Raw genomic sequence first — 51819 nt, 5'->3', positions numbered from 1 at the left:
GTTAGGAAACAATGCCGTTAACTTCCTTATCTATATTTCCACGTTGGACGCGTTTCGACGAGAACTCCATAATATTACTAATCGTGTTAAACTTAAACTGGTGAAGTTTAGTGACGATAAGTTCGTTTTAGATTTTTATACTTAGGTCTAAATGACTGAAAGACGCATGTGATATTTATGTTCCTTGTATTCTATATACTTGTCTCTCCATCAATATCAAGAGACCTACGTATCTCAAGAACTTTATCTTGCCTTTGAGAAGTATAAGAAAATTAGCATTCACATTTCTTTATATTAGATTCTGATCTATGTGCTATAAGACAGACACAAAATATCACAACAATAAATAACCGGGCTTGCGCCTTAGATGATTTAGCAAGTTCAGCAGGTTAATGACGAGTGTTGTTAAGATAGAATACAACTTTCAGATATGAGTCACGACTGCGCAGAAAATTACCATTGAACTGGTTACATTCGCTGAATATAAGTTCGGCAAAAAGATCTCCACGCAGACCCGGCGGAATATCACAATCTTTGTACATTTTGAGTACCGGCTCTGTATATGAATTCAGTTTAAATTCTTCCCTGTAGATTCTACATATTCTTGTTCATCTTTACTCTCTCGTTTATCAACAAAATAGGAAACTACTGAGACAGAAACTAAATAGTCATACATTCTTTTATATATTATTTGATTTCGACCTGAAATAAATTTTGCCTTCAAAATCTTTAATATGCCTGAGGATTTTATTATACATTTTGATGTTATGTATAGGCTACATATTGTCCTTCTGCAAATAAAAATTGAGTTTTGTACTGCAAATATCTCGTCGTGCTCGGCTATCTCACTTATCGCAACAGGTTTTCAAAAAGTGTATACTTGAACTGTTAAGTAATCTCATACTCAAGTAAGTAAACATATTAGTTTTATCTTGATATCAAACTGTGCTTCAATACCTTGATGTATAAAGTGTCGCGATATCGTTATCGATGGGATAGCAACAGTGAAACGATATGACTGGCCAGCAGGGTATGACGACTTATTAGCCGCACGAATCAGTGGTGTATTTTTGTGTATGACGTCGTTCGAATGCGTGGTTTCAATAGTTCGGCGCTTTGTCTGTCAGAATACTGGAAACATCGTCTATTCATCTGCACTGTCGTTTACTCGTCGATCAGTCTCGTGTTTGGTACCGTCGGCAATCTTCTTTCGCTCGTCATTCTATTCAGAATTCGTCGCAAACTAGAATCATGGGCTGTTCAATATCTGACTCCTCTAGCGATGACGGATTGCGTGGCCCTGTGGGCGGGCACTTATCAATTTCTATCTCAGTTAGGATTCTCGTTTAGGATTCACTCGGTCTTAGAAATAAATCCTTCACGAATATGGTGTAAGATATTGATGTTCTCGACGGTAACGAGCGCTGGACTTTCTGCCTGGATCGTCATTATCTTCTCTACAGAAAGAGCTATCGTCATTATTCATCCTTTTTGTAAACATTTCTACTTCACGACGAAGATTCGATTCGTTACCATGTTTTCAGCGTTCGTTTTGGTCGCTTTAAATGCAGCGAATGTCACAAACGGATCTGGAATAGGCAATTCCGAAGGCTATTTCGTATGTGTTTTCGACCATCTAAGGCATCTCTCACTTGTTGTTCGCATTTTCACTGTTTGTTTACATCTTATCGTCGACTATTTCATCCCGTGGGTCGGGAACGTCTCCTGTTTGGTCGCAATAAGCCACGCACTAGTCAATACGCGCAAAGTCACACCGGTTAATCAAAACGGCAAGTCGTCTCGATGTATCCCTACACTTGTCAGTGTTCTAGTGGCAAACGTCACATTCGCTTCTCCGCTCATCATTTCAATAATTTTCAGCTACACAATCACTTCGCATTCATCCGTGTGCTTTAACTGGCACGCCGGGGTGGTAAAAAATATGTCCGGTATTTTCTCCTTTGGAAACAATGCCGTAAATTTCCTTATCTACATCTCTACGTTGGACGCGTTTCGGCGAGAAATTCAAAGTATCACCAATCAAGTAAAACTGGAACTAATGAAGTAGTGTTTCTCTCCTTGCTCTCTACATAAACCTAGATGAATGTTTATGTTTTCTTGTAATTGCTTCAAGGAATCAGGGGCGGATTCACACAGGAGTACAAGCAGCACGTGCTATATAGTCGCAATTTCCCCATGCCCTTTGAAAATACGAAGGTGACATTTTTCATGGCTCTTTTCCCGCATTTAATAAGACAGCAGTCCGCAGCGCAAGATTTAGCTTATTTTCTCTTTAAAATGTCCCCCGAGTGCTAGAAATTGTATGAAAATGCACCGAAATTTTCAGACATTTGTTTTGCTTTGTTCAGCATATTATACGCCCTTTTTATTTCTCTGTGCTTCTGTCGAAGTCTACCCCTGAATCTGCCCATGGATACTTCAATCACTCAGTAGTTATGCATGGTGTGTACATTCTACTATTTGTAAAGATTCTTACGTCCCAAAAGCTCGATTTCAGATTCTAGACCATTTCTTCACATCACGATCAGCCTTCGTTACCTTTGAAGATAAAGACGAGTGTTAATACGAATCGTTATAGCTTTACGGTAGATTATGTTTCCCGTATCGTACTGGAAATCATATCGCGTATGATGACACCTAAGAAGATTGTTTCAAACAACGCGACTTAGACAACGTAAGAAAATCCTCGTTTATTTCATGATGTAAACTAAGTCAAGATGCGAATGCAGTAAAAAGTTAACTATCGATTGATGACTTAATTTTTCGTTTATTCGGTTGTAATTGTGGGTCAGTTTTTGTGTTCTTTCGAAGCGCATTCCGACCAACAAGCTGAGAATTCGGGTGTATCGAGTTTCGGACGGCATTGGTTCTCGCAGTCGACGGCGAATTGGCAACTCTTCAAACAGCGCGCAACATTCGTGTCAGACTGACAGAAACGATTGCAAAACTGAGGATCCCTTTGAGCGTCGGTACTTACACATTCTAAAACGACTACAAAATGAAAGAGTATTATCGCGTCGGTCGCTTGAGTATCATTTACATTCATATTTGTGGGGTAAGTAGATCGATAACCACGGAAATTAGTCCTATCATGATCCACTCGATACACCAAATAACAGTTCTGGTTGAAAGAAAACTCATAACGAAAAACTATGAGAGCATAGTCGACTCAATTCCATTGGCCTTTTCCAAAACTGACAGTCATCGAAAATGACTCTTTGATTTCGGTCGAAACGTCATTTAACCCATAGTTTCTCTTAATAATTACGGATTCTTTTTCAATTGAATTATAGACAGGTCTACGGAAACAAACAACGAAGGTCACTTACCCAAAATAAACACACCGATAAAAACCCTCATAATGTCGTTTATGGAGATCTGCGCGCAAGTTAGTTAGTGATGTGCGTGTTGGATCTGAAATGCCTTTCCCAGTCAGTAGTAATGTTCGCGTGTTCGTTAAATCGTCACAGCTGATTACACAGATTGATTTCAAATGTTTATCCACATATTAATCATTCAAGCAAACACACGTAGACATCTAAAGCAAGAGCCGACAACGTTCGCCGGAGTAGAATTGATGAGTCTTTTTTAATTGATCGTTTTAGGTTACATGCATGGTCTGTCATTATAAGGCCCAAATTTGTGGAATCAAATCATGCAGTGAGCATTAAAGAAAATCCTACAAAACGAAGTGAAATTAATAGTGGATAACGACGTTTCGATTTTATGGGCTATTTTCAGGACAAAAAAATCTGCTTTAAAAATGGCTCGTATCATTTGAGCCGAAACGTCAAAATCCTCTGTTAGTTTTACTTCGGAATGTAAGTTTTATACCTCATTTGAATGGGATAGTCACTTGTCTATGGTAAGCAACTCTGTAAGAGTTCTGTTACAAAATTACGAGTCAGCAGAATCGAATATCGGTTTCAACGAACGATCATTGGTTCTACGATGGAAATCCTTTTTTTTAATGACCAAAAGACGGTCATTCTTAACTAACAAAGACGATTCTAACTGAATGTTGAAACCCATCACAAATTTACAAATGACTTATGATTACAATGGAAAGGCTCTAATATAGAAAGACAAACGAAAGAAGTATCGGTTTTTCCACGATACACGTGAAGCACATGTTATTTTATTCGGTTAACTATAAACAAACTATATCTACTCAAGATTCGTTTTTATCTTCCCCGTGGAAGTAAACGCCGTGCGGAAAGTGAATGTGATGCCTGACTCCGTCTTTCGTTTGCCAGTAACAGTTTTCGGCCAGCTTTTCCGGTATATCTTGATCTTCGTGCAGTTTTAAGAAAAAATCGTAGTTCTGTATTTCACCGTCGCAGTACGCCTCGTGCACTGAAATAAGGAAAAGGGAAACACGCGAATTTAGGCGCGTTACCTTTCGCAGGGTATAACCAACACGTCCTACGGATAATCTTTTTCATTAAAATCTACCTCCTTTGCATGGATGAAAGCATTGTTCTGAGATGTCCAACTTTTCTCCTGTGCAGTAGTCACCACCCAGGCATTTGTTCTTCTGATATCGTTTTCTACTTCCAATACCGCAGGTTGCACTACATTTCGACCAATGTCCCCACGAATAATGCCCTGCAAGGAATGCCCTATTTCAGTCCTTTCAGGATTAAATGACAAGGATGTACTTTTGAAACAACGGGCTTCATCAAGTCATTTTACAAGTTATCATATTATACATGATACTATCAAAAAAAGTTAAAGGCATCTATCAGTTTAAACACGGCGTTTTTCGAGTAAATAGGGGATAACAATACAATACCCTCTATAGCCAGATCCAATTCATATTTGCCATTATTGCCCATATCATGAAAGCGATCGGCCCCCGAATCCCATTTGACTTCGACACTGTTTGGCTGATTCCTTTCGTCAGATCTGAAGTCCACGACAATACCTATTTGTCCTTGCTGAGGAAAGAAGCGATTATTAAGTATTCATATGCTTACGAATGATACGCAAACACCATTATCGTTTTGTTAATTAACGTTTTTTCTGTTTAGAACTCTGCTTTAAAATCAAGTATATACGTCCAAAGAGTAGGATAGAGTGGTTGTACCTTTGATCAATCATTGGTCAGTTGCTAAAAATTGTATAAGTTGAAGTAGAGGCCAGTTCTGCCGAAAGTTATGATTTGCCTTAACCAATGACTAATCACTCAAACTCATAATCCAAGGAGCTGGATCCTGGCAAGAATGTATTTTTCAATTGCCATTACTGCAATTTTCTACCAGTTTACTTAAACCACCCTTCGATCAACTAACCCATGCAGTCATAAATAATCGATGCAGGGCCATACATGGCTGGGTCAGTTGCCCCCAAAGTTTTTGGAAAAGGACCTGTTGTAGATATTATTGTTATATGCTATAGAACTGCCATTGAATGAATGAATCAATGATTTATTTACTTGTACAAGATTATAAACATAATTTCTTAGCTCCCCCCGTAATTCGTATGCTAGGTACGGCCCTGCAATGACATGTCATCAGACTCCTAATCCTACTTACCGGCTTCCCGTTCGTATCCTCATTCCAGTCCTGACCGGGAACAACGTGAGTACCATACTGCATTAAATCGACCAACTGTTTGCCTATCCACAGTCAGACAAAACCCAAATTTAGAGAAAACCCAAGCATCAGTAAGTCCAAGTATCATTGTGACAAACCCAAAGTATCAAAAGTTAAGAAATTGATCAGTTTCGGATCGTTTAACTGTTCCCATTGAAAATGATGTATGCATTAAATCATACTATATATAATATCATATTGGAAATACATCTTAAAGGTAATCTGTGAGCAGAAAACAATGACTTGATAAGAATAAGTTTTCTGTTTTTTCAATTTCATAATTTTCAAATACATTGTGAATGATATTTGATAACTCACCGTCTTTACAAGGTATGTTGCAATGTTTGTTCTCCGTTTTCTTTTTTCCTACGCAGTAATCTCCATCGACACAGGTGGCTATTTGAATTCTATGCTTCGAACCACGTCCGCATTGCGCGCTGCATTTCGTCCATTCTCCCCAACCATAGTGTCCTTAGAATAGAATAGTACTGGTCAATGATGTTTGAAAACCCACTCCATGGCAATGTCACGGTTGTCTCGTATGGGATGACAATTAAAACCTCGAGGTAAGGGCAAGGTCACTTCACAGGTGACTGACCTACAGACCTAATTGTCCACTAGATGGCGAACTAGTCAAAGATGGCTGCTCTAAATGCAATATGGCATGCTTGCAGTCGTTGAAATGTTTTTGAAAATTATTTTTTTCTCAAATCGTTTTTCGGGCCTCAGGGTTTTTTAATAATGTAACATGGACACATCCAGGAAGAACACACTAGATTCATTGGAAGGTTATTACAAAGCTGTTGGTAGCTAGGATCAGATCGGTAGTAGTGTGACCTATGTGCTTTTTTGGCCAGCACACCCTACACCATAACCCGGTGTCACTCACCCAGCGTAGCCAATTTCAATTCATATGTGTCATCCTGACCCATTTTATGGATTTGATCCAGCCCCGAGTCCCATTCAACTTCCACGGTTTCCACATCACCGTTTTGATTGTATCGCACTTCCCTTACTACACCAACCTTTCCTTCCTAGAAACACAAATGATATAAACATCAAATGACTGGAGAATAGAGAGGAAATTACTCGTTATTTGTCTATTTCAGTTGAATTTGTCTGGATATTTTTGTGCAATTTTTACCGGATCTCCATTCATAAATGCGTCCCAATCACTTCCGGGTATAACGCGTGTCCCTTCACCTAACAGATACGCTATTTGCGACCCTGTAAAAATACCAAGAACATCTGATGAAGACACAGTAAGAAATACTTAAATTTTGCCATACACTTGGACTCAGTCTGATTACGAGTCCCGACTTGAAAGATGATAATTTCTAGACATTTGACTCTAAAACCAGATTTCACAAATGTGTATCTGATTCTCAGATGAGGAATCTTTATTTAGGATTGATATCAACTTATTATTCGCTTTTGAATCGGATTGTATCAGAGCGATTTGTACATTGAAACTAGATACATTAAGTTGTAATGAACAGCTTGAGTTTCCAAAGAGGCACAGATTGACAATTGGTTAAAATGTGTCATTATACTTTTTGTAATTGATAAAAACGAAATCAATAAATTGAAATAAGAATATCAACGCCTTTAGCTAAAAACGTGTATTCATTTCACTAACCCGGTACTTCATCGAGTACATCTGACTCTTCTTGGCCTGACGACACCCCAGAACCTTTAGAAAAATTAAGATTGTTAAAGAATGTCATTAGAAATTGTTGGTAGAAACAAAATAATCAATTGAAATTAGGCTATCATGGCCTTTAGACGAAACACTGATTTCACTAACCCGGCACTTTAGTGAGTAAATCTGCCTCTTCTAGGCCTGGTGATACCCCAGAACCTTTAGAAAAACAATACAAACAAATGTATAGCGTCAAACAAAACTATTTAACCTAAAGATCAAAAACTCACCCGATTCACTGAGGACTGTCGATACTTGTATTAGAAAAACGAATCCGAGCAGCACGAAATGCATTCCATTCCTAAATAAATTCAGTTCATGAAAAACGTAAATATTAAAAGAAAAGGCATAGTATAATGTGAAAAACTCGTCAAACCAAACGAAACTAATCGTATCTCGTATGATCTTGAATTTGAGTTCTGATCTAAACTTTTTTTCTAATGTCAAACGCCACGTGGTTTTTATTATTGTTTGATACATGTATCGAAAAAATAAAGCGCACCATCGACACTTACATTTTACAATTCATCATAACTTTCTCGCTAACCGACCGCTGAAATCCGTATGGCTTCCGAAATGCTAGATATCAGTTTAGCGATTGTATTGTCGTTGCGCATATGGAGGGAAGAGGATACATCTGCTGCATCGTCGATAACAAGATATCGATAACACAGATCATTCGCCGGACTGGGCATCAATAGCTCTGGGCCCGGTCAAACAGAAGCGAAGAAGTCACGTCACGAGCGGATAGCCGACATCATCAGGAGGTTAGTGAGAATCGATTTATTTCAGCCATATTTCGGAAGCCTGAGTATATAGCATGGGTACTATATGGAGACTTTTTTATCGTCGGAAAGGAAGCTTTTCTCACGAAGTCGAATTTTGATCATTCTCAGCCCAAGTAAGTAATTAACAAAACAATTCAACCATCAAAGTAAGCATGGCTGGTTTCAGTAATTTAGAGATTTTGATTCATATTTCATTTGAATAATTGATTTCCGTAGGAATCGATTCAATGAGTTACGAATCTCTTATGGCATAGAACTATAAGCGAAAGGGAAGGCCGACTCCTCAAAAATCCGCTAGGCACCGCTAGTAATCTTGTGTTTTGTTCAGCGCCCTCACCAGTGGTGATAAACAACATATGTTGTTGACTGGTTGCCGGTCTCTATTCTTAATTTAGCGTTTTTCATTGATTTGTTTAACTCTTAATACTTAATCTTGATAAACGGTAATGTCCGATGCTCGAAGAGTTTATTATAGTCGAAAATATTTCCGAGAATCTATTGTTTATCGCCACCGGTGAGGGCGCTGATCAATTTCGAAGATAGCAAAGGCAAATGTATAGTTACGTCACGGAGTTGGTCTTCCCGTTCGCTTATAGTTCTATGCTTATGGTAAATGATAATAATAAATATAATCAATACGAGTCAACATTGAAATTTAGGGGCGATTTTCTGAAGGGATATGAGAACGTTTTTCCACTGTTCCGAGTTAAAAGAACTAGACATGAACTGAGTGACAACTGGTGGAACTGGATGGATCCTGCCATTAAGAATTGGCCAATGAAAATTACCGTAAGCATCGAGAGAAGTATTTATTGATTTATTTGAAAAACCAGTTTAATAGACCATATATATTAAAACCATGTAGTAAAATAGAAATCGCATACAAAAATATAGATCAATGACTTGAAAAGGTTTGGTACATTATATTCAACCGCATATCTGCGTAATGTATAAGTAAAAGCATTCATTAGGCCTATATAGAAAAGTAGAAAGTAAAATATTTCAAATCGTAACTTCGACGAGTTTCAACGATTATCGAATATCCAGTAATATTTCATGATTTGAATTTGCTGCGCTGCTACGAGTCGCCCATATTAGCGAACATACGAGCATTATCAGCCGGCACCGTTATCGACTTCCAATCGATAAACACCGATTTTTGAAGTATTCTCTCTTCGGCGTCGATCAGTTTTTTGTCGAGTAACTGCGCGATGTAGTCTTTCAAGAACTGGTCCATCAAATGGAAGGCACCGACCGTGCCGGCGCCCGTGACGACTAAACGGCGACCGACGACGCCGCTGAGGTAATTCCACGTCAACATCATGTCGGCCGCACGCCGTCTGAACTCGGATACGTTTAGATCGTCGGATCCCGAGTGATTGCGATGCATTATCTGATGACACCAACCGGCGAATTGAGCGAGGCCGGCGTCTTGTTCGAAAAGGTTTTCCAGTTCGGCCAGGTGTTTGTCGACACCGCGCGCGAACGCCTCGCGATATTTCGGGCCGAATAACGGCGCGAAGAAACGACCGTAAGACATGGCCGACGAGGCCGCTTCGCTTTTCATCCAGTCCTTCATCAACGACTGATGAACGTGAGCTCTGTGCAGACCGCAACGCGCCGCTGACGCGAAATGAACCAACTCCGTATTTTTGATCACGTGATCGCAAACTCTTTTAGCTACTGCTTTCCTCGATTCAGCCAATCTAACGGAAATAGGATTGGTGGCTATTTCTACCCAAACGGGCAGCGACCTGGCGAACTCCCTGAACGCGTTCAGGAGATTCGTCTGAATCGGTTGCAGAACGTCGGGAATCATGACTCCGGATAAAGCGCGAAATAAAACCAAATCGCACAAAGCCACCAGATTGATGACGTGCGCGTCTTGAAATATCGGACGCATATTGAAAGGTAACGCGAACCAGAATCGCTGCAGGAGGAACTGAATCTGCTCGAACTCCGCACGAACCACGTGATCGGCCACGCAGGCGCAATGCCGATGAAACGACGACAGAAACAGCGCCACTTTCTTACGAATCGGTTCGGGGATGTTCACTTTAGTGAGGTCATCGGGAAAATGCGGAATGATCATACCGGAAACGGAGTAACAAGTCGTCGGCGGTGTGTATTCGCGTTGAGAAATAGTGCGGCACTGATAGCCCGCTTGACTGAAAGCGTTCATTACGTTGACTCGCTGTAAATCGGAGACCGTTTCCATATAAGGGGACGAGCTCTTCACCTGTAACCCGTAGTAATGGTATTTAGATTTGCCTCGATTTCCCAATCGCCTCGTACGAACTGACGGGAACAGCGATCGCAGAATTTTGCCGAATGTCGCCTGATTGGTGGCCGGGATCGTCTGCTCGCGACACATGTCGATATACTGCGAGTAAACCATTCTCCTCGGAACGCTGATTCCTTCTCTCTGCTCGTAGTTTCTCGCCAGCCATTCCTTGGCGTTACGTATCGATAAAGGAGGGATTTTAGCCCTGAGAACCCGCGTTTTAGTAGCAATACTCGTTCGATCGTCAGAATCAGCGTCGAACTTATCAACCGTACTAAACGAGACCGCGGTGCTAGTCGGCGAATTTGAGTATTGTTTTTCCGTATTGGTATATTCTCTCCACATGTTGCGTACGGATCGTTCCGAACTTCGGAGTTCTTGCATTTCGTCGTTTTCGTTCGCGTTTTTCCCGACGGCGGCTCGGGTCAGCGTGATGTGCGTGTGCGCTTCTTTCAATCCGTACGTCGGAACGTCGCATTTTCGGCATTTCGGGGCAACTACGGAACGGCCGTCTAATAACAAACACTGCGAAACCGACAGAGTTGACGCAGAGCTCGGAGAAGCCATCGCGCATGATTCCGTATTGTTTGTTCAATGTTATACCACGTGGCAAACAAAATCAAACGTTATCCATAGAAACGTGATCACCACGACCTTCCGTTAGAAGGAGACCATCAAAAGATGATTCTAGAATGTGTTAAGCAAGGTTACCTCAAACCATGAGAACAAACGTTCGAAATAATTCTTTCACTCATCAGTTTTGAATTACGGGCTTTGACGCGACACACTTTCACAAAAAAAAAGATTCAACTCCTAAATCGATTTGAGAATGAATTAACGAAGGAGTTAAACCGACTGACTTTAACTTCGACCCGAAAACTGGTCTACAATTATTCTGGAAGCCAAAAAAATCTGCAGATACAATAAATCAAATTAACAGTCTTCGTGAACCTCTTTTCCATATGATATGAGCCCTTGTTTAATCCATCTAGTCCTTTAATTCTAAACTGCGGGCAGCTGTCGATTGTCGTTCGATTATTTAATTTCAGTCCGCCAAAGAATGAAAGATTAAATATCACCCATGTGAAGTAAGATTAGAGTCTAGACAAACAGCTGTCAAAGCGGGTCCTATTTCGCCTTTGGTTCTTGGATTGGGTTCTATACTACAGCAACGGATTTCACATGTGTGGAATCGCGTCAAAAAAAAAAAATGGAAAATTACAGGAAAATGTTTCTGACGAATGATAATTAAATCGATTAGTGGTTGAGTTCTCGTTTTTCTGTAATACGTGCCGGTTCCAGTTCGACAGGTGTCAGTTGATATTTGACTCGCAGTAGGACCAAATTTTACTCGGTGTTGACACTCTAACTCACAACTGTGGAAATCGACCCGGTTCCACAGTTTGTGATTAAATCTCTGACTCTGAGTTAACCGGCTCATATAAATAAGAAGTTATGATAATGATGATATATTTATTTCCACTAAATATTACAATATATCATTATACATTCTTTTTATACATTTTTCTTTTCTTTTTTTCAAGTTGATTATCATATCATGTATCGTCATCTTTATGATATGATAATCAACTTCGTATTCATTATAACGAAAAAAGCCTCGCGAACAAGAAAACCCCAAAACCATTTGGGCTGTTTAATGATTTCTAATTAGAATCTAAAAGACAAATGACAAAAATCAATTTCAACTCGGAAATATAGATTTACTTTTAGGTTAAAATGAATAACACAGTGTATCTACTCATTGAAAGTGCCCGACTAAACGCTATTATACATTTCATTTCGACGAGCCCCGCTTGAAAAAACCAGTGAACGGGTGTTTCCAGGGTGACGAGTAAGCGCTACTTCAATAGCGAAATTCTAATAGTATAGCGCATATACAACGCCGCTCATGACCAGCACAATCACATATGGCGTTTAAAGACACTTAAAACTCGAATAACAACCACGTCGTACGGAATATTCGGGTGACAATGTCTAGGACTGGTGTGCATTGCATGGAGCGGCCGATGTTATACAAGTACGTATCAGAAAAACGTGAACGCATGTCGTACTTAGCTTACTTGAAATTCGATCAAAAACTCCAGCTGCGTAACTAGTACATTGAGTACTTTTAAATCGGGTTAAAACAAAATGAAGCATTTACAGGGCGTTTACATACGGATATAACCGTGTAAGCCTACAAAAATATCGAATTGCGTTTAGATGTGTGTACTTCGGTTATCGGAGTTAGTCGACTACGTATTTGCGAACTAAGTGAAACCGAATGTCACTTAGTCGGTGCTCAGGTCTGGGCTCAGTTTCACTAAAATGTTTAACTCAAATTGTTGGTGTAATTGCCTTTGGATACTTCATTTCTTCAATGAGGACAACAATTCAAACTTAACCGTTTTAGGCTTGAACTTTTTCGTGAAACTGGGCTCTGGAGATTGTACACGGTCGCTGTAGTTCGGGCCTATAGTTCCAAGATGGCCTACACTGTGAAATGCGTTACGACCGAACTATGTAGTGCGTTCGGTTTTTAATTCAGTCGACCTACGAGCAATTGTTCAGATAATTGCTCGTAGAGTCGACTAACTACGAAAACCGACGTAAGTTCGCCCGGATTGCCATTTACTTCGCATATATTATATGTTTGGTTGTATATATTTTGGTGGAATTCATATTGATAATTATAATCATGGTTATTTCATATTATGTAATATATATGTACGTATTACCTGCGTAAACGTTATAAAATTTGATGAATTGAAAAAAACATTAGGTAATCCATCAGGGGTGTTCCTGCTTCGACTCGTACTGGCTGGGGCTCCTATATGGGGGGGGGGGGGGGTATTTCATTTTGTTACATGATATTTAGGGGGTGTGACAACATTTGTCTAAATTTCCCCAAAAATGTGTTACGTAATCTTTGAACAGCCCCGAACGAGAGCGCTGACGGGTCTTTTGGAAACATTTTGAAGGCAGGATAGAACCTCGTGATCCTAAAAGCAAAGATTTCTGAACTTCTTTTTGGAAATAATTATAATCATAAATATAGTGGTAATGAAAAGATGATGCCTGATGAAGAATAGGGCGGGGCTTTTAGGCCACCTGGATCCGCCCTGTTCATATTTTAGCGATGCGACCATATGTTTTCCTATAAACCTATAGTTTGGCCTTACTTTTAAAAATAATTGATTTCTTGACTGCAATTAACTGATATCAATCTCAGTTTAGAGTTAACAAATAAAAACCCACAAAAACACGTGTTTTTTGTTCCTCTGATGACGAGGCTTCGTTTAAAGTCTCGAAACTGTAAGGAAAATAAACTGTTTTTACAGATCTAACTGTGGGTTTCTATTTGATGATTGATTTCTGTTACCGTACACTCCTGTTCCGATAGTTTGAAAGAACATATGTTACTGAGGTGAATGTTTGCCGCGAATGAATGTAGGTTCATCATTTCGGGGACGGCATTACATTAGTATCAGATGAAAGCCGTGTGTATTTAGATAGACGGTCACTGAACGGTGTATGATGTGTATAAACAACGACACAAAATCATTAGATCATTTCGATTTTAATGTAACAGTTGCTGTTTTCAGTTTTTTGTTTCAAGCTGTCGACATATGCTAGATTTCCAAGTCGTTGGAACCGTTTGCTGTTTTTAAAATCGTGCCGACTGTGTGACGAATGGCTGTGTGTATATCTATTTTGTAGGTGCATTGTGCGGTCTTTGGTTTTGTAGATTTGACGCAGTTTGCTTTTGAATCGAGGAGTCGGCGATGAACAGTAAATTTCAGCGTGTGATTTGGATAATGGCGGCGCTCTCAGCCGGGTTTATCTTCAGCTTTCTAGTTTTCGGCGATAAATTTCCGCTGACGCTACTCGATCCACGACGTAAGTAAAATGCTTAATAATACAACCTGTTATTGTGTTCCGATGTTTCAATATATTCTCGATGAAAAAATATCGAGCTCTTTCAATTAGAAATAAGTAAGCGTGAATACAGATAGTACTTTAAGGTACTATTGTACGTAGGCTAACTTGATTATTCAAGACACGAGCTCTCGCTTCCAGTGAAAGATAAGCTTCATCAGGTAAATGAGTACAAACGAGGGAACGACAGTATTTACCTGGTGACTGATACCAATTAAGGCCCCCGCACACGAGCCGACAACTGCGTACGCAAATGGCGCAGCGCAGTTTTCGGCTCGTGTGCGGGGCCCTATATTCTGCGCTAAATGCGTACGAACTTTGCGCAGCGCAAAATGCGTACGCAAGATTTTATTAGACAACAGAAAGTTCGTATTCTTTTATGAAACCAAGTTAGCCTGAAGTACAATTTTTACTAAACGTTTTAACTGATTCGACACGCCTCGTTTACTCGTCTCTTCTATACAACATTTTTATAGAAATGACTGCACAATCCAAAGATCTATTGCACGAAGGCGATACAGTTGATGAATCAGGTATTGTATAATATTGAATCGTCCTAATTAAGAGATTCACGTCTTCTCACGAGGTAGTCCAATCTTACTGTAATAAGTGATGAACTTTGGAAAAAAACATCTAATTGTTCATTTTTTTTACCCCGTTGTTACGTATCCGGAGTGTATATTTTCTTTCTCTGGGTAAAGTCATATCGTTTACCCTTTCTCTGACGGTGTTTCGTAACTATCATGCAAAATCTCTGCTGACCACTCATGGAACTAACACATTCCCTCTTCCTACGAGTTAAAACTAATTATTAGACGCAGTAAGAGCTTAATTTTTTAAAAACTTTGATTTTCTTTTTCCTGAGTTTTGGTCTAAGCGATTAAGGCTTAGAGCCTATTCCCAAAACGATAATAAGTTAGAAATTTGTGCGTTTCAGTTTTCGCTCGAACCAGAGATATGGAAAATAAAGACCTGGCGCAGAAGCTCTACGACGGAGTGCGAGTATTATGTTGGGTGATGACGTCTCCGAAGAACTTGCCGATCAAAGCTGTAGCGGTGCGCGATACGTGGATTAAACGATGTAACATTTGGTTGTTTATAAGCAGCGAAGAAAACAATGAATTTCCGACGGTTAAAGTGAAAACATCGGAAGGACGCCAACACCTCACTGCAAAAACAATGGGCGCATTTGCCTACGCTTATAAACACTATCTGGATAAAGCTGATTGGTTTCTAAAAGCTGACGATGACACGTACGTTATTGTCGAAAACCTTCGTTATATGTTAGCGCATCATAAGCCGACGACACCAGTCTATTTCGGACACGTTTTTAAACCACACGTACCCCAAGGCTACCCTAGTGGTGGGGCAGCTTACGTTCTGAGTAACGAGGCTTTACGCAGATTGGTAGAGGACGGGCAGAAAAACGACAAATGCGCGAAAGATTTCGGCTCCGAGGACGTAGCTATGGGAAAGTGTATGCAAAAACTCGGCGTCAACTTGAGTTTATCTATAGATATTCTTGGACGCGAATCATTTCATCCGTTCAACCCCGGAACTCATATTCATGGTGGATATCCAGGATGGTATAGACATTATTCAAAATACGGCAACAAAAAGGTGAAAACCAATAGTGAAATGTACAATAATCGTCTATAGCACCCATGAATTAGAATCGTTAGACCAAAACAGTCAGGCAATTCCTTGATTGAAAAACTTCGCAAAAATAACCAAAAAATATTTGGATTTTGAGTTTAAAAGCCGTCTTTCAATAATTTGAAAAGATTTGATGTCATTGCTAAAAACGGTGTGGTTTTGTCATCAGGGTTTGGAAATTACTTGAACACAATACTAATGGGGATGTAGAAACTAGATTAATGCAATAGCGAGTTCGACGGCGTCGACATCGCTAGCATGAGCACAAGTAGTTGTCCATTCCAGATCGGATCTTGTAGAATGAAGAACTCGCAGTTATCCCACCAGGTAGCGTGACGAGCAGTAGGTCTTCCGTTGTCAACGTTAGTTTATGTTCGATGAACTTTGAACTGGATTTTTAGACTCCAAAATCCATATATTATCACAGCACCACCAAATATACAATACTTTCATTCTTCTACTCGGATATCGGTATAGTTTTCATAAATAATTGATTCATTTAACAGAAAAGTTCATTCAAATCTAATAGAAACATAGAAGAAATCGAACGCGGAAGACCAATCTACTAGCGACACCTATCGGATCCTCGCTTGCCACAGTAGCGGTGCGAGTACCCCATCAAAATGCCCTTTCAGTTTTGTTTAATATCTAAACTTTCGCTTTGATTGATTTTTTCAGGGTCACGACTGTTGTTCGGAATATTCGATATCGTTTCACTACGTGTCGCCGAAGTTGATGTACACGTTAGACTTTCTTATATACCACTTGACTCCGTTCGGACTGACGCATAAATTTAACGCATCTTTAGCAAAAACTTTATTCAGACACAACAACCAAACGGCGTTCGTCGAAAATATCGCTCAATTACCGACGAATTCAAAGTTATAAGTCACTAAAACATCATCCGATGAAAAGATAAAAAAAGTCAATAGAATCTAAAAACGTCAAAGTGCAACAAAAGAAATAAAGTTTATACTGAAAAAAGGAAAATAAGGATAATTCAAGTTCTAGTAAGATCCGGAACTTCGTCTGGGCCCGCTTCTACAGTTTTAAGTTCTAACTTGCAATTGGATTCTGATTTCTATCTAATACTGATCGTTCGAAACATCGTTTCTTTTTTATTTCAGTTTTCAATTGAATTTTAGTTTTTAAACTTTTTTATAGTAGTATTCTAACGTCTATTCATTATCTGTTTACATTCTTCAATGTTGATATTGATATCCTTTATTTCTTGATGAATCGAAATACATATGAACATAGAAACATTATACATAGAAAAAATACGTTACAATATATAATAGTCTAATGGGTTATGAATAATTTCAATACAAAAGCAAGGCTGCCAAAGTAAAGCCTAAGCTTGTAAAATAATGCCACCTTAAAAAGTGAAGAAAAAAATAATCATAATTGAGAAAGTAAGGATGCAAAAAACCAAACAAAACGAAATGAAAAAATAAGTAAGTCGGAATAGATATTGACTATTGACATATTTTTCTTATATTCGACATGTCTTTTTACATTAGGGATAATAACTAATGGACGAAGACGTCTACATCTTTTTATCATATCTGAAAAGATGATGAATAACAATAACTAACGCTCCTTACGAATAATATTTTTGTTATTGTGGTGTATATATCTTCAGAGGAACGTTTTTTTTCGAATTTTTAATCAAGGTTATTCGGTTTACGCACTTACGTAAGCGAACCGAGTTTTTTCGTTCGCTGTCACACTTATCTGAACCACGAGATTTACAGACTAATCAAAGTATCGCCGAGTGCATTTCGAGCCGTCATTCCAGACACGAGACAACGCCGTCTTTTCTTACGAATACAAAACTTCCGATGATTTTTATACGCGCGAATATACGCGTAGAAGGAAGTTATGAATGATCATTTTCTTTTCACGATATTGAAATCTATAGTGAACGGCGCGGCCAAAAAGACGGTAGTTCCGACTTACATTCGCACGACCATGCAAGAAATATACGTATATGATATATATGCCTGCGACGTGGCAGTTGTTTCAGTCGAAAATATATCATTTCGAATATGCTATTCTCTATTTTCTTTTGTTTGTGGGTTATCTAAACGACGTATTGCTTATAAATCCACCTTGTATGTAGAACTGTCGGTGGCGTCTGTGGGAAAATAGCGACAAGGTTCGTGCGCGTAATGCCCCCCCTCCCCCCGAAAATGCCCTGTATTACACTAGAAGGCCCATTAGGCTTATTGGAGGTGACTTCGCCGATTTCAATTCGAATCCGTTTTGACAAGGCAATTATTTATGGCGAACAGCGGCGCCTGTTTGAAGTATTGTCTCCAGAAACGCGGGCGGTTGAAATGTCGAGAACTTGAATCGGGCAGTTTTTTCTTCATTTTGATATATTTCAAACGTCAGCGATCGCGCGCTCGTTATAATTCCGTTAACGGGCACGCCAGTTGCGTAAACAATCAATACGTGTCAATTCAAATAATGCAATGATATCTCACGTGAATCATTAATTGCACTTAATTTCCCTACCCGCGATTGATTGACGACGATTTTCTTTACAAACAAGCGAAGCGATTATGCGTTTATTATATCAACGGCGCAAAAAAGGTTAGCGCGCCCGACGTCAAAAAATAGTAACGAACCAAAGGTCCCTCGGTTCATCTTGATCACATTGCGGGCTTACAAATTATTTTGACATGTTTAGTATAAAACACGGTACGGCCTACTTGTCCAGCGCATTTTCAGACGAACTTCTCTCCCCGAAACTGTATCGGTTTGATCAGAGATTCGATACATAGGTTAGTCTGGACGCCGCACACGATGTCAACATCGCTGAATATACTGATCGCATCGTTCATGTTGGGCGCCGGAGTGGCTTTGCGTTGGTTTCGTAAAAGAAAGAAACTCTACGACGAACGGACCGACAACGATACGAATAACCCAAAACCAGGTACGTCGGAGCCAATTTCGTTCGGGTATCGTCAAATTCTATTGTGCGTAAAACACGATACGATATCGGTTTTTCATTTTCATATACGCCGTTTTAACGAAAAACAGTGATATCGAGGGTGCTTAGATGGTGTATGTAAGATTGATCCAAAGCAAATGATTTTCAATCGTGTTGAAATCAGTTTTACTATAGTCTAATAGCAGTTGCATTAAGAATTCACGAACAGCAACTAAAACAAGTTGTTACGTTGGCGTTTCGAATAGATTACTGATTACGAGTCCAAAGTAAGTTCATATACCGAGAAATCTTAGTACTTATTACTTTTTATTTTATTTTCACGAGATTTATAAAAAGTAAATCTCTGTAAATTGATAGAAAACATTTATCCGAAACGTCAAACTGATTTTTTATGATCGTTAAATTAATTCGTCTATATTGTTGGTTTTTAAAAATACGTCTTCGAGCGAAATTATTTTCGTTTACTATTTTCAAGGTCGCTTGCGACGGAAAATGGGACCGTTAGAATTGATTTTCGAGTTCAGCATGAAACAACTTCAAAGTTCCGTCGTTTCGAACGCCGTGTTCGTGCGCACGCGCGGCGCGCCGCTGTCGCCGGACGTAGTCGAGAAAGCGATGCGTAAAATCAGCCGACGACACCCGTTACTGCGCATGACTACGATTCTGCAGCGCGGGCCAGACGGCTACGAGGGATACTTCGAAGAACTAGATCGCGATGACGTCATCGATTTAGAAGTATTCGACCACGGAGATTGGAGACGCGAGTTCAGATCGGCTTTGTTTACGCCGTTTGCGAGCGGCCAGCCGAACTGGCGACTGAAAATGTTCGAAAGCGTAAAAAACAACGACGACGACGACAGTTGGACAACTCCGCTTATCTTTTCGTTCCACCATAGCGCGATAGATGGCGTTACTACGGTTACCGTGTTTAGCGCGTTCGTGCGATACGTCGAACAGTTACTAGCGGGTAACGACGTTTCGGTAACGTCTCTACCGCTTCTGTCGTCGATCGAACATATAGCTAATTGTTCCGTCGAAATCCCTCGCGTTCTGCGGATAATGCTGAAGCTGTTTACGTCGTTGCCTGGACCGCTAGTGATAACGGTCATGTCGAAGTTGTGCGCCGGAGCGACTAGAATCGGCGAGATCTTCGCCGAAAAAGCCACCGCCACGAGACGCGACGCGACAAACCCGCTCGAACCGCACATATTTTCGTATCAGTTCACGCAAGAGGAAACTCGCGAGATCGTCGAAACTGTGAAGCGAAACGACGCGACGATATTCGGCGCTTTTAACTCGGCGGCTTCGTTCGCGCTGGTCGATGTGATGAGAAAACGCGGATGGATACCGCGAGACGAATCGACGCTGATAGAGTCGTCCTATAACGTCAGTATGAGACGGTTTATGGAGCCGCCCGTCGACGGCGAGAACGTCAATTTCATGGTCGTACTGTGCGACCTTCCCGTGCGGGTACCGAGCGCGAATACGGCCGCGAATTTCTGGTCGCAAGCGCAAAACGCGTCGAACGCCGTGAAAAAGCATATCAAAAGCGGCACCCACTTCGCGAAACTGCGCGAGAATATCATCGCGTTTACCGTCGTTATCAACGCTTTGGGCGATTATTTGATCAGGTTGAAACAACGACTGAACCCGCTACCGTTAGCGCATCCGTTCTGCGTATCGAATCGCGGTAATTTCCACCTGGACCACGCGGCCGCCGTCGACTCGCCGCATCGGGTCGCGTTCGACGGTCTGGTCTACACGGCCTCCGACAAGAATCTCAGCTCGAAACTGTGCTACCACAACGTGTGCACGATCGACGGTCGAATGAGTTTCTGTATGGGCTACAACACGACCCGTTGCCCGGACGAACTGGGGCGCCAATACGGTCGGGCGACCTTGGAAAATTTGCTTTCGGCTTGTAACATGCCGACAGAACTGGACGAAAAAAGAATCTGCGCGATAACAAGCGATTAGCATTCTATTCGCGGAACCCATCCATGACTAGATTGTCGAATACAAATCAGACTAGTGACAATCTATTAAAGTGCGTTTATTAGACCGAAAATATTGACGATTTATTACGAAAATTAGTCCAACTAACATTTGGTTAATACTTCTGCCCATCTTTAAAGATTTTTTTTGAAAAAGAAAATAATTCATCAGAAATAAAACCTCTTCAAATAAATCTCTGAAGATGGGTAGAAGCATAAAAATCATTTGGACTAATTTTCTTAAACAATCTTCAACATTTTCGGTTTTATGATTATAGATTGTACCACGATACACGCGTAGCAGTCTTTAGTCGTTGTTGTTGAACTAAAACCCGCGATGGTAGGAAAATTGAACTCGTTTCCTCGCAGCGTTTTGGGTAGAATACTTTTGTCCATATTCAGAAAGGTTATTGTTCCTCAAAAGTAATCGATTTCTTTCTGACAAAATGAGCAGAAGCTTCCCCTGCCGTAACGTTAGACACAACGGGTTTTATTCTTCTTATGATCGCGGGTTTAGATTACATGTACGTTAACCACGTCGTTCATGTCGACACTGTATTTGTTTCTATATGTACATAACTGGTATTATCAATGTACGTATGCATTCTCAGGAACTATTCACCGTGATTTTAATTTTCAGACGGCCGCCATTATCTCTCCTATTCAGGAACAATTCAACAGCTGTGAGCCATCCATATCTCATTGTGCGGCGTCAATTCGATTGACTCGATTTTCGAATGCTGGGAAACTGTTTAGCCGAGCGAAACTCATTCGGCTAGTTCACTTGAGAATTTGTGCATTACGATAAAGCATCCTCGCTTGCCAGAGTTTGATTGACGGCGTCAATCAAACCCTGGCAAGCGATGAAATCTTTTTGCTAAGTCTTATTGACGATGGATCAAGTTCGGCGGTCCTTCAGTGGAATCTAACTCATACAACCGTAAAACTGGATCCAGTAATTTTATATCGCCATATCGTATCACGTATCATCATAGCCTGCATGTTTACTGAATTTCGTTACTGTAAAACTCGTTAGCTAAAATTTTAAACGTATTATGTGTTTGATTGATATTCATTCTCGCTCGTTGGGTTAGGGTAAATACACGTAGATATCGTAAAATACTCGAATTCGTAAATAAGAATAAGCTCTACATAAATTATTTTTCGTAGAGGAGCCGCGTGTAACCGGGTGTAGAATGTGAGTGAATGTAGACGTGTAGTAAGTACTATATAAGCCGCGATCACACGCATTTTTGGCCCGAGCCAAATTTTAGCACCAGATAAATGATTGCGTTTGAATTACAACTGGCACCGGAAATGATCCACTTCGCTTTGTTTGAGCATTGTTTAGTATCGAGTGAATGCTTTGCGTGTGAACGCGCTCTCTAATTAGGCACGGGCCAAATTTGGCCCGAGCCTGATCCGTGCCAATTTGGCCCGGGCCAAATCGTCTCCGTGTGATCGCGGCTATAGGTTCTGTACTTTATTTGACGCATGACCTTTCGCTACTTTGTGTATAGTAGCTTGATCAGGTGGAATGAAGGTAATATATACTAGTTGCGAAAGCTTGTCCATCAAACAAAATACTGAACCTATAAAGTATTACTCGTCTCTGTGAATGCGAAAATAAACTTCGAATATGTGAAAAGAAGAAGTGGTTTTCTTTTTTTTTTATCGGATCAACTTTAATTCCGTTCGCGTATCATTTGCTGACGATGGGACATTCATGCTGAGGTCAGGAATCTGGAAAGAACTCTGAAAATAGACTGCTGCATCTCATTATCATCCTTTATGATTACTATTTTTTTTATTTATAATACGCACATTATAAACATAATTCTTAAGATATAATTGAATAGGTGCATAAACAAAAAGGACAACCCCAAGCCCTAGGGGCTGTGCCTGTGAAATAAGAACAGATAAAACTTTTTATAATAATATTTAGGGTATACAGATATTTCACTTTTACTTTTAAACTATATCTCTTCATAGAAATATTCAAAACTACGGAAATGTTATTTTCTATGCATGTTACCTGCTTAAAGTGACAGGATAATGTCATTTTTATGCACGTATAGCTTGGTTAAAGTCAGAGATTATCCAATGTGAATATTGTGTAAATCACCATGGCAAATAAGAATTTTTGATAACTCAGTTTTTCAACATGAAAACAAGTGTTTTATTGAATTTTGGTGTGAAATCATATTTGGGAGGGTGGTGGGGGGGGGGGGGTTACAGGGAACTGATGTCTGAAAGACCCAGACTGACCCGGACTCCAAACTCAGTGGCCAGGACTAACGTACTGTACACCTGTGAAGTGTTGATTATCCAATGACCGTGATAAACACACATATGTGCAGTGTTGAACAGATGGCAATTTTATCTAGAGATAACATTGAATTTGACGACTATGCGACTAAGATAAGTGACAATGGTCTTACGGTTGATTTGCTAACAATAGAAAAAATGTGTTGCATTTCAGTCCTCGGAACTGTTTAAACCAATAGTTTACATACATATGTGTATTCGTATGGAGAAAGCTGTAGGGTTTATTCTATGAACAGTATAAACTAAAGATGGTAATACGGAAAGTATTTACAGTATTGATTACGCTATCGGCTGCATTTATCTGCTGTTATTTGCTGTTTGGCAATAGGCTACCCTTATCGGTGTTCGAGTCGCGATGTAAGTAAGAATGATGAGGTAACCACCGTCGTCAATCGTGTGATAAACTTTCAAAATTCTAAAATCTGTTGCTTCTTAGATATGACTGCGCAGTTCAAAGAGATATTGCATGAAGGCGAACTAGTGGATGACTCGGGTATTGTATAACACATCTGGCATCAAACATTCTACTTAGCGTCGATTGAACGCGTTCATTTCTAATATACAGAGATCAACGTTTCTTACTTAAATCGAAGCATCGAATGTAAAAGCACAATGAACTGGTTCTTAAATGAAATAAAGCCCTCTATAGTAACTTTCCTTTCGAATCACATTTCAGTTCTCGCTCGAACCAGAGATATGGAAAATAAGGATCTGGCGCAGAAGCTCTACGACGGAGTGCGAGTTCTATGTTGGGTGATGACGTCTCCGACAAATCTTCCGACTAAAGCTACAGCGGTGCGCGATACGTGGATTAAACGATGTAACATTTGGTTATTCATAAGCAGCGAAGAAAACAATAAATTTCCGACGGTTAAAGTGAACACATCGGAAGGACGCCAACACCTCACTGCAAAGACAATGGGCGCTTTTGCCTACGCTTATAAACACTATCGTGATAAAGCTGATTGGTTTCTAAAAGCTGATGATGACACGTACGTTATTGTCGAAAACCTTCGTTATATGTTAGCGCATCATAAGCCGACGACACCAGTCTTTTTCGGACATACTTTCAAAACTCGAGTAGCTCAAGGCTACACTAGTGGTGGGGCAGCTTACGTTCTGAGTAACGAGGCTTTGCGCAGATTGGTAGAGGACGGGCAGAAAAACGACAAATGCGCGAAAGATTTCGGCGCTGAGGACGTAGCTATGGGAAAGTGTATGCAAACACTGGGAGTAAAACTGGGCCTATCGATAGATACCCTTGGACGAGAAGCATTTCATCCGTTCAGCCCTGCGACTCATATTCACGGTGGATACCCACCCTGGTATTTATGGTTTACAAAATACGGCAACAAAAAGGTAAATATTGTGACATCAGTTATCGATGTAACGGTATTTCCTAGCCACTATCTTCTGAATGTCTTATTCAACGATGTACCGGTATATGTGGCAAGCAAGAATCCGTATCCGCAAGGTTCGCCAGTAGTAACTGGGCTCGAATTGCTTCTACATCAATTATAATCGGATCAAACGTTTCCCTTTAGCTTATCAATTTTCGTTGAAATATGCGCCTAGTAAGAAGATCGAAGTTATATCGACTTGATGTTTTGGTTTACTTTAGACTAGAAATCTAGTTCAAATTTGATTAGAAAATTAACTAATTTTACATTTTTGAAACATCTGGTGTGTGCATCAGGTTTGTCAAACACTTGACGTCGTAATGCATATATACATAAGTGTTCTGAGGACACAATATGTAAAAAAATATTTTCCAATTTATCCCAGGTTTGGAAGAACGGAATCTGATAGATGTTTATATTAAAGCCATCAAAATCGGAAGCTGAAAACCGTGTAGCTTTATACACGGATACTGATAGTCGCTTTACTTGTGTCCAAACACCTCCAGAGCCCGGCACAATCTTACTTCTCTAGCCTTTTTTAACAGTTTACCAGACCAGTCCAAACACTTCACTCCTAGTCACATTACCTCCTCTCAGTTAGACCATATCACACGTCTGAAGTCATTTGGAGGATTTGCATTTGGGGCATTGCACCTATCTCTAACACCTTCGTGATATTGATCTACCAGCATTCAAAGACAGCTCAAGACATTTCTGTTCAAGTCATCATCACCTGTTTCTCTCGAGAGTGCCTTTGAAGGCGCTATCCACATCCACTATCCACATTCATAATTCCTCCCATCCCTTAATGTTTCTCTCATAATCCATATATTATCAGAGCACCATCAAATATACAATACTTTCATTCTTCTACTCGGATATCGGTATAGTTTTCATAAATAATTGATTCATTTAAGAGAAAAGTTCATTCAAATCTAATAGAAATGTAGAAGAAATCGAACGCGGAAGACCAATCTACTAGCGACACCTAGCGGATCCTCGCTTGCCACAGTAGGGGTGCGAGTACCCCATCAAAATGCCCTTTCAGCTTTGTTTAATATCTAAACTTTCGCTTCGATTGATTTTTTTCAGGGTCACGACTGTTGTTCGGAATATTCGATATCGTTTCACTACGTGTCGCCGAAGTTGATGTACACGTTAGACTTTCTTATATACCACTTGACTCCGTTCGGACTGACGCATAAATTTAACGCATCTTTAGCGAAGACTTTATTCAGACGCAACAACCAAACGGCGTTCGTCGAGAATATCGCTCAACTACCGACGAGATCCGTGGAGCCAGTAAAAAACACTAAAATAACTTCCGACGAAAATAAAAGGTCGATAGAATCTGGAAATGTGAACATTGAAAAGAAATGAATGCAGCTGATCAACCTACGTGTTTTTTTACTAGTTATAATAACACAATTGTGGTGAAACTTAAATGAAGTCCTTTGATGAAACGGATGTATGGATGTCTGAAAGTATTAATAAACATGTATTAGCCCCATTATTCATAGAGGACCACTCAAACACCATATTCTTTACAGTTTTCTAATGTGAACATATAAAGCCTTTTTATTGGATCTTTTTGCTTGGAACATAAGATTCTTACTGTTTGTTTGATAGAATTTACTTTGTTTCGGTTTAACTGTATTTCACTGTTTTTCTTTGTTTCCGATACTGCTCTGGGTTTAGTGAATTTAGCTTCCAAAATCTACATCAATGTTACTATCTCTCTCAGCGAATCTTGCCAGTATTAGGCGGCGTTCGAAGTAGTCATTCAGTACACAGGGGCGTATCCGAGTTGTAGGTAGTGTAAAAACGATAATCCGTTATTGTATATACATTGTAGACACTGGATTAACAGATTATCGTTGTATCAACTCTGATACGAGCCCCCGTGCTTCAGTATTCCTAAAGATAAACATATGTTGTCGAAACATCAAGAAAATAAATAACAAACTAAAAGCTAACATTTTCGGACTCATTTTTTTCTTTTCTGAATGTCGGATTTTATTCTATATAACCATTAAAACACGGACAGTGTTTCGTCAAGAGTTATAATCTGGTTCTGCCGCTCTTTTACGTTTTCTTGCTGAAAATTGCCCTTATCTGTTGATTCTGGGAAGTCGAGTCTGGATCAGACTCCGAGATGGAGTTTAAGGTAGTGACGTCACCGACCCCGGTTACGGCCGCCGCGCGGTCAATTGCAATTAAAACGCAATGCGTTATCTGTTTGCTTTACAGGAAAATGTGTCAGGTTCCCAGATAAGACTCAAACAGATTTCTAGACTACCTCTGATCAATTAAACGTCTGTTGACAGTCACAAATCACATTGCAATGATCGGCCACGTTATTCTGCTGTTAATGGTGTGTATTGTTGCGGGTAAGATTATTTTCCAGACATCATTCGACACCTTTGTTTAATAAGTAATAGCGCAAGATCTTCGGGATATACATTGATAGAGACCGATAAATTATTGAGTTATTGAAACGTGAGTTTAAATATGTATTCACTTTTAATCGCCTCTACAATAAGACGATAAATCGGACTCTGTCTGTGTATCAGAAAGGTCTTAGGCGATAAATTATTAATCAAGGAATCAAGCCACCCATTCGGACACCTTTTGAATGGGTCCTCATCAAATTCCTAATATCTGGCGTCTTAAGTAAATTTTCAATGGGGGTACCCGCAGTGCTACTGCGTGGCAATCGAGGATTACACGTATGGCAGTCGAGGATCCGCCAGGTGTCGCTAGTAGATGGTTGGTCTTCCGCGTTCGATATCTTCTACATTTCAATTGAATCGGAATGAACTTCTTGAATTTCTCTTAAATGAATCAATCATTTATGAAAAACTATATCCAAATCTGAATGAATTATTTCGTATATTTTGTGGGTACTGTGATAATATATGGATTCGGGAGTCTAAAAAGTCAGTTCAAAGTTCATTGAAAAATGAACTAATGGTGACAACAAACAACCAACCACTCGCCACGCCATCTGGCGGGATAGCTGGTTTGCGGGTACCCACCCCATTGAAAATGCCTCGGTGAAAGTACTGAACACGTGTATAATGTGGATAATCCGCTGCGGTGAATAGTGTAATCGAATATGTGCGGGATTGCAGAAATTAAGGTTGCAGATTCATCTCTGTATAAACTGCTCTTGTTCTTTTTCTTTGATGTACGAGTTATCGCGGTTGGTAACTGGCGTATAACCGGAGGCACGGGAGCTCAAATTAAATTCCTACCGTGGCAGGTATCTCTTCGTCATCATGGACGTCACATTTGCGGCGGAACTCTGCTCGACTCTACGACCGTTCTTACGGCCGCTCACTGTTATGCGCTGGGGTAAGTGCCACGATTAAGCGGAGACGATTTGACCCGTGTCGAACAGGCACGGTTCGTACCTATCGGGCATTGGAAAGAACGGTTGACCCGGGCGTAGTCCGCCACGGGCCAAAAACGTTCGCGCGATCGTGGCTCGTATAAACTACGATTAAAACCACAGATTTTGTAAGCAAATCCTTGGCTGATCATCGTGTAACAGATTTCCCTATTTTCGAGCCTACGCTCACTTCTCCGATCGCGGCAGGTGTAACTAATATAATGGGACATTGATAAATGCGCGAATAAGAAATGACACGTTCGAGAGAAAATTTGCAGGAGAATTCACGTCGTTACACACTTGAATTTTAATTTCAGGGCAAGTCGGGACTACAGTGTCGCGGTCGGTGTTACGTTCAATAAGAATGTACCGGCCTCGCTTATCCATTCGGTCGACAAGTTAATCGTACATCCCAATTACAGGTCTCCGCAAACAGGTGCGTCGAAATAAACACGGCGATTGATAATCGGATTGCATCAGTTTTATCCAATCAAACCGAGGATTAGATCTCTTTAAGTCGATATTTTTCGTAGCGAGTCAATGAATTTTTTCTTCTCGGTGTTTAGTTTAGATCGAGCTCGTGATCAGAATTCGCCCCATTCATATTTTGTTTGGATTTTACAATTTGATGCGTAATGTGAATTCACAAAAAAAAATCAAAACCTACGTAGGTTTTCTTGGAGTCAAGTTGTGTTGAGTTTTTAAGACACCCCTATATAAACAGCAGTGTATGTCGTATCTAGTACCCAGTTGCACAGTCGTGACTTCAGTCCAAAAGTGGTTTTCAATCTTGAGGAAGATTATCAGTCTGAAGCTGGTCTAAAATGTTATCCACGACCATGCAATTGACTTCTGGACCTAGTTTTATGGTTCACGGTAAAGTTTGTCTTCAGAGTCTAAGTTCGTTTTCAATTTAGCTTCAATGTTTCAATAAGCTAAATTCTAATAGAGAACTGTAGAACTGAATTCTGGTGGCGCCAACGACCGTGAGACAATTCTACAGAAGCGTTTCTTGCAGGAAACGACGTGATGATAGTGAAATTATCGAGACCAGTCGAATTCAACGAACACACAAAGGCGGTAGAAATTACACCAGTTTCGGCAAAAGATAAAACTACGTGCCTGGTTTCTGGCTGGGGCTACAACAACCAAAGTACTAAGTATTCTTTAAATCAAATTTAGCAATCCCTATCTTCTAATGTCAGCTATTGTAGCTTTCGTTAACGGGTTTGAACATTGCATTATAATAATTAGTAATATTTCTCCACGTATTAATGTTAGTTTTTTTTTTTAGAATAATGGATAACGTGAGAAATCCAGATTGAAATCTTTTCTTTTTACAAACACCTATGATGATTAATTTTTAACTTGTATTATTATAATAATAATAATAATTATTATTATTATCATTATTATTATTATTATTATTATAAATGTCATGAATAGATCCCCCATCGTGAAGCATTGATGATATCAAATCTATTCCTAACTTTTGTAATTTATCTTTAATAGGATATCCCGAACGCCTTCATTACACAGATGTCAAGATTCAGTCCATTGAGTCTTGCAGGAGCGCGTATCGCTGGAAATACCCTTTTGCCAGTATTTCCTACTCAAACGTTTGCGCTGGCGGCGATTCGAGACAGAGTTCTTGTTTCGTAAGTTATCCCTATTAGAACACGTGCGTGTAGTATCGTAGCCTTATGAAATTGATACAGTTGAACCCCAGTTAATACGATTCTGTTTAAGACGAAATCCGTTTATCACGATGATTATTTCAAGCATGTCACAGCAAAGATATTTATACCAATCAAACTTTGGATACGAAACCCGGATAATACGCAAGATTCGTATCAACGAGGTTCCACTGTACTCATAAGAAGTGATTGAAACCACTGCATTTCATATCTATTTACTATTACCTAATGTCGTCACTGATCTTAGCAAGCGTTGACCAATTTAGATTTATTTCAGATTCATTTCTATCTTTGTTTAGGGTGACTCCGGTGGACCACTGGTATGCAGAAGGTACGGCGAGTACGTCCTCGAAGGCGTTGTTTCTTGGGGTCCGAACCCCTGTGGACAGATCGGAGTTCCAGCCATTTTCAGTCGTGCATTATGGTTTAAGACTTGGATCAAGAAATACATGAATCAGTGAAACATCTTTACTGACGTAGTTAAAATATGAATTGTTTTCATACTGACCTGGAGCTCGTCGGAACGCATTGTATGACCTCCGAACTGCTATAAATGTGACAAATAACGATAAAAAATACATACATAATGGACTGAAGAAAAAAGGGACGATGTCAACGTCCCTTTTCCCCATAACCTCTAGCTGCGTCTATATAGACCAATCACCTTACCACCTAGATCCATGTTGTATAAACATTCTTGAATGGGGCAGAAATGAATTAAATGAAAGTTTTTCTGAGCGTACAACGTTTCGGTTGCGAAACAGAAGAAGACATCACCCGCGTGGTCGTGTTGTGACGTCTAAATTTGCCAACTAATGCTGCAGAGTTGCCGCACGTAACAACGTATTTTTTTCTGTTGGAGATTATTTAATAGACGTAGATAGACTGGAACGTTGTGCGGCGCGAAAGTATAGGAATGTCGCAACGTCTAGAGCGAAAGTGCGCCATAAGCTATCAGGTTAATTTTCGTCCCTGATTTTACAAACTCCTTCGAGGGTCTGTCATCTATATCACTTATTGTATACTTATCCTCATATGGCGAGGTGTATAGCCACGTGGACTGAACGACCGCCCTAGCTCGTTAAAACATGCAAAAATTCATTTCCACATAGGGCCTAGTAGGATGTTCATAACCTTCAAAAGATGCATTTCGCTGGTATGGAATGTGTTCTCACTAACTTACTATCTTACATTTATTACCTTCTCCTGGTTTCGGTGGACACGGTTCTCCCGAGGGGAGGGGCTTATTGCAGTCTTTAGCATACGGGTCGTACATGAACGCATCCCGGCACGCCATTTCCATGTAAGCCATGTTGAACGACATGCACGTGAGGTAGGAACGACAGTCGACCGGGTTGGCAATCTGCTCGCCGTCTGTCGCGCATGGATCTCCATCTCTGGCTCCACGGCTTCCTGCAAAATTGCGTCAAACGAAATCGTTTAGGTGGAGCATGACATTGGAAATTTGAGCTCAGATTTATACCACGGAATGCATTAACTTGACTGAGAAGTGAATAAATACAATGAAATATACACAATTTATAACCGAGGGGGAGAGAGGGGGAGAGAGGGGGAGAGAGGGGGAGAGAGGGGGAGAGAGGGGGAGAGAGGGGGAGAGAGGGGGAGAGGGGGAGAGGGGGAGAGGGGGAGAGAGGGGGAGAGAGGGGGAGAGAGGGGGAGAGAGGGGGAGAGAGGGGGAGAGAGGGGGAGAGAGGGGGAGAGAGGGGGAGAGAGGGGGAGAGAGGGGGAGAGAGGGGGAGAGAGGGGGAGAGAGGGGGAGAGAGGGGGAGAGAGGGGGAGAGAGGGGGAGAGAGGGGGAGAGAGGGGGAGAGAGGGGGAGAGAGGGGGAGAGAGGGGGAGAGAGGGGGAGAGAGGGGGAGAGAGGGGGAGAGAGGGGGAGAGAGGGGGAGAGAGGGGGAGAGAGGGGGAGAGAGGGGGAGAGAGGGGGAGAGAGGGGGAGAGAGGGGGAGAGAGGGGGAGAGAGGGGGAGAGAGGGGGAGAGAGGGGGAGAGAGGGGAGAGAGGGGGAGAGAGGGGAGAGAGGGGGAGAGAGGGGGAGAGAGGGGGAGAGAGGGGGAGAGAGGGGGAGAGAGGGGGAGAGAGGGGGAGAGAGGGGGAGAGAGGGGGAGAGAGGGGGAGAGAGGGGGAGAGAGGGGGAGAGAGGGGAGAGAGGGGGAGAGAGGGGGAGAGAGGGGAGAGAGGGGGAGAGAGGGGAGAGAGGGGGAGAGAGGGGGAGAGAGGGGGAGAGAGGGGGAGAGAGGGGGAGAGAGGGGGAGAGAGGGGGAGAGAGGGGAGAGGGGGAGAGAGGGGGAGAGAGGGGGAGAGAGGGGGAGAGAGGGGGAGAGAGGGGGAGAGAGGGGAGAGAGGGGGAGAGAGGGGGAGAGAGGGGGAGAGAGGGGGAGAGAGGGGGAGAGAGGGGAGAGAGGGGGAGAGAGGGGGAGAGAGGGGAGAGAGGGGGAGAGAGGGGGAGAGAGGGGAGAGAGAGGGAGAGAGAGAGGGAGAGAGAGGGGGAGAGAGGGGGAGAGAGGGGGAGAGAGAGAGAGAGAGAGAGAGAGAGAGAGAGAGAGAGAGAGAGAGAGAGAGAGAGAAGGAGAGAGAGAGAGAGAGAGAGAGAGAGGAGAGAGAGAGAGAGAGAGAGAGAGAGAAATGAAAGACACCTAGGAGAATTATTGTTTTCCAGCCCCGCGAGCAACGTGTCGAAGGAGGAGAGAGACCCGCACTTCGGGATCGAACCCGGGTCCCGTGCTTATCGACCCAGCACGCTTACGAACTGGTCCCCTTTGCCAGCCTGACGTTTTACGCAACATCGTCAAAAGTGTTCGAATCCGCGAGCGATTAAACAGTGAATGATGGCTCTAACTGCTAGTCGCACGCGACGCTTAAACGATGAAATCGTAGCTGAACTACACCGGTTTCTCGATCATGAAATACGCGTAAAACCATCGAAGAGCAAGTCAGCAATGTTAATGGAAATTCTATTCAGAATTGTATTAGCATTCATCGGCAATTCCTGAAATAACCATCAACCAGTCAGAAGCGGTCGCAAGTGGATTAATGTTGTATCTTTTATTGGCAATAATGATCAATACGCGACGCGATCCCTCACGCTTAAAAAATTTATTAATTCTTATACGAAGGCCGCGATATGAAATTGCTCGTAAAGCATTTCTTTGCCTGCCTGTGACTGCGGCGGCGCTCCTCGGCCTCAGTATTCACGGCGCGCTGTTGTAATGATATAATTGAGCGCGATAGAATTGCGGAAAATATGATACGTGTTTCTGCACGCATTAATGAGCCTTCGATACGTCGTGTATATCGGTGATGTACATTTAGACGGTTAACGGGACCGTTACGGAAGTTTTCGCAGAGATTTATTATATATCGCTGGGTTTGACCAAACCTCCATTAGAAATCTGCATCGGTTATGTGTGTTAACGTAACTTTTAATCGCTGGTGGAACTGGGCTAAATTTGGTACGAACCACTGAATGCACTCCTTAATTAGGCACTTGCCAAATTTGACCAATCTGATCCATCCTCTTCAAGTAATGGCATCGAGACTCATCACGGTACGAAACCGGTACATAAGCCCGAGGGTCGCGCAGCTACACGCAAAGTTCTCACTATTAGCCGATCAGAAACCCCGTTTTATTTTAGCTCGGGTTTTCTAGTAATAGTTAATCTATGAAATTTGCCTCAGCGATTTTATAACGGGCAATCTGATTGGCGCTGCAAGTGTTCGTGCATGTACCTGCGCACCCAGTCTATTATAGTGTGACTGAGTCTAGCGAGGTTCGAATCCCTGCGGATGGTGGACGGGTCTGGTCCGGGCTAAGTGGCCGTTTCGTCACCTTATCATCGCAGCTTGTGAAACGGACCCCTTTGCCCCGAAATGAATGAATAAACCGTTAGCAGTACGACGCAGGCACGCGCGTTCTCCGAGTAGAGCGCGGAAGGACCGGAAGTGCGTGAATGCTTGTTTTACTCCCCGCGCGCAGGTTGTTTCCAGCCTATGAACGCTGGGTAATCCTCGTAGGAAGCTGATTGACAGCGTCGCCGTGTTCTACCGGCTTGAAAGGGTTCATGGCCACGAATAATACACGCTAATGTAATATCAATTAGAAAGATCGCGTTCCGGTGTTTCTCCGCGCGAGAACAAGAGTTCGAAAGGAAATGAACAATCAATGAGTGAGGCTGATTTTCTGATTGATCACAGTTGATCGGTAATTACTGCTTCATTTCCGATCGTTTCATTACAATGAAATAATTTGATTCGCCTTAATTGCGCTGTGGTATCGTGCAGGGATTATCTGGCTTATTTCGTACCGACGATCGGTCGACGATAGCCGTAAAACATTGGCATTTACATCATATGGCAAATGGTAGAGGAGCTTTTTCGAATTGTAATGCATGGCACGTTACAGCTTGGGACTGCCTGTGGGGTTGTTCAGTGGACCCCCCTGAACAAAAAATGACCGCTGCCCAATTTTCATTGTTACCGTTGTTGCCATGGCGATATGACATGTTTTCGTTTATATCCTTTTTTGATCTCAAAATACGTAGGGCGTTGACCCTGTTATTTTTTTGATTGGTAGATATCGTTTGATTTGTTTTGATTTGATGTCCCTTAAAGAAAACCCACCGCACCTGCCGGGATCGAAACAGGGAGTTTGATTTCGAAATCGGAAATCGAAGTACAGATATAGTTGTTAGACATTTGGTCGATTATGCAGAATTTTTTGTTTTGAGATCGAAGTACATGATTCATAAAATGAACATCATTTTCAACAAATACTTTTCATATGAATACATAATCGTCGCAGATATCATATAAAAAGAGAAAGGACAATAGGTAAGCGATGGGGCTGCAAAGCCCAGCAAAAATAAAGTATTTGATTCTTTTAGGCGAATTTATATTCGGAAATAAGATAGTATGTCAGTGGTCGTGCGAACCCCTTGATCTCATGACGTGCACCTTTTCACCTTTTCAAATACAGTCAGATTCGGTGTTTCGTATTGGAAAAAAATGCCTCATTCGCAACTGCGTACACGTTGTATTGCTGTTATTAAGATTGATTACGGGGACAAAGGTTGGATTAACGATAATTGGAATGTTGTGTTCTGTTATAAAGCGACCATAAAACTCCTTGTCTAACAACAACGGCAATTTTATCGTTTTCGTCGGAAAATAATCATAACCGAACTCGCGGAATAATTACCGACAAAAATCCGACTTCTTTTTTCTAACAGAGTCACCCAATGAGGACCCTGACCAGGTTTTGTGGATACGCGTAAGAACGAATAAGGCGAATTTGTGATATTATTCACAAAATTAGAATTTCATAGATTAGAAGCTGAGATTTTTGAAAGTTTTTTGATTATGATTGGCCCCAGGTTTTAATAAAATAGCAGGATCCTGCCCAGATCGAAAAGAACGCGCGTAACAAAAGAGAAGCGGTTCGAGGTAAAATGGACAGCGGTTATGAAGAGCGTGAAAAATCATGGAAAAAATTGGTATTCAGTTCTGACAGCAACTGGCAACCAATGAAAAGGTGGAAATGCAAACACTAGTGTTGTGACGAGCTAAAGCTCGACATAGATTCACCATAGATAGCGTCAACATAGACTGATATTTGTGAAATCAATTTGAAAAAGAGCAATGGTGAGGCCGTCGAGTCGGTCTGATACATACACAAAGCTGTTTAGTCAACAGAATATTCATTCTATCTCATAAATCATATTTTTTTCTGAGCCGTGCTGAATCGGACAGCACTAACACACGTAAAACGTTTTCGTTTAAAATCGTCGCGTGTTTGTAAAAAAGAATCGATCGCAATGTTCAACGGAGGATGTTAAAATTTGATGAAACGCAATCAGTTAATGGAATTCATCGGAACAGTTGTTTCTCTCAGTCGCGGTTTTGAAGGCCGCGTAAACTCGGCGACCGCTGAGAGAATATGCATGTTATTATAGGATTAAGCCTTCGGGCGATGGATACAATGATGAATGGGTTTTTCAGTAATCTGTTTCCTTTCGTGGTAAATAGCGAGTACGTACACAGTCCCGAGTAGGCCGTCGAATGTCGAGAAATCGGAGCATTCCTACTTCATATCAGAACGCTATAGAAACCTATCAAACGAATTACTACGGGAAATTAGAGAGAATTTGTTGTAAGATTGGGTACCCGCAGCGCTACTGTGGCAATTGAGGATTCCACGTATGGCAGGCGAGGATCCGCCAGGAGTCATCTATAGTAGATATAGCTGATCTTCCTCGTTCGGTTTCTTCTACTTTTCAATTGAACCTGAATGATCTTTTCTCTTGAAATGAATCGATTATCTATTAAAAACTTTACCGATATCCGAGTAGAGGAATGAATGTATTGTATATTGGTTGGTGCTGTGATGATATGGATTTAGGAGTCTAAAAATCCATTTCGAAGTTAATTGAAAATTAACTAATTTTGATGACGGATCAATTTTTGTTGTTTTCTGTATTGGTCAATTTCTGAATGTGACTATTTCATAGAATTCCAGTACTGGATATATTTTCTTTCTTATTCCGAGTTGTCCATTGACGGTTATTTCAATGTTGCGCATTTCCCATATACATCTCAAATATATGATAGGGGTACTTTCATCCTAGAGTATACCACCATCGATTGCGGCAGACTCCCCCCTTACTTGCTACCAAACAGTTCATTGAGCCTATAATCTATTCTGAAGAAGCTTCGCTATTTGCTTGATTCTCAATTCGGTGAAATACAGTCGCAGTACTATTTGATTGACGAGCCTATTCAGTACAAATCGTAAACATACCTTCAATTGCTATCATCAAAATAATCAGCAGTTTCTCACGCATTCTTCGGGATTTTTATCCGATTTTCTCTCGAAAAAGAAACCAATTCCCGACGTCAGAATAATCTCAGACCGTGCGAACAAACTAAATGTTTAGAACACCGATGAATAAGAGTTCGTTTCGCTAGCCGCAATTATTACTTTCCATCACGTCAGGCAGGAAATTCTCCATCACTGAAAAATGAAATCGTTCAACGAGTTCAGAGGTTTTTTTGTGGAAGCGACCCGCGCGTTCACGTAAGCACAATCCAAGCGCTAAACGCGGCGTTACGCGCAGCTCGCTGTAACGAGTACCGCGCCGCCTAAGAACGAGTCGTTGCCTCCACACGCGAAGCTGGCAGCCGATCGGTTGGGCGTAAATCACGCTGATCGTGTTTTTTTCATCCTTACTCGACGAGCGACTGGAACCGTTTCGCACGATAAATAGAAAGTAGGCATTTTATCGGTAGAATTTCCGCTACGCTGCTAATTATTTTATCGGCTGTTTATTGGTGTTTTACGTGCCTTACACATTACGAGATTCGTAATTACTCGAACGTACTAGAAAATAGGAAGTTATTACTTATCGGGCGCATCGCGAGGTTTGTCAAAATATCTGACTAAAATATTATTTATATGTGTACTTATTAGTTATAGTGACGTGTGCGATATGAAATGAATGACTTTAACCCGCACTCAGCCCAACTTACAAGTCACTACACACAAACTGACTGAGAAATTCAGTTGGATTAAGATTGCCAATTACAGTTTATTTATTATAGTATTATTGATAATTTACCCAAATTTAGCAAGTAAAACGCTTCCTTATGTTAACAAAAAGAATATCCTAAACCCCGTTTTAAGGATCTAAATTAATTTTCGAGGAATCTTCAACGCTACCATAGCAATCGCGGATTCATATCGGTATTTATTATCATTCTCATCTGTAATTTTCTAATGTAATTGAATTCGTAAATAAAGAATAATAAATAAGTATAATTGACTCCGGTGCTTTGCTTTTTGGAATAAAGCGAATTGGTCTCCCGCGTTGAATTACTTCTGAATCTGTGCTAAAATGGAATTTTTCTCAATAAAAACGAGAATAAATCGGTTTATCGATAGAAACTTCGTCTACCAAACACCGATTAGATATTCAAATCTGATCAATGGATATTTGGTCATTTGGCGGTAGAGCTTTTAGGTTCACTGTCCCAATGGTATGTAATGTTTTACCATCCAATATTCAGTTGATGCCGTTTAACGAAACCTCAAAACGTATCCGTTTACCAAAACATTTACCATCGTAAAATGTGTCTTACAATTTGTTGTTATGTTCTTGTATTCCACCAAACGGTATGTGAACAATTTTATGAATATATGTATTATCAATATTGTAACTTCTCTTTTGTAAAGCGCTATGATTATTTTCTAGTATAGCGCTATGTAAACAAATAAATTATGATAATCATAAAGATGATAAAGATAAAATGATAATGATTATTATCATTATTGTCAAAGCTATATGACTGTTGAAAAAAAAACGTTGGTCTTTCCTAAATCTAATCTTTTTTTCTATTCGCAATGGGCTTTTTACGCTATTATACTGCTCGATATTGACAGCTATCGGAAGGAGAAGTAGAAGTCTCTTTGTTGCGAATTGAAGCCGTACTTTTCCTTCGATTTAAAAAAGTGTGTTTGTCGCTCTGTTTCTCGCGGTACTGTGCCGTGAGCCCGGAAACGGTACAACTCGACATTCGAATGATCGAGAGGCTATTCAGCCGTTGAATGAACGAAATTAAAACTAATGGATCGTAACCTAAAAACGTCGGCGCTCGCTGAAAAACCGAGGGCCCTTTCAGAATCTCGTATAACACGTGTTAGTTTACTTGACTTGATTTAGGAAAACAATTGAACAGCGAGAGTTGCGCCGAGTGCTTTTCGAAGTTAACGTGATTGGCAGATTGTCGGATTATCAGCGAGGACGTTTGTTTGCTGGTGTTTGATTATAGTGACGTGAACGATGCCAATTAATAACTCATTTAGACCGAGATATATGCATGTATATTTGTATATAGTCAGCGCGTTGACTGAGCGTCCTATCAGTATCGACAACACGATTGCTCATTACACACACTCACATCCGAAACGTAATTAAAACAGCGGATTTCAGTTTTGTTATTTGAGCAGCGATGTTTTCTCAGTCCACAATCGTCGTCGTCGTTGTGTTCGTATTAGCCTGTATTCTGTACGAAGCGGATGGATCGATCATCAGAAAGGTACGTAATGAATTGACGATGGCGAAAATAATTCACTTAAAAGCAGAAGCCAAAATCAGCTTCGTTGGAATTGACTTTCTTGTTCGATTTTTTAAAATCTTTTCGGTGATTCACGGACGGGGGGGGGACCTAAACCACCAGGGACCGGTTGCATAGTCATGACTTAGATTTAAGACCAGTTTAAGACCAACTTAGTTCTATAGCCAATCTAACAACTTAATACCGGTCTTAAGATTTAAGACCACTTTTGGACTTAAGTCACGACTGTGCAACTGGCCCCAGAAGATGATGTTTAGCCAAAGTCCGAAACGCCGTCTCTTTATCATTATTACTTGTCATAGATTTAAAAGATTTTTTTATAAACTATGTTCAATTCGTGGGTTTCAAAATAGCGAATTTTATATATTCATAATCATTTGGTTTTTTCTAACGGACGTAATCGTAATTTATTTCTAAACACTATTCTCAAAATGGGAGAAATCCCACAATATCTGTGGTCAAAAATGAAAGGTTCTATTGTAAAATGCTGTATATTTCGAGCAACGTTTTGGCTCTATTGTAAAATGCTGTATATTTCGAGCAACGTTTTGGCTACTATCGGCCATCATCGGGCAACCTTTGTCGTATTATCGTCATACGGTTTGGCTGGAAATATTCACGATCAAAAATAATGAAACCCGCTGAGAAAAATCTCGGTTGAAACCAGGTGAACATTTAATGCGGCGGATTCCGTGATAGATATAAACGATACAGAACATAAATTATTGAATGTAGATAACGTCGAATATACCTGTTGAGGTCAACAGGTTGACAGAAGGACATGAACGCAGCGAACGTCTGCTCTATCGTTTCTATACATCCACGGATGATAAGTTACCTCGATGACGTGAATACGACGAAGAATTAGGGTTAGATGTAGTTTTGGCTATAATGTCGTCGACTTAGCTAACTTTTCAAACTTGGATATAGATATCATCACCTTGCTCTCTCCACACGCGTATGTTCGCTAAAGATCCCACAACCGTAACATTGAAGTATTCAATATTTCATCAGAGAAGTCGCTGTTATCGTTTTTCCATATTTTCATCGCGACATTATGAGGAAACTTGAACCACATTCTATCCCGATTAGTAATATAGTATCGCGCTTGTTATATACTCTACATACTATCGGTTGTAAAATATTTAAGCGCTCGTTAGTAAAGCACGTAATCACCGGGTAGTTAGAGACCCGTTAACGGATTTATCTCATGTCATCGCGTCAAAGACACGCCGTAGTTAATTACTACGGTTTTGTTTGCGCTTGCCGTACACGTAATTTTTGGCCTTCAATTTTTAAAACAGCGGGAACATACAAAACTATATAGAAGAGTACCGCCACCGACCTTCAGAGCTATTCGACAAATTGAGGCCCGACCGGTCTTTAGCTTTGAACCAAATTTCCACGATAAAAACCTAATGTTGATACGATAAGAAAAATATATCGATTTCATGACCAATTTAGTTAAATAAAACGCGTCTTTTATTTAGGAAATGTTAGACTATCTTCCCATCGGCAGGGATAACACGTACTTTTTTTAGCATCGGGCCGTCAAGTGGTTTAGTTCATTTACCATCAGGTTCGAATCCCTATTGAGGGCCGGATTCCTGCCAAGAGATGGATGGATACCAAATTAAAGTTTCCTGGAATTATTTGACGATTCATCGCATCGATTTCTATTGTTTAGAGGGCGTTCTGCATTCATGCTCCGCCAGAAAATTCAACATTCATCGAATATCGACAATGATTGACATCAATTGGCCATTTACAGTGTAATTAACTCAACTGTGCACAGCCCGTATCATCACCACCGAGTCATTATCATATTTGGGAAAATCAAATATCGACACCTAACATTTCGTAGATTGTAAAACAAATTCATCACCCAGTAATATGCAGAGGGAGACCATTACGAATGTCCTTGTTATATAGAGGGCACTTATCAATAGATCTTTGATTTGGAGCTGACTAATCTTCCTGTAACCAGTATCAAACGTGAAGAAGAAGTCAATGAAACAGGATTATTTCTTTTCAGAAACGGAATGCTTTACGGGACTCCCGTAAACTCTGGACGGCACGTATCATACCGTTCGTGTTCAGCCCTTCACTGCGTAAGTTTACTATTAAGCCTTCTATGTTTCTTCCGTACGTAAAGCAATTCACTTTAAAATGAGAAATTCGGAGCGAGTGGTTTGCACGAATGGTTAGAACCCCGTGCATTACTGTAGTGTTCCCGGGCAAGGACACTTATGCTCAGTAGCTCCGTGTTAGAGTGAGCTTCGGCTGACGGCAGTCAACCCCTGGCAAGTGAGGATGCACTGGGTTTTTTAATGATTAACATGAATATCATCTAATACAGGACGGACATATACGCAAAAGACGCTTTTGACGGCAATGGTGGAAATCGGACGGAAAACCTGTTTGAAATTCAAGCCACGCGAGAATGAAGTCGATTATCTTTATTACGACAAATCGTCGCGGAAACGACCGTAAGACAATCTTTGATTTATCGACAATACGAATATTATTTCAGAAATGAAGCAGATACGGTCGCTGTAAAGGCGGGCGTAGGTCACCGGTGGAGTCACAACGGCTTATCGGTCATTGCGACGCGATCCAGCGGTCGCAGAGAATCCCATCGCAGCGAGTACCTGACCTACGCCCGCTCCTCTTGTCAGTCCTTCTCGATCTTTTCTTATAAAACAGCTTTGAACGCGGCATGATCTTTTTTCTACTAGCAACAGATCGTCATAAGATTTAATCCGTATTTTATCTCTAGACCCCGAGGTACCTGGCCCTGACTTATGGATCTCTTTTTTCCTCTAACAGATGTTGGAGCAATGTCGGTAGAATCGGCGGTAAACAAGCTATGGGATTCTATAAAGCGTGCAATTTTCGAGATATCACTCACGAATTGCTGCACGCGCTGGGATTCGAACACGAACATCAGAGGCCGGATCGAGATAGACACATTATTGTTAACTGGAGATATGTGAAAACAGGTAAAACTGACTTATAAACAATTGGCGCGGTAGATAGAATATTCAAATTGATAATGAACCAAAAGCGGCCGCGAAGCGCAATACGCGATTTGCATGCCATTAGTTTCTACATCCCCAAGGTTGTGGTAGTTTTAGGCAATTTCACCGATTCTGAAGCGGTTACGATGGCACACTGAAAGTTTCTACACCACCGGCAACGTTATTAATGGGAATTCCCCATTTCTGAACGATTCAACTAGTGAGGCATTTACAATGATAGTTCCTTCATACCCATCCCATTGTTAGTTTGGTAGGTCACCAGTTATTGTGAACAAACCTCGTCATTTAGCTAATTCTCTTTCTAAGACACTATATTTACAATCTAATGCATCCACAAAACAAAGCGTCATTACATAAAACGCGAAGCCGTACAACACAGCATCGCTAACAAACTCCAGGCGTAACAGCTCTGTCGTATGATGACATATATCATGTAAATCATTCGGTAAAGAAAATTGACCTGGAAATCGACCCATTCGATATTTTTCAGGTTCAAACACGAATTTCGAGAAATTATCGGCAGCGAAAATCGATATGATGGGAGCGCCGTACGACTATCACAGTATAATGCATTATCGGGCGCTAGATGGCAGCAAAGACAATAAACATGCGACTATTCAGAGGAAAGATGGATCTGCCGACTCGTTTTCGAGCAATACGATGACCCCGACCGACATATGGAAAATCAACCATCATTACCGATGTAGTGAGTTGGATTTTATGTCGGACGATTTAGTTTTCAGAGCACAATTTTACCTTAACAATCAATGTTTTGTGCCTTTGAAATATCTACTGATGTTTTTAGCTCTTATTTGAATTCGACAGCCATGTCCTAACTTTAGTAATGGACTTATCAAGCCATCGGTGCTTGCGCGTACTGGCCTCGTTAATTTAGGGTACATAGGTTTAAGTCCTGTCGGCGGCGGGAGAGAATTTTTGGTAAAGTTCGGGGGATTGAGGGATGGAAAATCGCGTAGCTTACGTCAGTGAGACATGATATATGATATCCTTTCCCAGGTTACAATAACGAAAACCCCACAGAAAAGAAGAGTATTCTTTATGAATTTAGGATAAAGTCGAAACGTCGAAAAAAATCATTAACATAAGGAACGATTTCGGACTCCTGAGTTAACTGTATCACTTATTGTCACATGTTTCACCAGTGCCTTTCGAGTTGAAATGCCAGGTCAAGGATTTTGTATTGTTATAAGGAATAATGTCTTTTTTCTTAGATGAGAAGAAGTGCGAACACCCGGGAACTCCGGAGCACGGGATTCTGTACGCTAAGGGTACGGACATAGGAGAGGAGGTCGCCTACGAGTGTAGTCCCGGTTATACTCGTGTCGGCAGTCCTCGTCGCACCTGTCAGTTTAACTCGGAGACTATGCAGTTTCAATGGAGTGGGGAAACACCGAAATGCAAAGGTGACGGTCAATTCATCGGAATTCTAGGCATTTCAGCGTCTATTTAACATTCTAGCGGTTGTAGCCATAATGAATTATGTCTTTAACATCGTTTTGAATCGTTCGCAGACAATGTGCTGATGTACTGCGATTTCGAAAGCGTCGATATTTGCGCTTGGACGAGGGATCCCCACAGTAAAGCTGATTGGGTGCGATTCGCTGGAGAATCACTGACGCAAAACACCGGTCCTGCTGCCGACAACACTCTGAAAACGCACTCAGGTAGATCGTCCCTTAATGAAGCCTGTTACATTTCATTTAATTTATGTTTCAAATTTTATAGAATTTCCACGATTCACTAATTAACGACTGTATTGTCTTTCATACCTAGGTGACCATCACTCTGTAGGTAAACGTAAAATGTTAAGTTTTCAGCACGCCTGCACTAAAAGCATGTTACAATATAAGACTACGTGTATAGAAATTTGCACAAGTTAACCAACCACCCGAAGAGCACGGCTGGGGCGGATCCATGAGCTCATTTTGAGGAACTTGTCATATCCTAAATGGACACTGCGATGTCCAAATAGGCAATATCAGACGCACTCCCTCACTGAAATGCTACACATTGTTTTGTTGATGAAACGAAACAGGGCATTCAAAAAAAGATTTGGTATGGACTTGTACCATCATGTTTCACAAGACAGTCCGCTTGGATCCACCCCTGGCACGAATCATTGTCCTCTTAAGTCGTATGTGTAAAACACTTATCCGGAAAACATGGCTGCCTTAGATGTCCTTTCTGAAATTACCAAACCACGTGCGAGTATTCAATGGTTGTCAAGGTGGTAAATCAAAGGGTAATAAGCTAATGAAAATGAAACCTTAGTTCTCTTCATCGGCTGGGTCATTTTGCAAACTGCAATAAAACCTGTAATCAGTTCATTTCTATAGCTGCCGGGTCTGTTGAGCTTGGTCGTGATATTTTAAAAGGTGGCCGGTCGGGTCAGCTTTTAATCGTATAGCCGAAATGGAGAACAAGGTATCAATACTTAGCCGTACATATCGCCATGTTTTCTGGAAGGGCATGCAGGTGTGGCGACGAAAAACAACCAGGACTTGTCGAACTGTTCAATTTTTACAAATCTTCTTTCTAGGCTTCTATATGTCATTCGATTCAACGGACGGACAAATCGGTGACACGGCCAAATTGAAATCAATCATGTTACCGTCAACTAACGCTCTTGACCTATCGTAAGATGATTCAATCGAAACTTCGATAAATAATACAGAACGTTTGTCTTTACGATCTTAAGTACTAACTGTGGATGTTTTCATGTATCTATTCAGATTTTACTTGCACATGTGGTGTAAAGCTGTCGAGCATTGCGGTCAATTTTCGGTGTATTTGCGCACGGAAAGCGGAACATCCGAACAGTTGTTTTATACGAACAAAAACCAAGGGCAATCGTGGAAACGAATCGAAATACAGTTGACATCCCGAAATCCATTTTGGGTAAGAAGCGTCCTTATACCATGTAGGCCTAGTAAAAGGGTCCCGCGGCCAGTTCAGCCTTTTACAGCAGTATCTGGGCGACATTTTTAGGGGTTGGCACTCACTGGGGCCACGTGTTGAAATTACGTCACATTCATGGCCAAACACGACAAACAACTAGCAGTTTGTAAATCCCGTGATTGTATTTTGTTGTTATGTCTGGCAAGTATCCAACACCAGTCGGCAAACAAACTATGACATCAAGTGCAACTCGTCTATCGTAGTCCTACTATCATTTTTTTGACGATTTTGGACTATGATTGTTATACAATTTCTTCTTCTTTTCGGGATAGAAATTGACAAACAGTGTCACTATCGATAGTGCCACAATTCATGACTTAGTTAGGCCATGAAGGTACGGGTATCTATAAGCGCTTTATTAAGTGTCAGTTTTTCTCGTTTTTTTTTCAGTTAGAGTTCGTAGCCACGCGAGGAAATAGCAACGTCGGTGACATTGCCATTGATGACGTCCTCCTTCAACTCCACCGTCAGATGACGGCCGATAGCTCGGATTCAATCTCTACCACTTCTATAGACCCACCACCTATAGGTTCGTTTGTCCGATGTACAAACAAATCTGATACATATCTGGCGGTGTCCTGACCTAGTTTGTCATACGTATGTAGCTGGTACCGGTATCATGACTTTGTATGGTCCCTTTTTACTCCAATTTTTTATTCCAATGAAATCTCCTACCAAATTACCATCTGCCGTTCGTTTAAGTTAGTATCTAGAGGGCAGCACCTTACTATTTGCGAAGATCCGGTGCTGGCAATACGATAGGTCGTTCCTCTACCCGGCAGCAAAAAGTTTAAATTACTTCTCAGATTCGCAGTTCTTTTAATACATCATGTGACTATCATTAATTATGCAATTTTCATAGGAACCGGACTCATCGAAGGTATATTTTCATTATTTTCCACATGTTCTCCCTTCCAACTTCTTCAGTGGAGCCAACCTTTCAACCTGAGGGTCGTCGATTCGAGCCCGATGCCTGGTGATTTATTTTAACCCCCTGTTTTGTTCCCGGCAGGTGTGTTGGGTTACTAATGGACACCAAACCAAAGTCAAATCAAATAAATCATTCAAATTAATAAGAGGAACAATCATCATTATTTCAAAATTAAAAAAAAAAACAAACAAAATCATCTGTTCGGTCATTGCTTACAGCACATTCCCGCGGTAAGGTGGACCCTTGCGACAACCTCAGCGACGCGTGTCTACGTGCCGTTTCACAGAGTGATTGGAAGTCGTAGAGAAAAAGTCATGCAATTTTTAAGTGGTTTAGTGAAGTGGAACTCCGAGCGCAGTTGCACAACGATAACTTGAGACAGTTGGTCTTGCGACGACAATTCAATTCAATTCAGAATTTATTCACTAGATAATCATACCAACGATTGAGGGTGAACAGTATATAAAATTACAAAAATGTGTAAAAAGATTGAATATGCAAAAATTAGCGAAATGTGCTGTGAAAACAAGTGCTGTCCCTGTCCGTGCAAGTGGCGTCTTGTGGTCGATATTGATCGTTTATTCGGGTTACACTTCATATCCTTACGTGTGAGACATACTTGATATCGACTCTTTCAGCCGGCTGTGACTTCGATGCCAATACACTTTGTGATTTCCACTCTACAAAAAGTGATTTCGAATGGAAACCTTTCACTGACGTTGACGAACCGGGTAAGCTATGAGTGAAAAATTGTCAATTCTACGTTGAATTTTTTTGTGACCAGGTACCCATTTTACGGTTAGATCTACCCCCAAAGCGGTACTCGAATGTGTATTTTCATTGTTTTCCATATATTTTCCCTTCCAATTTCTTATAAGATTTCGGTGGAGCAAACCTTTTAATCCGAGGGTTGATTGGAGCTCATTTTACGGTAGATCTGACCCCAACGCGCAATTTTTTTATTTCATTTTTCACCCGTCAACCCACTGAGCGCTGCTACTCGAAACGTATAGCGGCTTTGAGGTTCCTTTCGCCCTTAACCCTCTGAACGCCGTTCAAGGGAGGAGGCCTGCCACCGTCAAGATTCAAATTCGTGATATCCGTTTTGACCAGACTAGTGGCCGAAAGCTGAAATTGCTAGGCCAATACAACCCTATTCATTCATAAATGCTGTAGTCAGAATATTGTGTGTCGTGCATCTGCTTGAACTGAGGCTCGATATCTTTTTATCTGCATCGTGTCAATTTCCCCCTTGATATACATATGGATTGTTCTTATCTATAATTGTACAAATGTTTTTAGATATATGCTGCAAATGTTTTATAGTGTAAAGCGCTTAGATTATGATTTTTAGTTAAGCGCTATATAAGAAAATAAATTATTATTATTATTATTATTATTATTATTATTATTATTATTATTATTATTATTATTATTATAATTATAATTATAATTATAATTATAATTATAATTATAATTATAATTATAATTATAATTATAATTATAATTATAATTATAATTATAATTATAATTATAATTATAATTATAATTATAATTATAATTATAATTATAATTATTATTATTATTATTATTATTATTATTATTATTATTATTATTATTATTATTATTATTATTATTATTATTATTATTATTATTATTATTATTATTATTATTATTATTATTATTATTATTATTATTATTATTATTATTATTATTATTATTATTATTATTATTATTATTATTATTATTATTATTATTATTATTATTATTATTATTATTATTATTATTATTATTATTATTATTATTATTATTATTATTATTATTATTATTATTATTATTATTATTATTATTATTATTATTATTATTATTATTATTATTATTATTATTATTATTATTATTATTATTATTATTATTATTATTATTATTATTATTATTATTATTATTATTATTATTATTATTATTATTATTATTATTATTATTATTATTATTATTATTATTATTATTATTATTATTATTATTATTATTATTATTATTATTATTATTATTATTATTATTATTATTATTATTATTATTATCATTATTATTATTATTACAGATCATGTAAGAACGTACGCCGTCGCCTCGAAGAACGTGACGAAAGAAGAGAAAGCGCGAATGAAGCTGATACTTACTAACACTGCAAGTATAGACGACAATTCCTAGATTAGCGAAGTACCAAAATCAAATCCAAAAAGACCTATGCCCAGTTTTATAGGCTGGTAATAACTTTAACCCAGGGGTTATCTCAATTAAAAATGAATTGAGTTAGAGCCCCGGGTTAAAGATAATACCAGTCTATAAAACTAGGCCCTAGTTTTTAGAGGTTCTATAATACGACGGTTAGAAACTTGCCTGACTCTAATTTTGATTCTTAGTTTAGGATTTTAATATATCACCGTCGTTTCGTTATCTACAGAATCTAAGAGCCTCCGCTACATGCATCCAGTTTTCGTATAATTTTCGTGATGTTGGTGACGATTATGGCCACGTGAACGCCGATCTTCAAGTGTGGGTGACGAATACGAACAAGTCGAATAAGATATGGAATTCTCATAATAGAGGATTCAAAGAAGGGAACTGGTATACGAAGCTTATCGAGGTCTCATTGTCTTCAGATTCAGAGGTACGAATGCGGCCTATATTCCACGTTGATATTAGGATATATTCGATAGCCGTGATTTCTCACACGCGGAGATGATTCGGCCCGGACCTGACCTGGTCTGAGTCAAATTTGGTCGGTGCCTAATTAGAAAGCGAATTCGTACGTTAATCAGTCGATCATTACTAAAATGCTGTCAAAACGATGCTGTGGTGAGTGAGGTGAGCCACGTCCAGATCCGATTCCCCATGCAATGATTTAACATGGTTCAATTTTGGCAAAGGCCTGGTCCGACATTTTTTGGTTGGGCCACAATTTGGTTCACGTCAAAGAAGCGCCATTTGGACCCATTTGGTATCGGAGTGCACGGCTGGCCCGAGCTAAAAACGCCCGTACGGTCGCAGATGATATCGAAATAATTGAGATTTTGTACATTATTCATTGGATACAGATAATATTCGAAGCTGTTCTTCGACCCGGCTCGAATAAAGGAATCGGCCTCGATGATGTAGAGATTCGAGATGGTCCATGCAGTTTTGATTCGAAACCATCGTTGGGTAGGTCTCGCCCCTATAGCAAAATACATCTTTAGCTTTGAGTTCTCATCATTTATAGAATTTGAGAAAATCTTAAATGTGAAATAAACCCGGTTATGGAAAAGAGATGCGTACAACAAATTATCTGGGTCCAGTTTCACAAAAAAGTAAAACTCAAATTTTTGGTGTAATCGCCATTGGTTACTTCATGTTTTCAATGAGGACAACAATTCAAACTTAACCGATTTAGGCTTGAACCTTTTCGTGAAAGTGGGTCCTGATTTTCAGTCTTTTGGGAAATTTAGTAACCCCAAGCCAATAGACGTGCGTCGCCCATGTCTGGAATCCGGTCATAATCATTTAGTTTCTTGGGTACGATATGGCCAATGGTTAGCCTGGTTTAAGTCGAGTATTCTTAGATCTATATTATGGTCATCACGTCTTATTGTAGCATTGGTGAAGTTTGATTGTACTTTTGACGAGAATACTTGCGGCTGGGACAGAATGTTCGATTCCAACGTTAAATGGGTCGTGTCTAATATGGAAACGGATATGCCGAAAACGGGACCCACGGCTGATCACACGACGAATGAAGAAGGATCAGGTAGGTTGATTAAAACTATTTCTTTATAAAGGCATTTAGAGGAGTGGGCGTGGCATCCTCCCCCGGCAGGGATGCGAACCTGATGGCATCGAGTCAGCCACGATACGCAACCCTGCCACACTAGACCGAGTCATGCGCAGCTAGCTACACGCGCAGCTTAGAAGATGTCATGCCAAGATATTTTAGCCCGGCTTTTCCATGAAATAGTTCTTCCGTGAAATTTATCTCAGCGATTATACAACGAGCAATCTGATTGATGCCGCAAGTTTTCGTGCGGGAAACATGCGCGTGTACCTGCGCACCAGGTCCAGTATGGCTGAGTGTAGCGATGCCATCAGGTTCGAATTCCTACCGAGGGAGGATGAACGGGCGGGTGGTATAACCATCGGTCGTTGGTATTATCTATCCGGGATGCGAGGGTTCGAGTCCAAGTGGTGACTGTTTTTCGTCGTTAAACGGGGCAAAGAAAACACTTACCTAGTGCCCTGTGGTTGACACTTATCGGGTCGAGGGATAAGAAGTGATTATCTAATTCGAATTATCTTACGAATCAGTGTATCATACCGGTAATAAATTCACGAACTTTCGAACAATTTTTTGCTTTTAATTTCTTTTAAAGGCTATTTCGTCTACTTACCGGCGATAGATGGAAATAAAGGCGACAAAGCGAGATTTCTGTCGCCATCTTTACCTGCAAATAAACGTGGCTATTGCTTCACATTCTGGTATCACATGTACGGCTCGCAGATGGGGAAGTTTGCCGTTAGGTGTCGCGTCGTCGCGAATAAAAAACCCTGGGAGCAGGACGACGATTACGGCAAAGAAATATGGGCGAAGTCCGGCAACCAAGGCACTAGCTGGCAATCCCAGAACGTTTTTATCAATCCGAACGCCAAGTCGCAGGAGGTTAGTGTGAAGTCGAGATTCATATAAGGCAATACGAGTTTATCAAATTATTTGATATCTTATGGAGCTTTTGATATATCCAGAGATAGAAAGTTACCTCGATGACGTGGTAAAAGGTTGAGGTTAGTTTAGGCCATGATGTTGTAAATTTGAATAGCTTTCATCTGGTCCTTCGTGGATAAATAATCAACCAAGCGTAGTAAAAACATCCATAGGTGGCAGCAATGAGTGGAATTAAACCACTTAACGTTAATACATGTAATTGTTTTGGTGAACTCGTGTAAACGTTCGAACTGTTTCAGATAATACTTGAAGGTACAATCGGCAAAGGATTCAAAAGTGACATGGCCTTTGATGACGTCAGCATTGTTCCGGGAAGTTGTTAGATATACCGAGCGAGCATCAATCAAGATATTCAATTCGCGATGTAGGTTCGAAAAACTTGATATTATATATCGTTGTAGAAATTACATTCAATTTTTTTTTTCATTTTCGTACCGAGGTACCTCACCGTTTTTCGCAGAGGTTGCGTATGTATTTTTCTTGTTTACGATATGAGAATTCTGCCGTCGGAAGAGAAGGCTCAGCCTGTGAGGGGGAGACGCGTGGGAGTTGAGAGGTGTCCGATCGTGACATGTGAAAAACGAAACTATCCAAGTAATCAGCGAGTATTTTGTCTGCAAAGGAGGTAGAATATTGCGGCTCGAATGTCCCGACAAGTGTAATGAATAACGCGTGGGCAGTTTATCAGTCGTTTATCCGTCATTTGCCGCTCGAGAAATGAGAAATTGAAGTTGTTTCCTACGGTACACGATTGTTATCTATCGCCGACGATATTTTCACAAATTTGGCGACGGCGATGATTTCGAAGAGCGCGCGTCGTTCACTGGAAAGTACGACGACATTTGACTTAGAAGTACGAACGGTGTAAGTTTGTTGAGCGTATCGACACTTGGTAGCGTTATAGAAGTACGTACCTCAAAATCTCCCGATTTTACTAACAAAAACACCTTCCGTATTAAAGGATTAATGAATGTGATCTCTATACATACAATGTACTTCTATTTTATTATCTATTATCATTATTATTATTTTTTCAGGTGCAGTGACTTGTACAGCCTCTAGGCTTTCACTGCTTCCTTCATTTAACTGTTGTTTCTCTTCACTATTGTCGTTATTATATCTTTTACTTTAAGTTAAATGAAAAATAGATTATTATTATCTCACGTCAGATACGTTTATTCTTTTCTACTACCTCCATCGCCCCCCCCCC

General features: G+C 40.4%; 6 protein-coding genes across 9 annotated transcripts; 4 read left to right on the top strand and 2 right to left on the bottom strand.

Annotated features, from left to right (window-relative positions):
• Positions 1 to 4166: 4166 nt before the first annotated feature.
• Positions 4167 to 6782, bottom strand: LOC141904672 (semaphorin-5A-like). Its single transcript, XM_074793306.1, has 7 exons — positions 6763 to 6782; positions 6508 to 6652; positions 5937 to 6089; positions 5559 to 5641; positions 4817 to 4961; positions 4477 to 4629; positions 4167 to 4377 (listed from the first exon to the last, which is right to left on the bottom strand). The coding sequence occupies exons 1-7, from the start codon at positions 6775 to 6777 to the stop codon at positions 4193 to 4195; spliced, it is 879 nt and encodes a 292-aa protein (XP_074649407.1). The 5' UTR covers positions 6778 to 6782; the 3' UTR covers positions 4167 to 4192.
• Positions 6783 to 9186: 2404 nt separating this feature from the next.
• Positions 9187 to 10959, bottom strand: LOC141904457 (regulatory factor X 4-like). Its single transcript, XM_074793046.1, has one exon. It carries the CDS (start codon positions 10957 to 10959, stop codon positions 9187 to 9189), a length of 1773 nt encoding a protein of 590 aa, XP_074649147.1.
• Positions 10960 to 12244: 1285 nt separating this feature from the next.
• LOC141904456 (uncharacterized) lies at positions 12245 to 26051 on the top strand. The gene is made up of 7 exons (XM_074793045.1): positions 12245 to 12430; positions 14113 to 14292; positions 14808 to 14864; positions 15269 to 15951; positions 16666 to 16870; positions 23948 to 24630; positions 25764 to 26051. Exons 2-7 carry the CDS (start codon positions 14178 to 14180, stop codon positions 26049 to 26051), a joined length of 2031 nt encoding a protein of 676 aa, XP_074649146.1. The 5' UTR covers positions 12245 to 12430; positions 14113 to 14177.
• LOC141903649 (uncharacterized) lies at positions 18733 to 21116 on the top strand. Of its 2 annotated transcripts, none has more exons than XM_074791860.1 (2): positions 18733 to 18931; positions 19425 to 21116. In XM_074791860.1, exons 1-2 carry the CDS (start codon positions 18802 to 18804, stop codon positions 20924 to 20926), a joined length of 1632 nt encoding a protein of 543 aa, XP_074647961.1. In that variant the 5' UTR covers positions 18733 to 18801; the 3' UTR covers positions 20927 to 21116. The 2 variants fall into 2 exon arrangements, with proteins under 2 accessions (XP_074647961.1, XP_074647962.1); XM_074791861.1 differs by lacking the exon at positions 18733 to 18931 and adding an exon at positions 19181 to 19215.
• A 1738-nt stretch (positions 26052 to 27789) lies between the features above and the next one.
• On the top strand, positions 27790 to 30223 carry LOC141904455 (kallikrein-1-like). The gene is made up of 4 exons (XM_074793043.1): positions 27790 to 28028; positions 28383 to 28501; positions 29578 to 29723; positions 30062 to 30223. Exons 1-4 carry the CDS (start codon positions 27790 to 27792, stop codon positions 30221 to 30223), a joined length of 666 nt encoding a protein of 221 aa, XP_074649144.1.
• Positions 30224 to 38551: 8328 nt separating this feature from the next.
• Positions 38552 to 51576, top strand: LOC141903860 (MAM domain-containing protein 2-like). 3 transcript variants are annotated; one of them, XM_074792210.1, is made up of 19 exons: positions 38552 to 38872; positions 40947 to 41022; positions 41271 to 41400; positions 41741 to 41913; positions 42443 to 42658; positions 43185 to 43376; positions 43485 to 43637; positions 43747 to 43764; positions 44513 to 44609; positions 44706 to 44871; positions 45322 to 45460; positions 45794 to 45811; positions 46501 to 46593; positions 47958 to 48038; positions 48316 to 48524; positions 48952 to 49057; positions 49488 to 49640; positions 50260 to 50546; positions 50849 to 51576. In XM_074792210.1, exons 1-19 carry the CDS (start codon positions 38786 to 38788, stop codon positions 50930 to 50932), a joined length of 2478 nt encoding a protein of 825 aa, XP_074648311.1. In that variant the 5' UTR covers positions 38552 to 38785; the 3' UTR covers positions 50933 to 51576. The 3 variants fall into 3 exon arrangements, with proteins under 3 accessions (XP_074648311.1, XP_074648312.1, XP_074648313.1); XM_074792211.1 differs by lacking the exon at positions 43747 to 43764; XM_074792212.1 differs by lacking the exon at positions 45794 to 45811.
• The last annotated feature ends 243 nt before the right edge of the window (positions 51577 to 51819 follow it).

The sequence above is a fragment of the Tubulanus polymorphus genome, chromosome 4, assembly GCF_964204645.1.
Source record: "Tubulanus polymorphus chromosome 4, tnTubPoly1.2, whole genome shotgun sequence".
Classification (NCBI taxonomy): Eukaryota; Metazoa; Nemertea; class Palaeonemertea; order Tubulaniformes; family Tubulanidae; genus Tubulanus; species Tubulanus polymorphus.
Note: the sequence above shows the minus strand (reverse complement) of the source record. Positions and strands in the feature narration are given on the sequence as shown.

Excerpts from the sequence above, each read along its gene's own strand:
- LOC141904672 (XM_074793306.1), bottom strand. Across the intron at positions 4,962-5,558 it reads AGGATACGAACGGGAAGCCG|CAAGGACAAATAGGTATTGT; the intron begins GTAAGTAGGATT and ends TTCTTTCCTCAG. Across the intron at positions 4,630-4,816 it reads ATTGGATCTGGCTATAGAGG|GGCATTATTCGTGGGGACAT; the intron begins GTATTGTATTGT and ends CATTCCTTGCAG.
- LOC141904457 (XM_074793046.1), bottom strand. The coding sequence starts at position 10,959 with ATGGCTTCTCCGAGCTCTGCGTCAACTCTGTCGGTTTCGCAGTGTTTG.
- LOC141904456 (XM_074793045.1), top strand. The coding sequence starts at position 14,178 with ATGAACAGTAAATTTCAGCGTGTGATTTGGATAATGGCGGCGCTCTCA. Across the intron at positions 16,871-23,947 it reads ATTACCGACGAATTCAAAGT|TTCTCGCTCGAACCAGAGAT; the intron begins TATAAGTCACTA and ends ATCACATTTCAG. Across the intron at positions 24,631-25,763 it reads CAAAATACGGCAACAAAAAG|GGTCACGACTGTTGTTCGGA; the intron begins GTAAATATTGTG and ends GATTTTTTTCAG.
- LOC141903649 (XM_074791860.1), top strand. The coding sequence starts at position 18,802 with ATGTCAACATCGCTGAATATACTGATCGCATCGTTCATGTTGGGCGCC. Across the intron at positions 18,932-19,424 it reads TACGAATAACCCAAAACCAG|GTCGCTTGCGACGGAAAATG; the intron begins GTACGTCGGAGC and ends ACTATTTTCAAG.
- LOC141904455 (XM_074793043.1), top strand. The coding sequence starts at position 27,790 with ATGTGCGGGATTGCAGAAATTAAGGTTGCAGATTCATCTCTGTATAAA. Across the intron at positions 28,502-29,577 it reads TTACAGGTCTCCGCAAACAG|GATATCCCGAACGCCTTCAT; the intron begins GTGCGTCGAAAT and ends TATCTTTAATAG. Across the intron at positions 29,724-30,061 it reads CGAGACAGAGTTCTTGTTTC|GGTGACTCCGGTGGACCACT; the intron begins GTAAGTTATCCC and ends ATCTTTGTTTAG.
- LOC141903860 (XM_074792210.1), top strand. The coding sequence starts at position 38,786 with ATGTTTTCTCAGTCCACAATCGTCGTCGTCGTTGTGTTCGTATTAGCC. Across the intron at positions 42,659-43,184 it reads CAACCATCATTACCGATGTA|ATGAGAAGAAGTGCGAACAC; the intron begins GTGAGTTGGATT and ends CTTTTTTCTTAG. Across the intron at positions 43,377-43,484 it reads GGAAACACCGAAATGCAAAG|ACAATGTGCTGATGTACTGC; the intron begins GTGACGGTCAAT and ends AATCGTTCGCAG.